The 61,181-nt window shown below is 36.5% G+C and overlaps 5 protein-coding genes and 2 long non-coding RNA genes across 15 annotated transcripts; 3 read left to right on the top strand and 4 right to left on the bottom strand.

Moving 5' to 3' along the window:
- Window positions 1-514: 514 nt before the first annotated feature.
- On the bottom strand, window positions 515-7,596 carry LOC141611077 (succinate--CoA ligase [ADP-forming] subunit alpha-1, mitochondrial). The gene is made up of 7 exons (XM_074429486.1): window positions 7,280-7,596; window positions 5,280-5,489; window positions 4,686-4,856; window positions 3,961-4,084; window positions 3,398-3,459; window positions 997-1,078; window positions 515-897 (listed from the first exon to the last, which is right to left on the bottom strand). Exons 1-7 carry the CDS (start codon window positions 7,514-7,516, stop codon window positions 758-760), a joined length of 1,026 nt encoding a protein of 341 aa, XP_074285587.1. The 5' UTR covers window positions 7,517-7,596; the 3' UTR covers window positions 515-757.
- A 1,103-nt stretch (window positions 7,597-8,699) lies between these two features.
- On the top strand, window positions 8,700-26,851 carry LOC141611075 (potassium transporter 4-like). Of its 8 annotated transcripts, XR_012528494.1 has the most exons (18): window positions 8,700-9,031; window positions 11,753-12,471; window positions 13,229-13,399; window positions 14,837-14,871; window positions 16,281-16,353; window positions 17,390-17,621; window positions 19,176-19,265; window positions 19,872-19,964; window positions 20,827-20,942; window positions 21,050-21,204; window positions 21,681-21,795; window positions 22,261-22,342; window positions 22,550-22,614; window positions 22,719-23,804; window positions 24,670-24,739; window positions 24,840-24,943; window positions 25,895-25,975; window positions 26,544-26,851. XR_012528494.1 is itself a non-coding variant. In XM_074429485.1 (13 exons), exons 9-12 carry the CDS (start codon window positions 23,633-23,635, stop codon window positions 25,911-25,913), a joined length of 309 nt encoding a protein of 102 aa, XP_074285586.1. In that variant the 5' UTR covers window positions 17,279-17,621; window positions 19,176-19,265; window positions 19,872-19,964; window positions 20,827-20,942; window positions 21,050-21,204; window positions 21,681-21,795; window positions 22,261-22,342; window positions 22,550-22,614; window positions 22,719-23,632; the 3' UTR covers window positions 25,914-25,975; window positions 26,544-26,851. The 8 variants fall into 8 exon arrangements, 3 of the variants coding, with proteins under 3 accessions (XP_074285586.1, XP_074285584.1, XP_074285585.1); XR_012528493.1 differs by lacking the exons at window positions 8,700-9,031; window positions 11,753-12,471; window positions 13,229-13,399; ... (1 more) ...; window positions 16,281-16,353; window positions 17,390-17,621 and adding an exon at window positions 18,565-18,805 and having other exon boundaries at window positions 22,719-23,453; window positions 23,550-23,804; XM_074429485.1 differs by lacking the exons at window positions 8,700-9,031; window positions 11,753-12,471; window positions 13,229-13,399; window positions 14,837-14,871; window positions 16,281-16,353 and having other exon boundaries at window positions 17,279-17,621; window positions 24,670-24,683.
- Window positions 26,852-27,805: 954 nt separating this feature from the next.
- Window positions 27,806-31,413, bottom strand: LOC141611057 (serine carboxypeptidase-like 34). Its single transcript, XM_074429465.1, has 10 exons — window positions 31,110-31,413; window positions 30,753-30,863; window positions 30,544-30,639; window positions 30,265-30,357; window positions 30,073-30,161; window positions 29,550-29,840; window positions 29,324-29,460; window positions 29,135-29,227; window positions 28,875-28,980; window positions 27,806-28,232 (listed from the first exon to the last, which is right to left on the bottom strand). Exons 1-10 carry the CDS (start codon window positions 31,381-31,383, stop codon window positions 28,083-28,085), a joined length of 1,440 nt encoding a protein of 479 aa, XP_074285566.1. The 5' UTR covers window positions 31,384-31,413; the 3' UTR covers window positions 27,806-28,082.
- Window positions 31,414-31,955: 542 nt separating this feature from the next.
- Window positions 31,956-36,289, bottom strand: LOC141611058 (uncharacterized). The gene is made up of 4 exons (XM_074429466.1): window positions 36,169-36,289; window positions 34,672-34,766; window positions 33,762-34,033; window positions 31,956-33,211 (listed from the first exon to the last, which is right to left on the bottom strand). The coding sequence occupies exons 1-4, from the start codon at window positions 36,196-36,198 to the stop codon at window positions 32,397-32,399; spliced, it is 1,212 nt and encodes a 403-aa protein (XP_074285567.1). The 5' UTR covers window positions 36,199-36,289; the 3' UTR covers window positions 31,956-32,396.
- A 1,361-nt stretch (window positions 36,290-37,650) lies between these two features.
- LOC141611055 (uncharacterized) lies at window positions 37,651-41,233 on the top strand. The gene is made up of 3 exons (XR_012528486.1): window positions 37,651-38,320; window positions 40,587-40,643; window positions 40,824-41,233. It is a non-coding gene; the product is annotated as an uncharacterized LOC141611055 (long non-coding RNA).
- A 1,122-nt stretch (window positions 41,234-42,355) lies between these two features.
- LOC141611056 (uncharacterized) lies at window positions 42,356-46,914 on the bottom strand. 2 transcript variants are annotated; one of them, XR_012528487.1, is made up of 4 exons: window positions 46,584-46,914; window positions 45,981-46,068; window positions 43,763-44,113; window positions 42,356-43,686 (listed from the first exon to the last, which is right to left on the bottom strand). It is a non-coding gene; the product is annotated as an uncharacterized LOC141611056 (long non-coding RNA). The 2 variants fall into 2 exon arrangements; XR_012528488.1 differs by having other exon boundaries at window positions 43,800-44,113; window positions 46,584-46,913.
- On the top strand, window positions 42,856-45,562 carry LOC141611054 (cytochrome P450 86B1-like). Its single transcript, XM_074429464.1, has 2 exons — window positions 42,856-44,130; window positions 45,033-45,562. The coding sequence occupies exons 1-2, from the start codon at window positions 42,856-42,858 to the stop codon at window positions 45,435-45,437; spliced, it is 1,680 nt and encodes a 559-aa protein (XP_074285565.1). The 3' UTR covers window positions 45,438-45,562.
- Window positions 46,915-61,181: the final 14,267 nt, after the last annotated feature.

Below are 61,181 nucleotides of genomic sequence, written 5' to 3'. Positions count from 1 at the left end.
CGCATCATGCAATCACAAAGAATATAAATGGTAAACACATGATCGGGACTAAGGGAGTAGATTTTAACACAAGATTCCTTTCTGAAGCATAAAGTAGCCCAATATATACAATACCGCACATCATGCAATTTCAAAACCGTTAAGGAGTCTCCCAACACGTAGATTAGGACTCGGGAGTACTTTTACTTGACATAAATAGCCAATATATCGTCCTAAAGTCACCTATCCACTTATCCAGCAATCACAGCGGAGACACATTCGAGCATGGCAGATTGACAAACCAAACCAGTTGTATAGTTATGACTATTGCGAGCAGTAAGCTGACAAGAATCAATATAGTTTGGTTTAGAAAGAAAAAAACAATCAGGTACATAGTAAACCCCGCTGTACGGAAGTCAATCCATGAAAGACTGAAAGCGCATAGCATTTTATTGATAAAAACACAAACAGCTGCGAATGGACTTGGTTCAGTTGCAGTGTGCAAACAACAGAAAAGATTAATGTGTTCAATGGATGTCAAAACTTTCTCTGCTTAGAAATATATTAGATCGCGAAAATTTGCATGCTTTCGAAGTCAATGTAAAACCAGAGGCTAGGTGTATGAAAGTAGCAATAAATGCTTACCCTACCTGCCCTTAACCGGTGATGCTGGAGAATCTTCCACATACACATCACATCACATCCATCAGATGAATATTTATGATACTTTGTACCCAAAAAAAGGAGAAAAATAAAAAACAAGACCGAGTTACTCCGACTAACTCAGCAGACCCCTCTGCTTGAAGACTTCATGCATGGCTGCTCCAATCTTGGCAGGAGATTCAACTACTGTGGCTCCCACTTCTCTTAGCGTCTTTATCTTGTCTTGTGCTGTTCCCTTGCCTCCTGACACTATGGCTGCAACACGCGTTCAACCAAAAAAAAATTACTACGTCAATCATCGAAGGACAGAAAAATACAAAATAAAAATTGATCAAAGACAATGGAAATAAATACCTCCAGCATGACCCATGCGCCGACCAGGTGGTGCTGTTAGCCCGGCAATGAAAGCTACCACTGGTTTGTCAGTTCCACTTTCCTGTTTCAAGCAAACCAACCCATATGAGACAGAATTATGACAGAGTAATACCAAAGAATGAGAGTTAGATGACAAGTAGTTGCACAAGAAATACACACTACAACCTAGTGTCCACTTCCATCAGTCAAGACTCAAGACACACGCCATATCTATTCCGAGTCCCAAGAATTCAACTCTTATATCCATGAATTTTGACAAAAAAAGTATTATAGCAGATTCATTATGATAGAGTAGTATGGTATGTTTGGATTTGGGGATTTGGAGAGAAAGGGAGGGGAGGGATTTGAAGGAATGAGAATCCTTGAAGTGGAGGGATTTGGAGGGGAGGGAAATTGAATGGCTAAATTTCCCTCCTCCAAGCCAAATTATTTCCCCTCTTACAAAAAGAAAGATTTAGAAGGAAATCACCTCCTCAATTCTCCCAACCCTTCCCTTCCCTCCCTTTCCATTCCCTACTTCCTCCTCCCCTCCCTTTCCCTCCTATTTTGGAATCCAAACAAGGCCTTGTTGGATAACAAAAAAAGGAGGGAAAGAGAGGGGAGAGGGAAGGAAAGGGAGGGGAGGGAGATTGGAGGATGTCATTTTCCCTCCAAATCTTTCCTATGTTGGAGAGGAAATAATTTGCCTTGTAGGAGAGAAATGGAGGGATCCATTTTCCATCCCCTCCAAATCCCTTCAGCTCATATTTGCTAACCAAACAATGGTTATCAATCCCTTCAGCCCATATTTATCATCCCTCCAAATCCTTCCCTTCCTTTCCCTCCAAATCCCTCAATCCAAACGCACCCATGGAGTCTGAAAACTCAATTACCAGAGAACACAATCCCTAGTCTAGTTATCAATAACATCAATTAGTAGAGCCCACGGTTTCCAAACATACTACAAATATTGGCTATCAAGAGACTGGGAATACTGAAAATTGCAATGCAAAGTTGTATACCAATTTAAACCATGTTTTTTAGTTCACTCTCATTTATTTAGGGTGTGTTTGGATACCATTTTAGGAGGGAAAGGGAGGGGAGGGGGAGTGAGGGGAAGGAAAGGTAAGGGAGGGGAGGGGAGGGAAAATAAATTATGGTTGTTTGGATAACAAAAATGATGAGAGGGTGATGGAAGGGGAGGAAGAGGGAGATGGTAGAGTGGATGGAGGATGATGATGAAAGGAGAGTCAAAAAAAAGTTTTCCTTCCAAATCTTGCCAATGATGGAAAGATTTTAATTTGGTCTAAAGGAGGGAAATTAAATCCTCTCATTCCCCTCCCCTTCCATTTTCCTCCTTCCAAATATTGTAACCAAACAAAGGAAATTAAACCCCTCCCTTTCCCTCCCCTCCCTTTCCCTCTAATTCTCTCAATCCAAACACACCCTTAGGGTGTGTTTGGATAGAAAAATGTGGAGGGAAAGGGAGGGGAGGGGGAATGAGGGAAGAGAAAGGGAGGGAAGGAAAGGGGAGGGAAATGTGGGGTGGGTGGGTGTGTTTGGATACAATTTCCCTCCAAATCTTGCCTATTGTGGAGAGATTTTGATTTGTCTTGGAGAGAAAATGAATCCCTCCAAATCCCTACCCCTCCATTTCCCTCCACCCTTATTTGCTATCCAAACAAGGGATTTTAAATCCCTACTCTACCTTCCTTTCTTTCCCCTCCAAATCCCTCAATCCAAACACACTCTTAGTGAATCTCAATCACTTCAAAAATGTAGAACTGTATGTGTACCCACATTATTTAAAAACTGTGAGCAAGTTCGTACAGTAATGGTAAACAGGAATCCAACTAAACATAGGCACTGCTACTTAAGGCTTGTTTGATAGCAAAATAAGAGGGAAAATGAGGATAGGGTTATAGGGTTATGTGTACCCACATTAGTGTGCAATTCCATATTTTTTTTCAAAATTCTTTTATTTTACTCTTCTTTTCTCCCCCTTATCCTTAATTTTCACTTTTAAAAACATGTCGGCCCTCTTTAAAACAAAAAAAAAGAAAAGGACTATTCTCGCACAAAATTTGGTTGTAAAATATGGATGTTCTTTTGAAAAATCAGTGTGCCTCGTGTGCAGAAGGCGTGCGCCTTAGCCCCTTGGGACCCCATCGCCTCAGTGCGTCTCGCGCCTTCTCAAACAAAGGACTTTGCGTCCCTCCCTTCGCCGCCCCTTCCTTTCCCTCCAAAACCTCCCATCCAAACAATCCCCTAAAATTCTATACAGCACCGTTCGACATAGAAACAGTTAATGTGACACCTCGTTTTAAACCCACACTATCCGATACCAAAAGAATACAGATCAGTCTTTTTTGCTTTGAGAATGTACATCAGAACCACTCACCTTGATTAGAGCAGCAGCATCCTCTTCAGCAGTGCCTCCAATTTCACCAATAAGAATGATGCCTACAATAAATCCACAACAAAATAATAAACTTAAAACGCTAAAAAAGAATGTGGTACAAAATCGAGGATCTATATACGGTCACCACCGGAAAGCAGGTTGGGAAGACATAATGATATACTGACTCCAGTTTTTGGAATTTCAATTTGATTGCCTAATAAGAAAGACTGACATAGAAGAAAGCTCAGAGCAATTTCCAAGAGTATTACGCGTCACTTCATTTATGTCCCTCATCAATAAGTTAGTAATTTAGTATAATACTATAATCTCCTAACCATGTCATAAAAGCATGTATATCTAAACTAACTTCTAAGTTTTGGAGAACATACACAGCGGTAGAAAATGATCAGAGTGGCTCCTAAATGTATATAGTCATCAAATTCCTCTACTGAGAGACTATTTTTATTTCTAAATACACGGGATTGATGGGCATGACCAATCAAAGTTGTAAACATAAAGAAAAGACTGGATAACACACGAGAGAAGTCATAAGAAAGCCTTACCTTCTGTCTGTGGATCAGCAATAAACTTCTCAATACAATCAACAAAATTTGTACCATTGAAAGGATCTCCTCCTATTCCTACACAGGTGGATTGACCAAGACCAACAGCCGTTGTTTGGAAAACCTACATTGCGAGGCAAACGTGTTGAAACTTATTATCATATAATATGATATTTATGGTTCCAAATTTTTCACTGTTAAAACAAAGACATGATACAAAGCATAATCCATACAGCCCATAGTTAAGAGCACCAAGGTGAAGATCTAACACTTGGAAGTATATTTCTTTGAAATGTAAGTAAAATTATCACAGCAATCTAGTATTTGGTGCTTTATCAAGGAGGAGATTTTTAGTAACTCTGAATATAGCCTCTTAATGCAGTGTTCATTCTTATCAAAAGGTGTAACATACTAGAACCAAAATCGGGAGTTGGAAAATCCTAGTGCAGATGGAAACAAAACAGGACCCAAGTCAGCTTGCAGTGCAGCATATCGGTTACAGGGTAGAGGCAAAGAAACTGCAGACTAAGCAAACACAAGTAGAGCTCCATGACAGTCGATGACTGAACAAACCGATAGATCCAAAGTATCATAAAAGCAAATAGGTCAGCTTAAGAGTGTGAAACGTAATTTAAAGGGTAGGCCAAAATCTCAATCTTCAAGACTTCAACTGTAATATAAAAAAATATAAAAAATAAAGAAAACTCTTTTCAAATGAGTATTACCGCTTCATATGTCAGTGTGCCAGATCGAGAAACAATTCCAATGCGCCCTGGCTTGTGGATGTATCCAGGCATAATACCAATCTTGCACTCTCCAGGTTTAATAATTCCAGGACAATTTGGACCAATTAGTCTGGTTTTTGACTGTCTGTTGAGGGCCGCTTTCACACGAACCTGAAAAGTCATATAGCTAAGAAGAGTGAACAATATTTCAAGTCATCCTATGCAATGTAAAGCTTCTTTCTATTCATAATGTAGAAAACACTCAAAACAGATATTGCACAAACGTAAACCGAAAGCATTCATTTTTTTTACCACTGCAGCAGCACTTGGATACAATCGGACATCATATCTAACTTTAAATGAGCAAAGGATTGTTGTAAATTCCCTTCTTAGAAACATAGAACTGATAGATTGAGTTAGACAACAAAACATCTAACTAAAAAGTTCAAATAAGCTACACCCCAAGCATAAATGATATTTCAATATTTTGATCAGCCTCAATAAATACTCCAAGGTATACAAAGAGAAAAAGACTTTGATGAGTAAGTGACAGACAAAAATGATTCCTTGGTGATTTAGTAAAGAATGGTTTACCATATCATGCTGAGGAATCCCTTCAGTGATGCAGACAATAAGATCCAACTCAGCTTCCAATCCTTCCATTATTGCTTTAGCAGCAAAGGGAGGGGGGACATATATTACTGATGCATTGGCTTTTGTTTCGGCCTTAGCTTCTTCTACGGAGTTGAAAACAGGGAGCCCTAGGTGCTCACTTCCCCCCTTTCCAGGCGTAACTCCCCCGACCTAAAAGCAAGGATAAACCAATAAAACTGTGTTATAAAAGGAAAAAGAAGCCCAACTGCCCAAATTCATAAACAAACGTGACATTACGATAATACAGCACTTGTAACTCCCGTAAGACAAAATCTAACCACTAAACAACAATGAGAAGGATAAATTATCCATCTCAGAACTTTTGCAGATTTATAAACAGTAGCTGATATGGATATCACGAAGCATAAATTAATGACCGCGACAGCAAACAGACAGATGAATAAGAACACCAAAAACAACAACAGCCGAACAGCGTACAAAGATCATTAACATTAATGTTCCCTAACGAGTTCAGAACAATTTTAAACGAAGTAACACAAAAAATGCTAGAAGCTTCTCAATGTACTCATTATTAGTCAAAATATTGTTAGTAACAGCTAGTCTCTGCAGGCAGTCGGGCACCCAGGCAAGTGTGCCTGGCATCGAGTCGAAAATGACGTCTCAAAACGAACTGATTGCAACGATAATAATCACTTTCAATCCTAAGCCATCATTCCCGCTACAATTGACCTAAACCCTTACATGATATGACAAATTGACCTAACTCGAATTTATATTATATACTCATATTATTCACTGAATTGCATACAATTCACACCAAAATCACAAAAGCAGCAGCAATTCAGCAACTGAAACCTCGATTTTCGACAAAGATAAGATGATCGCATGCATTCATCACTATCACATCAAATCAAAATACACAAATTATAAACCGAGAAGTAATCAGCCATAATTGAATTTATATTATGCGGTCGTATTATTCACTGAATGGCATACAATTCACATCGCAATTACAAAAACATCAACAACTCAGCAAACGACATCTCGATTTTTCACAAGATAAAGATGATTGCATACATTCACAACTACATCTAAATGCACAAATTCGACTAAAATAAATTTACCTAAAGGCTAAATCGAATTAACCTAACTCGATTTTAAAGTATATACTCGTATTATTCACTAAATTGCATAAAATCCATGGCGAAATCACCAAAACAGCAGCTATTCACAACTACATCTAAACGCACAAATTCGTGGAAAAGAAATTTACCTAAATCGAATTAACATAACTTGAATTTATAGTATATACTCCTATTATTCACTAAATTGCAGAAAATCCATAGCGAAATCACCAAAACAGCAGCAATTCACAGCTACATCTAAATGCACAAATTCACGGAAAAGAAATTTACCTAAATCGAATTAATATAACTCGAATTTATAGTATATACTCCTATTATTCACTGAATTGTATAAAATCCACAGCGAACTGACCAAAACAGCAGCAATTCACAACTACATCTAAATGCACAAATTCACGGAAAATAAAATTACCTAAATCAAATTAACCTAACTTGAATGTATAGTATATACTTGTATTATTGACTGAATTGCATAAAATCCATGGCGAAATCACCAAAACAGCAGCAATTAACAACTACATCTAAATGCACAAATTCACGGAAAAGAAATTTACCTAAATCGAATTAACTTAACTCGAATTTATAGTAAATTACTATATACTCGTATTATTCACTGAATTGCATAAAATCCACAGCGAAATCACCAAAATAGCAGCAATTCCGCAAACGATATCTCGATTTCACAAAGATAAGATGATCGCTTACATTCATCAAAACGCACAAATCAGCCGAAAACAAATATTCAGATCTAAAACCTAAAATCAACAACAAAACTCATCTCAAATCATAAAATCGCAAAATCATAAAATCGTAACATCGTAAAGCGAACCATACCATTTTGGTGCCGTATTCGATGGCTTGTTCGGTGTGAAAGGTGCCATTTTTACCGGTAATACCTTGACAAATAACGCGAGTATTCTTGTCGACGAAGACAGCCGGCGGCGGGTCACGTGACGAGGATCCGAATAGTCTGGTTTGACCCGATAACGGTGAAGCGGAGGGTTTGGGAGCGACGAGTAGCTTGGAGGACAAGTTTGTTAGAAGCCTGCTTGCTTGTCTGGCCGTCGCCATTTTTTTTGAGAGGAAGAAAGGTCAAAATTAGGGCGGAGTGAAGTTGTGAATTATTGTGCCTCTCGTACATGAATTATTACATCAAAATAAAACATTTTGTTGGGTCATTTGGCTTTTGGGCTTTTTACTTGCCGTAAATTCTCAAATAAAATCGTAATACGATGCGATATGATTATGTTTTTGAATAAAATCTTATTTATACAGTAAGTGAATTATATATTTGATTTACTACCACAAGTTTTATATTTTTTTAGCATTATAATAAAGATTTTGAGTTTTAATTTAAAGTTTTTGAGTTTTACTATAAAATTCCTGAGTTTTATTATAAAGTTTCTTAAACAATAAACTCAAAAAATTACAATCTAACAAAAAAACATTATAAATAAAATGAGGTATGAGGTACTACATCCGATGTATGGTCTTATTTCTCATATTTATATGCTTTAAAGTATATAATTGTTTTTTTGGTACAATAAAAGGAATAATCCCGTAATAAAAATAAAATAGCAATTAAACGAGATGTAGCTAAGCCAACTAAATCGTCCCTATCTACTCCCCGAGGATGGCGCGAAGATCCGCTGGTGGAGATGAGTCGGGCCAGGCACGGGCACGGCACGAAGGCCCACCAACCCGTGCCTGGACCGGGCTTGGGGGGTTGGCACTGCAGGCCGACACGAAACACGACCCTGCCCAGCCCGGCCACCCAATTACCTACTCTAATTGTTCACATGTAACTAAACACCTATGAGTATCAAATTCAGATTTGGACCAATTTGCATGTTTGGCAAACCTATTAGATTTGGATTCCAAATCCCTACCAAATCCAAGTAAGACTAAAATAAAATCATTGAAAATTCACTCCCTAACCCCCTCGTTTTCAAATAACTTGAAAATAAGGCATTTCAAATTAAATTCTTATTGTCAAACACTCTTTTAGGGTGTATTTGGATTGTTGGATTTCCTAACTCTTTAAAAAACCCAAAACCAAGTTACTGTTCCCAGCACAGTAACTTTGGCACCTTCTGACTCTTCCATACTCTTTTAAAAGTCCAAACTTCTTCTACTGTTCCTGGAACAGTGTTTCATGTGCAAATCACGTGCAATACTAATCCATACTCTTTTAAAAGTCCAAACTTCTTCTACTGTTCCTGGAACAGTGTTTCATGTGCAAATCACGTGCAATACTAACATATCATTCATCCCTTCAGCTGTGGTTTACCTTTCTCTCTCAGACACTCATTTTCCCTCTTTGCTTTTCCTCATTCCCATTCATTTAGCCATTCCTACTACTCATTCTCTATTTCAACAATAATTCACCCTATGAATTCCTTCATATCATTCGAAATGCTATTTATTTCTCTTCCCATGGTAATTAGGGTTTTCGAGATGCCGAAAAATACTCTGTCCTGCTGCATGCATGCGCGAGTTTCCCATTGTTTTGCGGTGGTTGGACTACACGTGTATGGTGATTTACTTAATCCCGGACATCGTGCATGCAAGTGTCGCCCAGAAATGGTATGATTTATTTCCTTTTGATTCGCTCACTTTATTATTATGAATTCCAGAATTAAAAAATTTTTTTTTTAATGATTAGTATGTCATCCGGGTACTGCATGTTGTGTATTGTGTTATGAATTTAAAGGGATTGTTGTTTGTTTGAGTTTTGTATGTTATGTATTGTGGATGAATTTAAAGTGTTACCACCTGGGCCTTATCTGTCCACACACCAGAAGGTCTTCGTTTGCAATTTAGTTGCACTTCTGTGTTTTGGCGATCTATATGATGAGTTCTTTGCTTAGGTTGATTGGGGTGTGTATAGTGTGATTAGCATTCGTGTGATCTAAATTGGGAGTAGTTTGGTTCATTTTGGACTAAGTCAGGCATTTTAGGCCAAGTTTGTTAAGTTTTTGTCGGTTTCCTCACTTATATTTCGATTGTCATCAATATTTATTCATTCCGTCATCTCTTCATTTATAGACCCTATCATGCATTCTAATTGGAGTAAATCTCTGGTGTTTACCTACATTTTAGTGGCGTTCGCAATTACTGCATAAAGTGCTCTTTCGGTGTGTCACGTTTATGTTTGTATTATGGTGTTATAGAGTTCCCCGGTGCTTTTATATTGTATTAGGCATGGAATTCCACTCTTAAGTTTTCCTCAGTCTTATTGGCTATGGTTAAATTTGTTTATTTTAATGCTCTTTTTTATGGGCTGTTCTCATTTGGTCTTCTCACGGTAATCTAGAAGTGTGCTTTTGTCCTTCAAAATCTGGCTCACGAAAAGATGCTGTTCTATTGACATTTGACATTTTTTTGTATATATTCATTGGTGGTTTGTTCAATGTATTGTACGTATAGATCCAAAGTTTATTCTCTCTCATGCATGTCTTTGATTCATTTTACGTTATTGTTTTGTTAGTTGTTGCGAGTTTCCTTTTTTCCAAAGGCGTAGGCATTGCAGAGCTCTTTGTGTGTGGCAAACGCGCTTCTGGTTTGAAATAGCGTTTGTAGATTTCAACTATGCTGAATGATGGTCATCGCCATTGACCCCGTGCTTGTTCATAGAAGTTTAATATCTATAGAATGGACTACCATTAACCAAATTCGAAAAATACCTGGTTTCCAAATCAAAGACAAGTAAAGCTTGCTGGCTAAAAAGTTTGATTGAATTGTCATATAATTGAATTACAATTTTTGCTATATATACCACTCTTCTGTGGCTTTCTTGAGATTGAAGAATATCTGCAATGAAAATGTGATAAAAGTTTTTGAACCATTGACTCACAGTTCTATCCATTCAATTTTAGTGAGGTTATTCTAGGATCCCGGTGACCTTACCTCCATACCCTTTATTTTCTTCCCTAAATTGTTGGGATCGTCTTCAGTAGAATTGATTTTACAAACGAGTTTGGGTGGTTTCTTGTTCATCAAGGCATTGTAATCGAATCTCTCCACAAACTCGCTACCTTTGTTTGGGTTTCAATATTTCTTCTCAAAGTGGGTGGCCGATTAGGAAGTCATCGGTGGCAAATCCTTTTGATGAAGCCATTCACTGGAAGAAAGTACCTACAAATTTTTCAATAATTGGAAATGATGACACTCATTAAGCATAGACAATCTGCTTCAAACATAATCCTGGTTTTCACAAATACGACTTTTTGACCCTAAAAGGGTTCAAATGACGAATTGAACTATTGGATTCTCAGGTTATCGCAATCGTGGGGACTTAAACTATTGGATGGAGATGGAGAGAGAGAGAGAGAGAGAGAGAGAGAGAGAGAGAGAGAGAGAGAGAGAGAGAGAGAGAGAGAGAGAGAGAGAGAGAGAGAGAGAGAGAAACCATTATAGTTCCTTTCGATGCTTTAATAAACAACCCAACAACATGGAAAGACACCGCAACCCCACTCTTTGCGGTCACCGATGTCTTTGTTGGGAGTTGTCTTGACAAAGTGAAATCACCATTTACGTATGCATAAGAAACAATGCATCAGATTTACTAAAAGTTGTTCAGATCACTGAAGTTGTTGAAAGCAAGAAGCTCCTGTAGATCGAATACGTGGAAGGTCTCCTTCTTTTTCCCGGCAGTGTCACACAGGTAGCATTGATAACGCATAATATCTCGGATATCAATTCAATCATTTGTCGGTATGGCCCATCCGAGTATGAGTTGTAAGCTAATAATTCTGGCAAATGACTCAAGGAGTCCTAGCCTTGAGGTTCCTTGTCTAAATCTTTTAGGGGTTTGTCTCAAACAAGCGCCAGAATTACGGGATCATCTTCCTTTGAGGAGCACTGAGAGGCTGTTAACATTTACCAAGGAATGAAACAAAATAGTCCTTGTTGCCTGGTTGTGTGCATCCTTTTTGTTGTTGTTGGTCCTTAAAATGATTCTGATAAAACCTGAAGACAATGTTTTTTCTTGTGCCATTCATAAGTTTCATGAATCATGGTTTTTTTTTTTTATTATCTTACCTTTATATTCTTGAGGAAATTACTAGCATCCTCGACTACTTGTAGATATATTGAAATTGAACTCAATTGTTGTTGCATGCCGCTCTTATCATCCATATTAGTTCTTACAGGCATCGCTGCGTCTGGGCCGAGATTTGCATCATGCAATGTGGCATTGATTAACAACAAAGCAAATGAGTTCATATGCAATTTATTTTCACTGTTTGGCACATTAATTATTAATCATCATTTTGTTATAAAATTATATCATATTGCTAATTATAGGTAATGGGTGACACTGAAGTGAATGAATTTGTGCGTCAGAAATGGAGGGATCAGAGGACGATGATTGATCTATATTTGCTTGATGATCACGAGCTTTTTTTCCCGCTGGTGCCACTAGACAGATACTCTGACAAGTCAATTACTGTATAAAATCCCAGCCGACATCCTGTCATAGTGCAGCTAATTCTAAATTTGGGCAAAATCATGGATAATTGTAAACCTCACATCAGTCATATCCTCTTACCCTGGTGGAAATTTTTTTTCCATCATGATTCTGCCGATCCAACCAGTTACGGATTTTCCATGGTGGAGAATACTGTGACGGAGGATTTCCTACATCCATATGGCACGACATCACTGGGTCCCATCTTCTTTCACCTTCTTATCGCTATGAATGGCAGAGCTTGACTTTGATAAGAAATAATTTATCTGGTGTAGAGCGTTTATCTCTTCGTAGATATGGTGGATTGCTTTCCTTGGTCTTGCTCGAGGGCCCTGAACTCACACACAAGCTTCATTTCAAAACAAGCTTGCCTAATCCAACAAATGTCTCCTCTCCTGTTGAGCCATTGTTAAAGAAGCTGATTGAATTCAATTCTGGTGATTTTGATGTCAAATTCGAGAGGATAGAGGTCTCCAGGGCATCATGTGGGCTGGATGGGTTCTTAATACACAATTTGCTTCTGGAATGCTTATAGTACCAATGCAAGCAAGTATATGTATTGATATTCTTAATTTTTATAGGAAGTCTATTTTTTTGGTGCAAGTTAAGATATGCGTTATTGCTGTGGTTCTAGCTGTACCTGCTGTTTTAATGATCCTCTTATTCCGGTTTATAACGTCCCAAATCACGCCCTCTGATTCCCGTGTAGATTACTTGATAACATGTGAGTAAAGATCGATTCCTATTGTTAGGCCAAAAGAAAAAACATCAACTCGCTTAAAAAGGCTTCAAAGAGATAGAGGGGACAGGAAAAAGGCGATTATCGTGGAGTATGTTGATTGCAAGACTGCAGTGGAATTTTACCTGCATTTCATTCCTTTTCTGTCCCATAGAATTTTACTTACAGTAAAATATTACTGTGATCTAATATTACTTACAGTAAAATTCTTTTAGCTAAATTTTTGAAAGTCCGACTGGTGAAGTGGGACTGGTTTTCTTTCTATGTCAAATTTCGTGAATGAGAACGTAGACAAATGTCGATATATATCTATAGTTTTTTTTTTCTCTTTTAACTCATTTTTATTTATTGTTGTTAATCAATGATGGTTTTTTGAGAATCACAACTTCTAAGTAAGTTGGCTTCATATAAGAGCTTCCATAAAACGGTTTTTTGTAAGCGTTTTTTCAATACTGATTACCATTTGAATTGCTATGGCTTTGAGTTCTGTGTTTGTAAATCAGCTCTATGTATGTATTAACCGGTTGTATAAGAGACCATTTGTTTAAGAAGATGCGTGTGAATAATTTTGCAGGAAAAATGAAAAGATATGAGGACTGTAATAAGGGAGAAGTAGAAGAAGGAACAGCTAGAGTAAGAGTGGCGATTCGAAGAGCAGTAGCTTGGAATTCAGGCAACCGGACGTTAACCTTCAATGACTTTGATTCTGACTCCTTCGTGTATCATAGACCCCACCTTTTTGTCGGTAATTAATTCTCTGTCTCGTTCAATTTGAGTGTTCTCTCACTGTCTCACATTTGCTTTGTGTTTTTAATGCATACACCAAGTACCTCCCTTTTACAACCATACCACGCATTTTACGGGTGTCATTGACACATTGTAATAATGTTGTTATTCTTATCCTTGATCTTTTTAGCCTTGATTGTAGTTGAATGGAGAAATAAGAGTGTTTGACATTCATACATCCTTATGGCTTTAAACTTCAAACTCAGTTGATTTTATGGTCGTGAATTCGTGATGTTATGCTGGTTCACGAAAATGTTACTAAATATTATTCTATGAATAAATGCATTGCTATGAGCCTCTGAAGTGTTTAGTCACAAGTTTACACTTAATGATTGATGTGGTATGTTTTGAAGAGGTACACCCGCTTGGTTAATAGTTCTATCAATTTTTGAGCTTTGTTGTTGTTTACATCATTTGACATACAACTAATGTAAATCATCTCTCCAAGTCTTCACTAAAAGTTTAAGGAAGACAGTTAACTTCCCACTTGCTTGAATGAGGGCGTTTACATTCTAAACTAGAATTCCATAGAGATTTGTAATAGATATCAGATAACGCCTCTTTGTTTTTAGTAGATCGGGAGAAGGAAGGGTAATCTTTTGAGTGATGTCGGTGCGGCTTTTGTAAATATTACTTGTGTATTTGTGTCTATGTTATCTTGAATTGTGAAAATTGACCCATTATTGTGTCTGGATTTATGAATTTTAAGCTTTCTGGATTAATATTAGTCCAAATGAGGTTAATTTTAGAGCTATTACCTTTTTGGGGTTTAGATGTGTATGTCGCCTTATTGCTGTGTGCTTAGGAATCGAAATATATGTTTATATGTGGTGCCTACTATACTGGTTGTTACCGCGCTTCCGTCTATCTTTGAAATGCCCCTTTTGGTGTCTAAAGCTCTGGCTGGATATATAACTGTGTCTCTTCTTAATTGTATTACGAAATAATTACTGTATTTATTATTCCGATTCTGGTTGAATTTATGGCGTTGTCGTTCTGTTGACTAACGATGGTCTGTGTAGAGTCACATTTAGTTTTTGTGTCTATGTTTGTGGGCGTGTGTCACCTTCTTGTTGGGGATTAAATGCATACATGTGCTTGGGGATTTGCTGCTTAGATGTTTTGATGCCTATAATTCTTTTTTATAGCCTCTTGAACGAGTATACTCGTATGTGTAGGAACGACGGGTCATTTAAATCTCCTCAGCCCTTCATACCTACACAAATTCCTTAAATCATCTCTCAAAGTACATGCAAAATCCTACACAAATTTAACTCATGCCTCCTCTTTAACTCTTAATTATCTAACTATTTCTTCTTCTTTTATAAATTATGTAAGTCTTCAATTGCTATTCCCGATTGATTCTTATACTGGGTATTTTTGTATGCGATTTCAGGTGTTGTCAAGAATAATGAAAGTCGGGCTATAGCAGTGAGTTACCTGTTGTTTCCTATATTATTCGTACTATTTTTCCCGGTTTACATTTTCTCCTTTTATGTTTTATTAATTATTTTGATGATTTGATGGCTGCCACTAAACTATGAAAGAGGCATGCACAAAAGTTTGACAAAATTGATATCTCATCTCTAATTTGTCAACATGTATCATTGAGTAACCTTCATCAACTACGTGTAATTGATTGTTTTGCATATTTAGATCAGAAAATATCATATTTAGATCAGAAAATATTCTATCACAACAAAGTAAAACATCCATTACCTTTATTCGGTTACCATTTTGTTGTTTAAGTGCCATGTACTTACCGTTGAATTTGACCCATAAATATTAGAGTATGCTAAAATTAATAGTTCTCCATTTTGGTTCAAAATTGCATGATCCTACCACTTATATCTTCCTATTTTTAGATCGAGTTAATGTTCAGGTTAAATGAATTCGGCGTGACGACATCCTTATTGCATCGTAGATGTTCTTTTTGATTCGAGTAGGAAAGACTCGAGTAAGTAGTCGAACGACATTTGTTTGTACATAAAATTGGGTAAGTGTAGAGCCCGACATAATGTTGGAAACGAGGTGGTCGAATCTTTGTGATGCTCGGACTTGGATACGAGAATCAGACACGGATCTGATCCGAGTGTCGGATCCTTGAAATCTCAAAAACAAGGACTCGAATACGAGTATCCAAATTTAAATTTGGACTCTGCTAATTTTTATTTTGATTATTAGTTAAAAAAAACAAAGAAAAGAAAGGAAAAGTAGTTTCTTCATGTTTAACATGAATGAAAACTTTATTACAGCATTAAATTCATGTCAAGATCATTCCTGATATAGGGTTGCTGTACAAAACAGAGGGTAAGTACAAAATACTCTCACACCGATTTCTCATAGAAGGATCCGTCAAGGTGTCAAGGATCCATGTCCGGATCCTGTCCACCGGATCCTCAGAGTCAGATGAAGATTCCGAGCATCACAGGTCGAATGTAGTTTTTACCAATCGCTTTCGGTTCGCTTGCCAGATGGGCATGAGTGAGCTTTAATAGAAGAACATTGCTATAGTATTTGGGTGAATTATGTGAAGGTTAATTAATAGGTGTCTTGTTTTGTGCTTAATTATCAATTTTGAGTTGATAATTAAGATGGGATTTACTGATTATGTATGAATTATCAAAAAGGGTGATTCTAAAGATCACTTTTGGTGACTCCGTTTCTTCTTGCCTGTCCTTTGACTTGTGAGTTTTGCCATCCTTGTTTATATAACGTTTTTATGTTCTTATTTCGGGACCATAGGAGTATTCCTGTGGGTTCTTTTCCAGTTTACTATCTCCACTCTTTGAGATTTTTCCTCTTCTTAAATTGGTTGTTTTTTATGTTTTTTGATTTAGGGAAGTACGTAGGTGGGTAGGCCCATGGAGGTATTCCTGGGGCTGGACTCTTCTATAGTTGACTATTTCACTTGTGAGTTCTGCCATTGTTTATATCACGTGCTTTAGGCTGTTATCTCGCTTGCTTAGATTGTCTGTTTTGATTATGATATGATTATAATAACAATCAGCCTAATGAAAGTACACAACAACTAATCTATGAAGTAGTTATTCATGAGACAAGGTCATGGGGTATGACTCAAATAAACTATTTTGATTCATTCACAATTATTTGTTTACCATTGAGGGGGATGGACGGAGTATGGTTTTGGACATTAAGGTATGGAGTAATTTCACAAGTCATGTGTATGTTGCTTCAGCTTAAGTCATCGACTACTTTTGTAGTGGGGATTCTTTGGTTTTAGGGTTCCTAATTTGGATGGTTGTAAGTTAATTACGGATTGAAAATTCCTAGCTTATCCGAAGGGGAGGTTTCTTTGAGGCGATGAACGGGTGGTTGTTACGGCCATGCTTATTTGCATTCTGTTTTTGTTTTTTTTGGTGACCCAAGGGAACACCTAAGAACACCCCGTAAGCCCGAGGACTAGGTAAGCCATCAAGGTTACCCTTGATGGCAGGTACCGCAGCACTCCCGTGTAGGGAGTCTAACCTGGGACCTCTCAATTCGTTGCCATATCCATTTACTGATCTTTTCCTTTTAACTCATGAGAATGAGTTTAAATAAGTACAGTACTTTTGTTGGGCACAATAAGAATGATTGAGTTATGCTATTGGAGAATTTTATAGCAGGGAGTTTAAGAAAACCGCAAACGGAGTATTCAACTTCTCCAATTAATGGCTTCTTCGAGTGATTGAAGTTGTTTATATGATGATTGATTTGGAAATTAAGCTCACCTTAAAAATGGGATCGACCGACTTGGTATATGAATCCTTTATTTTTCTAATTCAAATTCCTCCTTTGTAATGACATTATTAGAACATGTGTTAGCTTCAAGTACACGAAAGACATTCTCTATAAGTGAGGTATAAATGTAATCTTTTTCTAGGTGTAAAGTAGTTTAAATGTCTATCTAATGTAACGTAAATAATTGTTCAATTGATTAATGCAGGTTACTTAGCAGCGAGATGTTCATGCCTTGTGTTGACTTTAATGAGAAGCTTTCGAACTTTAGCCATAACTCATCTCTCTTATTTTTCCTGTGAGTTTGCATCTGTTTTATTCTATTCCCATTTGCATAAACTGTGAAGGTTCGTGAAAGGCCTCCTGCGATTGTTGTTCGCTTCTCATAAAGGTTCAAGATTTAGATGAGCCGAAGTACACTGGCAATGAGTGAGCTAGAGGTTAGTGTACCCTTTGAGTTTTGGTTTTAGCTTTAGCAATTTTAAGATTTGTTTCCATGCTAGAAATTGTGCTTAGATGTGCGACGTGCTATTTAAAATATGAGCTCTTCCGAAATTAGCAGTTTATACCTAAGGTTAGTTGTGACTTTTAACGATGCCTTGATGGGGGCATTTAGGTAGACGCATTACGGTTACATCTAACTTAATTCGAACAAATAGTGTTCTTTTATATAGAGAAAAAAATACGTTATAATGCTTTATTCATGCTAAATTAGCTAATTATAGATTTAAATGGTGGGAGGAAATGTTGTATTCACATTTATGCTTTAAATTACACTATTTTATGCCAATATCTCTCGACAATATCGTATCCTTGCAGGATGTTATGGTGACAAACCGATCTTAAAAAGTATATATAAGATTTGCACTTAGAAGATTTGCAAGTTTGTGTATTAGGGACAAAATTAAGCAATTCTTTGCTACTATGTATATAACACCGCTGTACCTTGTAAGATTAGTTAGGATAAAGAACATTTATATACTTCATAATTTTTCAATACTCTGCTATTTAACAGTATTGGGGTGTAGTATAGACAAAATGAAGAAGAAAGACGATTATATGGGGATTGCGATTCCTGATCATCTATGGAAATCTTAACGTTTTTCAAGCATTTTTCCTAAGTTGTGTAATGACTACTATGCTTTCGGTCCACGCTTTCTATATACGTGATGGACCACGTCCCCTTCCTGTTGCTATACTCCCAACTTACTTCCGCTTAAGATTTTCGCCAATTGGGGGCGCCCGCCTGATAAGTATGCATGCAAAAACAACTAGTTAAAAAAAAACCCAAAACCAAGTTACTGTTCCCAGCACAGTAACTTTGGCACCTTCTGACTATTCTACCCTTCTATATTTCCCTCTTAATCCCGTGGCAGCCCCTACTTCCTTCTTTTACCATATTCTTCTCCTCTTTTCTCTTTAATCTAATCAAAACTGTAATATGTTCATGAAGTAAGCTGCTTAGGATAGTGGATGAGTGCTTAAAAATTTCCCCCTTTCTCTTTCTCAGATTAACCCTCCCCAAACCCCTCACCAAATTATCTGTTCTCAGCCATGCATTTCTCTCTTTTATTCTAAGCCATGCATTTCTCTCTTTTATTGATGCTGCGTCTTCATCCTCATGGTGAGTTCCCTTCAACTTTCCCCTCCTTTCTTTGCTTTTGGTGGATCAGTAGCCGTTGGGCTGTTCCGTTGTTTGTCGTCTTATTTTTCCAATTTCTTAAACATTTGCATGTCGAGATGTAGATTTGCATGTGGGGAAGCCATTATCACTATTTAAAATTCTGGGTTTTGTGGATGCGTTACTGTACCCGTCTGCTCTATCAATTCCTTCTTATTCAATTTACATCTATTTGGACCAATCCTAAAAGAAATCACCCCAACAAAGTTAATTATTTTTATTAGTTTGATTCTTACAATTTTTTTTGTTACAGTTGGGATGATTCAATTTACATCTATTTTTCTTATTCAATTTACAATTTTTTTTGTTACAGCTGGGGTGGATGCGTTACAGTTGTTGTTGTTGAAGATGGCGGGAGCCAGTGCCTTCGATGCCGGACACATTTTAGTTGACAAATGATTAGGTATTCCTTTGATACTCCAATAATAATTAGTACTAATTAACGTTGTAGAGAGTGTGATGTTTTTGTTTGTTTTTTGCTATACACAAGTGCTAATCGTGATTTCAGCTAGCATGCCTTTTGATTTCCATGTTTTGTTTGAATATGTATGGCTGAAGTTAGTGCTTGTTGCCATTCTTGGTGTCTTATCTGTTGATAATTCACCAGTACGCTGTTTTTATTACTACTAATAATTATAATTATGCATATTCATCTGACTATTTTACGGACTGAATTCACTTGGGTTAATTGTTTCATTATTCCATACCTGAGGTTTGCGTGAACCGATGCCATCAATGCTGGAAGTAGTCATAAACAAATATGCGTTAATCAAACGGCATTTTTTCTACGACCCTTCATTCGGTCCTCTCACAGAAGTCAGAATTGGTGTTTTAGTCCTATAAACTGTTCTTTCTTGTAGTTTTGCCCTTTTTTGGTCGTTGGCTGGATATTGGAGGTAGGGATAGACCCCAATGAAACCAATGAATACTTTGGATGTTTAGGTTCTATGATTATTAGTTGGGCTTTGTGATTTTATTTCGGGCAATTATAAATCGGGGATTATTGTAGGTCAAATCATTGGAAAGTGAAAAGATAGGAGATTAGCAGCAAAGACTTGTGCAGGTTGTGAATTCAGGGTAGATCTTCTCGTTCAACCCTTTGGTAATTATCTTTATTTAAGTTTTTTTACGTCTTTATCATGCCGATTCTTTCTTTGGTGGTGTTTTAGTATGAATTTGAAGCATAGTATGAATTTGAAGTTGAGTTTGCTTTATTGACATTGAAATTCACGTTCATCCGAGGTATTCCCATCTTGAGAAATATTGCAATGTTCATAATCTATTATACCCATGTGACCTTAGTCGGTATCTAATTTTCATCCTCCGTGAACAAGAGCCACAAGGCTATATGCTATTTGTTCACATTACTCATGATTTAGTCAGTTTAGCCATTTCCTTTCGAGTGAGAAAGGGAAATGTTAGCATTAAGCCCTCAGTGATTAATGATCAATGGATTTATATGTATTGAATGTGTTCATAGCTAAGCCAAAACCTTGTGATTGACTAAGATATCATACACAAATTATTATAAATACTAATAAAACTGTTATAAAATCTCAATTCTAGCCAAATTAGGCACAAATGATTTGTCAAAGAAAATAATGACTAGATGTTCAGATGTGGTCTATAATCATAAATTGCTCCAATGAAAAACAAAATTATGACTGCTGAAGATTATAGAAAGATGGATACTGTAAATTGCGCCGGTCTTAGTTGCATTTTTTCGTCACTTATTATAGCTGATTCTTGATGTGTGTACTTATGCAGTTTGTTTTTTGTGTGGTAGAGTATAATTAGTATCATTTATCAGTCTTCTGCCAACAATGGACATGTTCTTCTTAGCAACACCATTAATATAATGAGTCAGATATGTAATTATTGCTGCCTTGTACACACATCAAGATTAATTAAGGCTTAAAATACGATGGATAATTTTATTTTGTGATTATATGTTGAAATATTAGGTGGGTTGTTGAAGTTAAGGAAGCACCATCGCCAGGAACATTGTAGGAAAATGAGAAATATCAACTTCAAATTGATTTCCCTAAACATTATCCTACGGAAGCTTCTGCCTTCCCAGGTCCTCTTCTTAACCTTTTTTAAGCATATATACTCCTCCGTTCGAAGTATTTGTTTACCTTTTCTCCTTTTTCTTTTTAGCTGAGGAATGTTTTGTTTTAATCAAAGGTAAACAAATGATTGAGACGAAGGGAGTATATGTTTATAGGCTTGATGCATGATAAGGTGGTCTACGCATCAGCCAGCCAGGCAGGGTACTGCAATTTTGGATCGATTCTTGGCTGCCACATTCATGCAGGTCTTGTGCAGCAAGATTATTATAGGTAATGAAGTAATAAATTAAGAACCTAGCTCGAAACATTCAGTATAATAGTACCGTTTCTTCTGCTGTTTATATTGAATTTCTAACGTAGATCTGCTTTGATAAAAAGGACTTTAGATGCTTCTGAATGGGGGTAGTTGTGAACTTGTGATTGTATTCCTTACTCTTTTCATAAGGTTTGTTTATTTAATTATGAACTTTGGCAGGTCATAGATTTTCCTTTTATGTTTTTTGGAGAATTCGTAAACCATATGGTTATATGGAAAATGAGCCATATATTCTTATGGTGAGTTGGCCCTTGTCGTTCAGTTGTATGCCAATTAATAGCTATATGTCTTGTTGTTGCCAACCTATATAGTGCATAAAGGGGCATGCGAAGGGGTAGGGGAAGTAAGTGGAGGATGAGGCTTTTTTAGCCAACCGTCCATTCATTTATTTGGGAGCACTTTTAACAGTACTTTTTGTTATTCAAAACAGGTTTCATATTTGTGCTGTTTTGAGATCAAGGATGTTGAAGTAGAGATCACAGATGCCAATGAAACAATAATTAGCTAGGTTAAAGATTTCATGGAGATTTATCTATCAAGAAGAGGTTGGCAGTTTATTATTTGCTTGTTTTATATGTTTGCTTTTAGAAAACTATTTGCAATTAGTTTTAGAAAACACCGCAATTGATTTTAGAAAGTGTTTGTGAAGATTGGTTAATGCTAGAGTTGTATTGGTTTTAGAAAACAGTTGTAGAAATCAACTATTCTGCTTTTGAAACAATTTTAGGAAGCATCTGTTTTGGCTAGCTTGAGATCTATCAATAAGAGGTTGGCGGTGTTCAGTGTTTTTGGCTGTGATGGTTAAGATCATGTCTTGTATGAGACCATTTCTGTACAACCAAGCTATTAACTCGATTTTAAATGGCTTATATAACATGAAAAGAATCTGTTGTGTGTAGTTTGTTTACAACTGTCTCATTTGAGTATATCCTTTCAGTTTGCTTTGAGCGTAGGGTTTGGTGATAGATATACTCTTTATTGTTTCCTATTGTTTTCTATATATTTTGCAGGTTTGCCTGTAGTTTTTGTGTTGTGGGAATTGAAGGACATTTTCGAAGTAAATTTAAAAGAGCAGCGTCTCAGACAGGCCAGGTAGCTTATACTTTTTCGGAACTTTCAATACTTTTGTCAAGTATTGTTTAAATTATGTTCCATCACTCAATGGTATTGGGTCTGTTAATTGTGTATGTTAAAGCACATTCTTAAGTAGCGTTTTTACGATTGATCTGCGTTATGTGATTTGTCACGTAACACAACTTAGCTTCTTAATGACCTCGCTTTTTTCTGCCGATGGTTTAGTATTGAATGTCAGACGAAATAACGGCGACTGAAAATGGTGAAAGACTATGGAAGCTTAATTATATGTGAGTTGTGCTATTAGTTGCTCAGTCTTTGAATCACTGCAATGTTGTTTTCTCACTGAGTTTGTGTTTTTCTTGATAACTCAGTTGTCTTATGTTTTATGCAGGTTCGTGTGATTAGTTCATTTATGCTAACATCTGATGTTATTTCCTTGAAGACGCTCTAGGGAAAGAGAGAACCAAAAAACCAGTTGTTTTACATTTTACAACCTGCTTAACCACTGTGGAGTATTACTCACATAGACTGCTTACTCCTCTTCTGAAGTAGATCATTATTTTTAGTTTCCTGAGAATTTTAATTTCACGTGAGATCTAGCACTGTTGTTTTATTTTTGAAATGATGGAACAAAAAGGAAATGATCCATTTAACTGTCTGTATATATCATATTCTGAATTAGCAACGACTCAACGTCATTGGACAATTTTCATAACGGTCTTCAAATCTTGTACTTGCCCGCCTTTCTGAGTCTGAGGCACTTGAGCCTGGGATATCATTATCTTGCGGTATTTCATTGTTCAGCTGCCTTGTAGAGTTAAAGTGATGCATGCTATTGTATCTTGCTGATAAGTTCGTGGATTCCTTTGATGCATGGCCTAGCAGCTTTCATGGATAACTATCTCAAGCAATTTATTATTAGCATATCAAAGTGTTGGTGTTGTTTATGGGGACTTGAGCACATTGCCAATATATGTTTATACAAGAACATTCAAGGAGAATCGAAAGAATTATCTGACTGAGCATGTAGTGTTTGGCGCATTTTCGTTGATTTTCTATACTATCACTCTAATTCTGTTGCTGAAGTATGTCTGTATTGTATTAAGTGCAGATGATAATGGGGAAGGCTGGATGCTATCATTGTCTTCTAATTGAATTATTTCACTTTATTAACTTGATTTATTTTACAGAGTTTTGTTTTTTTTCCATGTAATCGTTTTAGGTGGAACATTCGCTCTTTACTCTCTGCTCTGCAGACATGCAGAATTTAGCTTACTACCAATTTAACAAGCTGCTGCTGATGAGATGTCTACGTATAAGTATGGCCACTCAGGGTCTATTGCTTCTACTGCTCCAGTAAAGCGATTCCTTGAGAAACAGAAGCAGCTGCGGGCACGCCGGGCAGCCTTATTATTATTGGTGTTGTTCGGAGCAAGCATGGTCATTGGTGAGGGTGTGCTGACACCTTCTATTTCAGGTGCTTCCGATAAAAGCTTTGCTTGCTTGTATGTATTTTCCTATATTTAAAATTTCGTTGTTGTTTCAGTAACACCAGAACTAAAATTGCGAAATTGCACTCATGACAAGTAAATGAGTTCAAAGAAGCGTCTTCTTAGTTTCCCTTATCTCAATGTTCATAGAAAAAATACCACCTGAGTTGCAAAATCTAGCCGACTGCCTTGCCACTTCCCCTTCGCGGGATAAAGGGGTTCAAAATTTCAAATGTACTTGGTTTTACCTCTCTCAATGTTATGTTAAACCCGTGATGAGAAACACCACTTCACATTATATAAGAAGCGAAGACAGTTACCATTTGCATGTAATTGTTATTGTTTTATTAATCACAATTCACAATTACCAATTTCAGGTATTTAAAGTTTTTATCTTTGTTTGGTCAGCTGTTATCCCTTGTGTAATATGTCTCATCAAGTGGACTGCATGATTCTATAGTTTTTTTTTTGTTTTTTTTATTCACAATGAATGTCTTAGGTAGGCATCGTGTAACAAGGTGCTTAAGATGTTGGCAGCCTGTCAGCTGATGTATTCCCATCCAGGGATTATATCCCATTCCTGTAATGTTTTCCAATGATATTTTTTTTCCCCCGAATGGGGATAGTTTTTAAGGGAATAATAAATCTTAGGATAAGAACATAGAGGGAAGAGGTGGTAGCGAAGGGTGGGAATGAGAAAGAGGGGTCGATGGTTCCTACTTCCTAATGGAGAATGGTATAGAAGACGAATTAGATAAATGGGAACCTCTATTTTTGTGCTTGCTGATGATTGATGAATCGCTATTGTTTTGTAATCTTACATTCTCATAGTGTTTTTCTCTACTGTTGCAGAATTCCTTCATAAGGTATGACTCGCTCTCTTCATAAATTAGGAATACCCCAGCCTACACAGTTCTTGCAGGTATATACTATATAGCAGCCATTTTTGTTTACATGTGCATATATTAATCATTTCATCCTCCTACAAATCTTAATTGTTGTGTTTTGACTCTTGAATGTAGTCCAAATATCCTGAAGGTGTTCCATTAATCACCGTGTTCATTCATCCCTCAATGATTGAGATGTTGGATGCATCTGTTGATGATGCTATTGAACGTAATAACTGGTAAATGTCTGTTTTTGCTATTAAATTGATCTTAATGATGCATCCAGTTTCTTGAAATATATAGTTTCATCATTCATGGAAGGCAATTTTCAGTAGCTTAACCACTCTTAGCAAAGATGATCAGCAGGCTAATCTATAAATGTGTGTGCGTGCTTTTTTTTTTTTAAATTATTTTTTTCTGTGTTTTGTTGGTATTGGGAGGATTCGACATGCTTGTAGTCTGTTTTGGCCGCCTGGGTTTTGAGTATGCCCATATTTTGTATGCCTAAAGGCTATCTTAGTGACTGAGTCGTGTGATTCCGATGACATTCTACTCTGTTAAGATGAATCTTTAGTTCGATAATCTATGTTGGCGCTCTCAATTTGTAAGGGGATAGTTTATGGTCTAACACTCTAACTATTTATGCCTTCAAATAAGGAAGTAGCGTCTTGTGGCTCTTTAGTCGGTAGAATCCATCCTGGGCTGCCCTGTCCAAATCTGCTACTGCTAAGTTGAATGTTATTAAGCACGGATAGAAGATAGATAGCTCTATAGAGTTTACATTTCTAAGAAATACCTCTATTCTGAAGCTGAATAGGTGTTTTGCCGGGACAGTAGGCTGTTTTTGGTTTCACACTTTCCCTTAAGTTACAGTTTGATTTGCATGATAACTTTTGCCTTCAGTGAGTGCATCTTCATAACACCTATGAATGTGTATGATATTGCAATTACTGTAGCAATTTATTGCTATCAGTGATCTGAGTCAGTATACATATACCCCAAATCGCTTTGTAAAAGTTCTAGCAAAATAATGAACAGTTTATTTGGGAACATGGCACTAACATTAGAGATTTTAGATTCTTGTTTTGTTTTCTGAGTGCAGTCATAAATTAAGAAGCTTTATAATAAAAGGAGCACTACATTTGAGTGTTTTCTCCAAAAAAAACTGATAAGAAGTGTAACTTTCACAGGAAAAGGAGAGAAGAATGATGAAATAGCTGAAGGTGTCAAACTCAACCGCTTGATTACAAAAAAAAGTTTTCATGTACCAGGTATAGCTCTAATATAGGATTCTCGTTCTTTTTCTCCACCATACAACATGTTGAAAGTGGAAACATAATCTATTGAATGCGACAAAACTAAATAGCTTGTGTTGCCTTTATCCTTCCTTTGATGTCTGATAGCTCTCTCGCTTAATTATTGATATTTCACCCGTTTTATGTTTAAGACACAATTAAACTAACGACTTCGATAGAGGGATTATATATTACCATATTATAATGAATGGTTCAAATTATACGACGGGATTGAATAGTTAAGGTTACTTCGTTATACGGCAGAATTATAAGAATTCATCTTGTGATGATATGATGACACAATCTATGATTATCATGAAGAGCATTTACTTTGCTAATTATAATTGCACGTTTTTTTTATCATATTTTCCAAGTTGATAAGAATACCACATTTTTCCTTCAAATTCAGCTTTGTATAGAATTTCTACGGAGTATAGTAATTTATAAAGATTTCAAATATTGAACGGCAATTCAAAATTTATGTTGACTAGAGTCGAGGATGTTATGAAAATTATTCCTAAAATATTTTTACCGATCGATGTAGGAGTTGGAGAAGATGAAAGGTAGCTGAGGAATTAATCGTTGATCGCATTTGGGATGGTCTCATAGTTGAGGGGAATGGTTTCACGGTTGAGAATACCGTTTCATACAATGCTCGCCGGCTGATTTTATGCACGCACTTGGTTTTAGCTCTTTGTTATACTTCTTTTTTTCTTATTGTTCATACTTCATAAGTTCATAGCCTCGTACCAAGGCTTCAATATTCTTAATATATACTCTGTAATTGATCAGGAATGCAATTGAATATTTGTCTACTTTGGTGTTTCAGATGACGTGTTTTTTACCGATCAATGCAATTGGTTTCCACCGACTTACTTCCGGTTAGAATTGCACCAAATTGGGGCACCGCGCCCGGTAGGGCACCGGGCGCGGTGCAACAACTAGTTGAAAGAAAGGGAGGGGAGGAAAATAGGGAACTGGAAGGATAATCCATTATTTGGTTAGCAAAATAAAGGTAGAAGGATTTGGAGGGGAGGGAAAATGAATCACCTCATCCATTCTCCCTTCCCTTCCCTTCCCTTCCTTTCCCTTCCCTCCTTCCCCGGTGCTCCTCCCTTTCCCTCCTTTTTTTTCCTATCCAAACACACCCTTAAGCTATTGGTTGAGGCTCTAAGCCCTACCACTAAGCCGCTGTTCATTCCAGCCGTCAATCGGTTTCGCTGCCATTGCCTGAGACTGGAGAGCCGAGGCGGCTGAGCTTGCTTGACATCTAAAATGACAATGATGATTTGGACGTGGCGTCGTGGCAAATCAATAACTGCATGGGCAGATACTTCTAATAATTTTAGTTTAGTTGTGAAGAATTATGACAGACTAGACAAGGACGTTAAGAGTCAAAGCTTCTTCTACTGTTGTCTCTATTGTAACTCACGCCGGTCTGAACTTGCTATTTATCGGCTCTGGGACTGGGACAGTCATTGAATATGATGAACAACAAGGCTTTGCTACTGTATTAACTTCTGCGACGCTCGTGCGAGGCTCTCTAGGTGCACCTTCAATACCTTCTGATCTTAAGATTGAAGTATATTTATCCGATGGTAAATTGTATGAAGGACAATTGTCTGTTTATGATTTTTATTATAATATCGCTACTGTTAAGATCAAATCTACTACACCTTTGTCAAGTGCACGTATACGCCACATTGATGATTCTGTTGCAATCAACTCGGAAAAATCTGTACTAGTCAAGCATTCAAATCAATCCATGGTTTGTCCCGGGGAACGCGTAATTGCGTTAGGCCGTGATTATGAAGGTGCTCATGAAATTATGGGTTCACCTGTTGGTGAGATGAAGTACTCGAAAATATTCGTAGAAAATAGAGAATCCGTTACATAATTCAATTATTGATCATCTAATTTTATTCCTTTCTCCAAATCAGTGTAAAAAAAATGTTTCACTATATTAGACCAGAAAGACCGTCTCTCAGGCGACTTACTCATATTGAAAATGTGACGGTCCAAAAAAAACCTAATCACGCTAGGAGTTTTCTATCATCTTGACAACACGGGTTGTTTTGCTTGATTAGAAGGGTTTAGATGGCATTGTTTTGTTGGCTAAGTAGTGCTTGAGCAACAGAAGAGCTTCCTTAGGCTTGAAAGTCGGAACCTGGTGACCTGCGCCTCTGACCGTCACAAATGTCAGCCCGTCATAGCCAATGCTCCATCCTCCCACCTACACATTCAGATTTCAAACTTCCTTATTGATCATGATTTGGAATATATCTTTCAGAACTTATGTAGATCGAGTATATATAATTGAGACGGAGGGAGTAGTAAGTTAGGTAGCACCAAAACGGACACGGACACGTGACACAACATCTCATAAAATTTAGGACACGGGACAGGTTATTTAAAATTAATAAAGTAAATATTTTATAATTGTAAACATTCGATTTTATTTTTATAAAAGTATTTTATTTTATTTTTATAAAACTTGCCATTAATTATAACTCATTTTCATTTACCATCCAAAAGCATCTCTAAACAATCTCTTTCGACAGCTCATTTCTCGTTTAAAGAAAATCATTCACCCCAAATGATGTCCAAATGTCATGGACACGTGTCGGACACGGCCCAAATACCATGCACACGCGTCGGACACGTGCCCGAATAAATGTAGAAAGTTAGACACAGCTTTATAGGTTTCCGACACGTTTCGGCGTGTGTCCGAGGAGTGTCGGTGTCGGACACATTGTCGGACACGGGATGGCTGATTAGGAGAAGTGTCCGTGCTACCTAGGTAGTAAGTGCCATTTCGGATTTACCTCAACTAGCTGTGTAAGATATAAGTATGATTGGAAAACACTATATATACCTGTTGCTTGCTGTACCAGGGTGTCCACTCTTGAACAGTCTTCAGACCAAGTTTATTCAGTGTCATCCTTGTTGCTGTCACTGGGATTCTCCCATCCGTGTCGCCACTGCACAGATACTTCTTGTCAATTCTTTTCAACATGTATAACTAAATACAGAGTAAATGATATGATAATCTCGCTACAGCAAACTGGTATCCGCACAATTTTCATTATACAGATCATCTGTTTGCCATTTTAGCTTTCCATGAGAATAACTTGCCTGTAAACCCAAATCCGCAGGCCTCCGTTCACAAGCTTCTTAACAACAGGAAGGATTGAAGCTGGCGCATCCCCCCACGTTGAGATAATGTCACTGTTAGTTACGGAGTATCATATGATTAGTGTTATGACAAAGAACTGATCAGTTTACTAATTAACTTAACTTGACTAAGCTTAAGAAATATGATACCTGCAATGAGTCCAATTATACGGGATTTTGGTGACGTTGGCATGAAGTGCTGCTTGAACATCCGGTCTGTTTAGATATTCTTGTGTGTAAGTTTCTACACATGGATCATATCCTGCGGGTTTCCTGTGCCACTGTTCCTGTAAACACCGAAAAAAAAAAAATTGTTTACTAAGCTATTAAGAAGTTACATTAATCCTTGAGTGCGTAAAGAGCATAAGGGACCTACAAATTTGGAGAACAAGTGAGGAGCAGCGCCATTAATAGCAGAACGTTGGCGAGTGGAGGTGCTGCTCTTCTCAACGCAGGTAGGTGCGTACAAGCTGTACATGTCTATGATGTTGTATACTAAAAAGTACTCGTTTAGAGCGTTGTTGCATGCTACGCTTAGATTGTTACTTTTGAAGTTGCAGTTGGATTTGATATCTTGGTAGACTTTGTCCGAAATAACAGCATGGTCCCATGCATAATCAACCATCCCTGTCTGATCTGTTTCGTCATCCAACAACGCATTCCCTATCTGAAAGTATATCAACCACATAGTTTCAGAAACTCGCTTCATTCTATCATGATGGGTTATGGGTAACACAGAAACAAGCTACTGTCTGCGCTTTTTAACTCTATAAGGTACTGGGGTAATGTTGTTGTTGTATGTTTTAATAACGGAATTAGACTGCAAAGTACTCCGTGTTCAGGATTCTTAGTTTGAAATACTTCTACTACAAACCGATTACTAGAATTTAAAAAATTACCAGGAATCCTTTCAGATTAATATAATTTGCCTTAGAAGCAATTTTGTTCATGTCAAAGATGACCTCTGCAAGCTGCGGAACATAATGTCCTGACATATATAACAACGGAAACAACAGATGACTCAGCTGTATATCTAAATGCACTGCAAATTTGATTTTCTAGGATATTAGTTCAGACTTCAGAGGGTTTACCTGCATAACTTTCTCCAGTAATGTAAAATTCATGGGACTTAAACTGCGGAAATCTTTTGAACCAGTTCACAAGGAATGCATAAGAATCCTTTGCTGTTTAAACAGGAGCAATATAATCAGTAGGTAACAATCTCAATCGATTATCTTTAATCTACATTCTCAGAACATAGTATTTTTACGTCTGTAAAACACATTTACGATGTGCAATCTAACAGCAACATAGAATTCGCGTAATGTGAGAATATATTATGCACTGTGAACTGTACAAAAATGTATTACCAGTAATAGAATCACCAAGTGCGGGGATGTCACTGGAAGTATTGGTGTAAGAAAATCCAACACCGACAGGAGATTCGACAAACAGCAGATTAGCAGCTGAAAAACCAGTATAAAATGTGATTAGTTTCGGTAACTGTCAAATATTATTAAAAACAGCAACCTAGTTTACCATTAGACGTGGTAATTCCAAGGGCGCTTCTTTACTTTACCTTTGTTCCATGCATGTTTGTTAAATTTCAACTTTGGTTGCCTTCCTTTTTGAGGGAAGAAAGGTCCTAATTCTTCGGATTGGCCGTATCCAATTGAGGAGCATCCAGGGCCTGTGTAAAAAGATCACAATAAGATGAGATGTTTAGAGGTTATCAAATGTGGCCGGGTTATGAGACTGTAATTTTGTGATTTTACCGCTGCCAATAAAAAAAAAAGAAAAAAAAATGTGGCCGGGTTTTGGCTTTCCATACGCACTTATTTTGCAGGCGCGGGGAGCCTGTCTAATGGGCGGACTGACCCATGAACCGCTCTAATAAAACAACAAAATAATTCATGGTTTTAAATACGAATGTTACCTCCATTGAGCCAGAGAACAAGAGGCTTGTTTTGAGGTTTGTGAACAGCTTCAAAGAACCAGTAAAACAGTGCTCTACCATGACTTTCATTAACGGTTATATAACCGGCATAATGCTTAAACCCCACATGTGGTTGTCCAGGCAGGTCCACGACTCGGTCTGCCTTCTGTTCTGCCAGCACTGCTGGACTCAGCCCATGAGTTACTGCCCCGACACGTATAAGAAAAAGAAAAAGGAAAGACAGACTGATAGCATTACTGTATTGATATGCCATTTAGAAATTTTGGCTTAATTGTTTGCTGTAAGAAGCATAGGTAGAGCTTTGTATATATATACATTTTTATGGAATAAATATGAGAAAATAAGTAATAATAATGAAAGAATAATGCAATATATCGAAAACGAGACAAAAAGAGGATCATCAGCTGAATCATTGGTGTTAATGATTTTATTATGTCCATAGAAAATTAAGAAAATTGATTTGCTACCTTAATAAGATTGATATGGAAGAATCACAGAAGAATCACTTTGATATGATACTGTATGAAGAACAAAAAGTGGTCCGGATTCTCTATCCCATTCTATGTTTCATACAAATTTTGTAAATCGTAATCATATAATTGGATGATGTACAATATGTAAGAAAGTAACGGTAGTGGGACACAAAGGAACACGAAATTGAGACAAATGATCCGCTCTCATCAGTTGTATAGTCGGTATGACAGTCAATAAATCAAATCCAATTGGTTTTTATACAAGAGAATTACAAGAAAACAAATGTTACTGTTCATAAAAATGTAGGATGTTTCGGATTTTTGAGTTTTTACTGAGCCAAGACTACAACATACTCCAAGTCTCCAACTGTTATTAATTGCATAAATCATGACAAGTTCCGATTTTCAATCAATAGATATTCATATTCAAGTTACAAGTCATGAATCACTATTAAGCATCACATTGACCACTAGGTCGAGCGGAAAAAGAAAAAGAAAAAGAAAAAGAAAAACAAGTATTCGACTAAGTGACGAATCGACTGTTGCTCAAAGCCTCAAATCTTTGATAATTTCTCACTTACAATTGAAAGGATATCAGATATCATTAAGAACTCGAAATGAATAGTTCCCGACCTAAATTTCTGGGATTCTGCTATCAAAATTGAAAATTGTTACTCCAACTGTTTGCTTGATGAAAAAGCTCAACATGGCCATGTTATTAATAAAGAAGATAATGGTCCCTCAAGCGGTCAAGCCTACAGCGCATTGTACCTTAAACAGGTGATTGGAGAAGTTAGCTCCATCTTCTTCGGTCTTCCTCTTCGTCAACTGGAGAATACCATGATGGCCGTTGTTTTGAGTTGCTCAGCCGGTAGTTAAGGAGGATTTCTTCATCACGTATGGCCCTGGTGGCGACCAGAACAAGCGATTTCTGAATAGGACAATCTGTTGTATTATTAACAGAACTCCGAGACTTGAACCAAAAACTCCCAAACCTCCTCAACTTCACTCCCTCTTCACTCGCAAATGATATATTCGGGATATATGGTCTCATATCCTTCTCATCCAACGGAAAATCATACTGGCAAACCATTACATTTGGAACCGTCCCCTGTGGAGGATGGTTGGCAAAATGGGCGAATGCAAGTGGATTCCTCCGTTCTAATATCTCCCCGTTGGCCACTTTCTTGGTGTTCTCTATAGGCTTGCTAAGCATTTTCCAGAGTCGATCGGAACCTTTTAGAACAATTTGTTCTGAAGGAGTGCCTTGAGGGTAGGTCGTCGCACCATGCCAATACTCCCGGACATCGCCTCCATGACCCCACGGCTGGGCGTTTATCACAGTACCGTCATACCTAGTGATCAAAAAAGAGTTGCGGGCATTCACTTGTGGGTATCCAGGAATGTAGCGATAGTATGCAGGGGAGTAGGTTACTCCAGGGTAAATGGCTATGACAGAGCCAACATCAGCTTCACCTTCTAGAAATAGACCTTGGCCAGCATCCTTGTGAGGAATTTCAGAAGGTCGAACTGCTAGCGAGTAACCAAGATGGTCCTTCAAGGCTTGACGTACATCAGCTAGCTTCAAAGGTTTTGTCTCAGGTATGACTGCACTGAGAATGACGCAGATTAATTTAACATCTAAGATAAAAAATATATGGTCTTCGGACCATGTATGCCTGAGATGGAAGTTCAACAAACCAACGACACCATGTTTTGCCCTCCCTTGCGAAAAAGAAAACAAAACGAGTAGAGAAAAGGTGAAAGCTACAGAAAGTAATATCAACGGACATCAGATCAAGGGAAAGGGATAAGGCTATGATGTGCCATGAAAAGTTAAACAGAGATAAATCAATCATCTGATTTCAAAAGATACATCTCGCTCCTCTTTCCGCATAGGCCCATCATCAATTAGGTTATTTACAATCCTCACCTCTTGGGATTTAAGTATGTTTATACAGGTATCAAACAAGAGCAACTTTTTGTTTCTTCTATATTGCTTAGTGCTCGACAAGTGGAGCCTCTCTATTTAAGTAGCTTGCTCAACACATTCTTCGAACCACGAAAGAAAAGCACAACAAAAATAAAAAAAATAAAACAATGTAAGAAACTAAGAACAGAAGATATTAAAGAGCTTGAAGTAAAGTTACCTACTTACCTGGATGTTTACTCGGAGAGCTGGTGGCCTGACCAACAGCAAAACTAAGTCCAGTTCGTCGAGGAACACTGTTATGTTGTGTTGATCCCAGTTGTTCTTCAGATTTCTTGTCAGGAAGAAGAATTTCGTCCATCAATAACGAGAGGTTTCTTATCTGAGCATGTGTATTCTCTTGAACCTGCTTCTGTTGGTCATCAAGAGGTGCTTTGGTGGCCATATCAATTATCTCCTCGACATCTGGCTCTTCAATGTCCTTCCCTAATCGGTTATAACTTCCAGTAGAAAACATACATGGCAAATCATTTATTATGTTCATACGATCGGTGTTACATGTCAATTGGAAGTAACATCTTAAATTTGCATCAAGACAGCAGAATATGAAAGAGTACGATAATACTTTGACGCAGATATGTCAGGTAATGCCAAGAGGCTGTGCCTTTCATTCAACAGTCATGAGGATCAAGATGCACTCCCAAAACATCCTTATGGGACTTTATTCGCTCTTGAATACATATAGGCTTTAAATCTTGTTAAAAATTAGGAAAAGTGAATGATCCCAGATTCAAAAAAATTCTGTGAGTGTGCATTTCACAAAAATAACCCAGGCACTCAACGGTACCAAAAAAAACTCGAATGTATATTGACAAATTAAAACATCATGTATAGGTATAACAAATCTAGCCACTCTTTGGGCGCTTATCCTTTAGTCAGGTTGATTAACAATAGAGGTTGGTAAGTTAGTACAGCAGAGATGTTGAAGTGAAGAGGCATTCTTCATAGATAGATGACGATAAAAGGGATAAAAATCATTTAAGAGAAGATTAGACCTTGTTAAAATGAATAAGCTCTTTAAATCGACAAACAACGAAAGCATTAATCTCAATATAACATATCAACCATTTATACCAACCTTGTATAAAGGAAGAGGCGGTTTATGTCAGCTTCGAATTGCAGGTGCCTTGGGTCCTTTGAAAATGTGGGGCTTTTGGCAAGAACTTTAACAGCCTGAAGGTACAAACAAACAGACAGAAGCATGACAAAAATGACTCTGCATAAACGGGATCATGGATTGGACATTTACTCGAAGAAATATTAGCCAAAGAGATGAAGGCTTAGTCTGCACTAAAATATGTTGGTTTTCGTTTTTTGAGCTAAGTCTTTCACTTTTAATTTTACTAAGGCTTGTATCTTTTAAAACGTGGTGAAAGATACTTTCTTCCGTGTATATACGGAGTATTTCGTCACACATGCTCACATATTTAGGGTGTGTTTGGATTGAGGGATTTGGAGGGAAAAGAAAGGGAGGGAGAGTAGGGGATTTAAAATCCCTTGTTTGTGGATAGCAAATGGGGATGGAGGGAAATGGAGTGGGAGAGATTTGGAGGGATCCAATTTCCCTCCTCCAAGCCTAATCAAAATCTCTCCACAATAGGCAAGATTTGGAGGGAAATTGTATTCAAACACCCAAACCCTATTTCCCCTCCCCTTCCCTTCCCTCTCTTTCTCTTCCCTCCTTCCCCCTCCCCTCCCTTTCTCTCCAATTTTGCTATCCAAACACACCCTTAGAGAAATATTGAAGAACAAGTCAATGTCGGCGAAATGTGAGAATTTTTAAGTGGAGGTAGTATGACATATATTAACTTCAAATGCAATGTCGAACAATTTCACAATTAGTGTCACTGAATATAAAATATAGTTCCAGAACAATTGAATGACTTTGCAGTAACACACAAAACAGCATTGCATGATTTGATTTGCATCTCATTCATTCAAATCTACTTTGCATTGTTGAATGATTCGCCACTTTAGCCCAATACAGCCAACATTTCTGAAACTTATCGAATTCATTCAAGTCGACCCGGCTTTATCGAATAAATTAGCAATAATTCAGCCTATAATCCAAAGTCTAATCCTATCCATCCAGCTATTGACTTGGCGAAAAGCCGAAAACAGCAGGATTGCAAGAGCCAACTGAAATTTCCCAGATTACAATCTATATTCAACTGAGAGCTACAATCAATCCAAAATATAATCTCCCAGATTCATCTCAAAAGCTACAATCTATATTCAACTGAAAGCTTCAAAGATTACAACTTTCAAAACCCAAATCAATCCAAAATTTCCCAGATTCATGGAAAATTAAAATGTAGGTTTAAAGTAAATAAACCCTTCAATTAAACCCTGTAATTAACCCAATTAAAAAGAGAGTAAAACCCATAATTCAAAACATAATATAGCCTTAAATCCGTCAAATGAACATGAATTTGAATGCAGTACAAAGTGGATGCATCAGTTACAGCAAAAGTGATAACAATGAAGAGAAATGATGTAAAAATGTGATGAATTACTGGAAATATAAAGCATAAAATAGCATATTGTAATTTGGGCAAAGATGAAAAGTAAGTACCTCCTGAAATTTCTTGAAGAGAACCGCCATTTCTGTGAGGAAGCAAGAAAACTGAGGCTTGTTGTAGTTGTGTTGTTAGTTGTTACCAAGTTGTTCAATACGGGTCGTGCAATGAGGTCCGAGTGATTTGAGTAAACTTATGGACGGACCGACTATTGTTTAATTTGCACTTTATTTTAGTTCAGCTCTATTCAGTTCAGTTTAATTCAATCTAGTTCAGTTCAGCTCTTATTTTCACAAAATAAGACTTTGTTCTTTTGGATTAAAACTGTCTGAACTGAACTTAGGCTCTGTTTGACCAAATTTCAGCATATTGGAGAGGTTTAGCATGTTTGACTTACGAATATGTTATTTAGAGCGTTTGGTTAATGGCATATTGAAATAGCATATTGGGGTCTAATATGCTATTTTGCAATATACTGCTCCTACTAGCATATTGGGTTAGCGGATTAGAAAATAAACAAATTGTCTTCTTTACCCCCTTAAAAATTACTAACATTCCTTTTATATATTTAATAAATAATTTGTTCATATCCTAATTTGTCATTTTACAAAGAATCCAAACAATATGCTAATCTAAAACTGTCAATTATCAAACACCTCTAAAACAATTCTGCTAAATAAATCTGCTAGTCACACCTGTTAAATCATTCTGCTAGTCAAATCTGATTCTGCTAATATTAATCTGCTGTTTACCAAACAGGGCCTTAGTGAAGCTGAACTAAACCGAACTGGAATTGGCTGAAATTAAGTCCAACCGAACAAGGTCTAACTCTTACTTCAGTTCATCTCTATTAAGTTAAGTTTTTACAGTTTCAGTCCAAAAGGACAACGCCTTAATCAAATTAAGACAATAAAAATGAAATGTAGAAATTAATTGAATTCGACTATAATGTAAGTTGGAAGTCTCAAAATTTATAAATTATTACATTAACAACAAAAAATTATACATAATTTCATTCGGATTAACAATTTTTTATTTGCGGGTTGGATTGAATTTTGAAAGCTCCAATGCTCCACCTCCCATTTCCCACCCTCGAATTTTAGACCCAAAAAACGAGTCAGCCGATGGGGTAAATTTAGGGTTATAGAGCTCGGGTTGAATCAGGGTCGGATTCGGATCAGGCTATTGTAGGTCAACTATTATCAACTTTTTTATAGATAATAATCATTGTGCAATAACAAATGTTTGAGTCAGATTTATATTGACTCAGATCAATTCAAATCTTGAGTTTAAGTCTCGAATAAGGTTATTCAAATTGGGTTATTTAAATCGGATCAATTTTACGTGGTATATAGTACTATACACTCGATCCCCTCCCCCAAAATGAAAATCTAAAATGTTACCGCGTACACAAAGCAATTAGTCACCAAAAATATCTTAGTCTAATGGCTAAAACGAAAGTATCGTGCATAATAGCTCTCTGATTCGATTACGCCCTCCTCCTCTATTGTAATGCATCTAACTGCGCACCTTGTTGAAAAAAAAAATTAAAAAAAATTAGACTGTGTCCCACTCCCACTCACCTTTACGCACTCACACCCCGGTTTCATCATCCATCAAATTAGGGTTTATCCGTAAAACCCCCAAATCAATGGCTTCCATAGCTCTACGTCACAAATCTCGCCATCTAATTCTCAAATCTCATCATACCCTCTTCAATTTATCTCGCTTCTATTCTTCTTCTTCCTCCGACAACAATGATGACGACGACTATCATCAACAACAATCCTCAAACCCTACACAAATTGATGAAGAAATCCCAAATAACCCTAAACCTAACCCTAATTCCGACTTTAATTATCTCATGGGCGATACTTTTAGAGAGAGTATACAGAAATTAAAGGAACAAAAAGTCGATAATGACGTGAATTCGCAATTCACGTTGACTAATTATATGGGGAGCTTGTCGACGAACAAATCAATGGGGAATATTAACCCTAATAGAAGAAGGGTGATGCGTCGATCACTTGAATTGGGTAATGAGTTGGAGAAATCGAGGCCGGAGAAAGAAACGGAGAAATCTGGTACAGAGATGGGTGGTGGCTTGAATTTCGAGGAATTGAGAAAGAGTATTGATAGTATTCGATTGAAACTTAAAGACGATCCGCGTCGTAGATGAGAATTTGTGTTCAAAAATGTGAATCAAGGGTGAGTGTTCTTTGCTTGATTGTGTTATTGTTTGTTTATCATTTTTGACTTAAATAGATTTAACTTATGTTACTCCCTCTGTTCCGATTATTTGTTTACCTATTACATTTTAGGGTGTCGAGGTTTTGTATGGATAATTTGATTATATACCTCCGTTATGAACCACTTGTCTCAATTCCGAGTATTTGTTTACCTATTCCATTTTAGGGTGTCTGAAGGTTTTGTATGGATAATTTGATTATATACCTCCGTTATGAACGACTTGTCTCAGTTCCGAGCATTTGTTTACCTATTCTATTTTAGGTTGTCGAAGGTTTTGTATGGATAATTTGATTATATACCTCCTTTATGAACCACTTGTCATCCACTAACAACCACCGCAAATGGTCCCCTTCCCTTTCCTGACAGCCGAGACAGGAGCATAGCCAATGGTCCCCTTTCCTTTCCTGACAAGAGCATAGCCAACGAGCTTTTGGGGTAGCAAATATTTTTCTTGCAGTCTAGTATCTTTGCTAAGACCGCATTTTAGAAATTTAACGGGTAGCAGAAATCAATAATTTTACCTATATTTTTGGGATTTGGGGTAGCGAGTGCAACCCCTTGCTACTATGTATCTCCCTCTCTGTTTCCTGACTGGGACGGTGGGAGTGATTATCATTTTTGTTGTTGGCACAGCATAGCAATATAGAGTATTTGGCTAAAGCGAAGATAGGAAAAAAAAGTTGTTGTTCTTAAGATCGTAGTGCGTTTTCCCTTTTTCTCTCTAGAAAAGTGGTTGTACTTAAAAGATTGTAAATTGCACCGGTAGGCATGGTAGATTTACGCCCACCATGATAAGATTTAAGAGGGAGGAGGAATTCATAAAATGTTATATTATTGATTGTTGATGGTTGTGTCTCCCTTTACATTAGTACTAGATTTCAAGCTCGGATGTTGTTAAAGTCTCGTCACATGTAAGGTGGATATGTTCTCTAACACCCCATATTTTAAATGATAAAACATGAAATATTACTTTGAAAATAATATTTTTGGCCTTTGACTATCATTTTATTGTATATTTTTTGACCCCATATCTTTTAATTGTAAGATGAGTGGATATCTAAGACGATGGGCAATGGCTTCATTTGCTCGTGGTCTATAGCTGTTAGTAGGTGTAGCTTGTCTATAATTATGGAACATGAATTTGGTAATAATGCATGCATGGACTTTTAACCCACTTGTTACATTGTTGTTTCGGGTTAGAATTATATTAAATGTGGGCATTCTCTATGATTGGGTTCAGTTAGCGTTAATGGTGTGGTTTAGACTTCTTTTTGTCTAAGCTAGCTTAAAAATGTTATATTAAACGTATTGTAGCGTTTGATTTATGGGTGTGAGGTATTGTGGTTCGTAAACAAGTTACCTTTTACGTAATTGTAACTCGTAAAGTGATATAACTACTGCCTCCCTCCCGGTCATTTGTTTGCCTTTGGTTTTGACACAAAGACCAAGGAAAGAGAGGGCCAATTATTAGATGACAAGTGGACCAAATTGAGTGTGAATTTTCCAATTGCTCATAGAAAAGCATTTCTAAAATAGAATGGCAAACAATTGACTAAGACACACCAAAATGGAATAGGCAAACAAATGACCGGAACGGAGGGAGTATGTTATTTTGGTAACTTATGTTACTAAGCTTTATATGATTGAATCTCATGAAAACATGTTAAACGTAAGAGATTTCGTCTAGGTTGGTTGGACCGGGTCTTGATTTGTTACTTTTTATGGGACAGGTTGTCTCATTTTGACTTATCAAGGTTTGATCAGGTCAGGTGTGGCCAGTCTTAGACTTAGACTAGGATTGCGAGGTTCCTTTCCTACCACAGGGTTGTTGGTGTTGTAGGCTATTTCAGCCACCCGAGGACCTTCCTACTCTTGTATTTGTTACCAGCTTGGTAGCATTCTTTGTTCAGTCAACACCATATTGGTGTTACCTTGTATTGTTGTGCGGTACTAGGTTAGTATCGTACTTGATTGATAAATGGATGATATTAATTGTATGTTTCACATGGTTGATTTATTGTTACTAATCATATATTAAAAAACCCACCAGAACAGTCCTTCGGACAATTTCTATTTGACTCTAGACTTGAAGGGACATTTCTACGAACATCCTATATGTGCTTCCATGTTAGACATGTTTAATATTTTACAATTTGTTTTATTGGGTAAAATATGACTTGGGAACACCTAGTTACTCGCCACTGATTCTCACCCCTTCTTTCAGGTATTGTTTGCAGGTTTATGATTGATTGCTTGCTGCTGGTTGAATTGGGATAATCGAGTAAGAACTCCGACCTAGTAAATATTAAGTTATTTAAAGTTATCTTTTCACATTTGGTTTTTGTTTGGGTCGGTATCTCCCATTCCAAGTTATAGTAAAGTTGTAAGGATTTCAAAATTCTTACCACACCCTGTGGTTCAGTTTATACTTCTGATTTTTTTTTTCTATGGATTTGTGCAGTTTATACTTCGGATCTTCTGAAATTCAGTCTTGGTTTAGTGTTTGTTTCACTCGGCCTGTTTTCGCTGCTGGGTATTGTGCACATTGAAGTATTACACATCTATTGAAAGCTACTCATTTGATCTTCAACGATTTCTGTTTTGGGGTTTAGTCTTTCAATTCTAGTGTCAATATGTTACTTTGACCGGACCGGTTTTGCCAGATTCGTGGAAAATTAATTATGTGGGTTTATAATAAATACACCCTTCAATTTTTGTGAGGAAGAAGTAGAACTCAGGCTTCTGTTGTTAGATTCATGGATTCAGAAGTACGAGCCTGTAGTCGGTTGGTTATCTAACTTATGTTCAAGTTATGTCGTGAGTCGTGGCTCGTGAACCAATTTTTTTTTTTAACTTCATTTAAAGTTTTAAACAGTGAGGTCGTCTTTATTTGATTCAATTTTTAGATCGTGATCCATTTATAACTCTTATATTTTCTAACATTATTTGATTTAAAAAACAAATATTAATATCTTTTGACAAATTCTAGTGACTTTGATAAAGGAAATTAATTTCTATGCACTTCTCCCCAACAGAAAGTGTTGGTTTAGATGGTTTTATGCTCTCATCGTAAATTATTCTCATTTACAATGGTTGTAAACAATAATTTGTGTTCCTAAAAAGATAGATTACTTGAACAAGCATTTTATATTTGGAGAAGGGATTCGATATGCTTGCCTGAGATCTAGTGTTTAGTACTCGTATTCAATTTTTTGAATTTTTCCCATCTGGTTCGAATACATGATGAATGATGATTGTCGACTATTGTGGATTATCATTTTCATACTGATCATCATCGAAATAAATCATGATTTGTAGTATAAATCATAACTCATTATAGATTTGTATAGTCATAATCCACAGGTGACTTCTAGTTGGGTTCTGTCAGATCTCAGGTGGGTCAAATTGGATTGTAGTGGCCCCTTGTTACAGTCGTGTCCGTCTTAAGTTCTTCATATTTTCGGGTTACAGTCGTGTCCGTCTTAAGTTCTTCATATTTTCGGGTTACAGTCGTGTCCGTCTTAAGTTCTTCATATTTTCGGGTTCTATTGTACATCATTCTGATCGGATCAGATTTGCAATTATGAGATTAACTATTTACCTTCTCCTTTCTACCTTCTCTTTTACCTTCTCCTCTCACAACCGATTAAAATACCATATATTTTGCCTCATCCACCTTCCTTCCGACCCACACGATATATACTAGTTTAATTAATTGTGAGAGGGGAAAGGGAGAAGGTTGGAGAGAAGGTTGAAAGGAGAAGGTAGATAGACATCCTCTACAATTATATATACGTAATAATAATGTACCCGTATAAGAACAATTAGTCTCCTAAAACGCAGTTCTACATTACGATTGTGTAAGACGGATCCCAACAACATGAAACAACAAATTCTTGTTTAAGACGGACTCGTCTCATCTATCTTTATGAAGCAGTATTTGACTTGTTTTACACTTAAGACCAACATAACCGTCTCAAGGAAGACCAACTATCAAACATTAACACACGATCCGTTTCACAATATACTTATGTAAAACCGTGTTATAGATGTACATACATGCAATCAAGAAAACCTGAGAAAATTAAGGAACTTTTCATTTGAAAAGCAAAGTCATCACAAAACTTTAGGTTAACAGTCACACCAACTTCTCATCTTCTCATTTGTATTACTACCCTTCATTCATTTCAATGCTTATATTTGACACTCTATCAAATAAACACCCTTCAAATTTACGCAATCCAAGCATAAAATTTCAAGCCCAATGCTGCTAAAAACAACACAAAATCCCTTATACCAGTAAACTTATTTTCTCTCTTTTTATTACCTTTAGTTAGCATTTCAGCTCACCAAATTAAAACCACTGAATAAACTCAAGCACGTCAAGCAACACTTGCATCACACACCCATATAACTCATGACTTCCTCTTCCTTTCAACTACTCTATACTCCCATGCAACTCCCCTGTTATTACCTTCACACATAAACATATCATGAATAACCAAACCAACACCACGACGTTTTCTTCGTCTTCATCGTCTTCATTTTTTCTCCCTTCTTCTGAAACCATGGTAGTGGGAAAAGTTTTTTCTCTAGGAGTTTTTTCGTTACACGACATTCAAATCTTAGAGATATTTCTAGCTGTGATTGTTTTTGTGGTAATACATTCTCTTAGGCAAAAGAAACATCAAGGGTTAGCTGTATGGCCATTTGTAGGGATGTTACCGTCGTTGATCTTTGGTTTAAGGCTTAACATGTATGAATGGCTTACCGGGGTTTTATGTCGTCAGAACGGGACTTTCCACTTTAAAGGTCCTTGGTTCACTAACCTTAACTGTGTGGTAACGGCTGATCCTCGGAATTTGGAACACTTGTTGAAAACAAGGTTCACAAACTTTCCGAAAGGTGAGTATTTTAGGAGCTCGTTAAGGGATCTTCTAGGGGATGGGATTTTTAATGCCGATAATGAGACATGGCAGAGGCAAAGAAAGACTGCAAGCATTGAATTCCATTCAGCCAAGTTCCGTAATCTCACCACTGAGTCCTTGCTTGAGTTAGTTCACAAGAGACTCGTTCCTGTTTTAGAGGAGTCCTTGGGGAATTCTATGGCCTTTGACTTACAGGATGTGCTCTTACGACTGACGTTTGATAACGTGTGTATGATGGCTTTTGGGGTTGATCCTGGCTGCCTGAGTCTGGGACTACCGGAAGTTCCCTTTGCTCAGGCGTTTGAAAAAGCGACTGAGGCAACAGTTCTTCGGTTTGTCACCCCAACTGCTATATGGAAGGCAATGAGATATCTCAACATTGGACCAGAGAAAGACCTGAAAGAAGCAATCAAAGGCGTTAACGTATTTGCTGATGATGTCATTAGGACTCGGAAAAAGGAGCTTGCATTACAAGATGAGAACAACAAACAGAAATCTGATTTGTTAACTATTTTCATGAGGTTGAAGGATGATGATGGGAAGCCATTTTCTGATAGGTTTCTACGAGATATTTGCGTAAATTTCATCCTTGCTGGAAGAGACACGTCGTCTGTAGCACTCAGCTGGTTTTTCTGGCTTATTGATCAGCATCCTGAGGTGGAGGAGAAGATTTTAGAAGAGATCTCACGGATAATTGGCCAACGGGACAACGAAGGCAATGAAGATAGTACAGGTTCTCTGGTTTTTCGGGCAGAGGAGATAAAGAAGATGGAATATTTGCATGCTGCCATCTCAGAGGCTCTCAGACTATACCCTTCAGTGCCTGTAGATCACAAAGAAGTAAGAAACTCGCCTTATTCTCTTACTATGTTGTTTTAAGACAGTATTTAACTTGTTAGCACTTAGCAGTATAATTAAAAACCCGAAAAGAAAAAAAGGCGCAAAGATACAGTAACCAAGTATCCATCCATTTCCCTGACCTTGGTAAGGGCCTTGTTTGGATGGGAGGGTTAGGAGGGAAAGGGAAGGGAGGGATACAAAATCCCTTGTTTAGATAACAAAATGGGGTGGAGGGAAATGCAGGGGGGAGGAATTTGGAGGGATTCATTTTCCCTCCTCCAAGGCAAATTAAAATCCCTCCACAATAGGAAAGATTTGGAGGGAAAATGTATCCAAACAAGCACTTTCCATTTTCCCTCCCCTTCTCTCCCCTCCCTTTCCCTCCTATTTTGCTATCCAAACAAGCCCGGGAGAGTAGGAGATTTAAAATCCATTGTTTGGATAGCAAATGAGGGTGGAGGGAAATGGAGGGGGAAGAGGGAAGGAGGGAAGGGAAAGGGAGAGAAGGGAAGGGGAGGGGGAATGGAGTGAGAGTGTTTGGATACAATTTCCCTCCAATTCTTGCCTATTGTGGAGAGATTTTGATTTGCCTGAGGGAAATTGGATCCCTCAAAATCTCTTCCCCTCCATTTCCCTCCACCCTCATTTGCTATCCAAATAAGGGATTTTAAATCCCCTATTCTCCCTCCCTTTCTTTTCCCTCCAAATCCCTTCATCCAAACACACCCTAAAAAGGCGATTGAGAGAGTAAATGCGAAGCTGAGGAAAATTCGGCTGCACAAGCAGTTCTCCTCTCAGTTGACAACCTTCAACAACCTTCTCTTTCTAAACATGGTTTTCTTATTCATTTAAACAGTTTTCTGGAAATGTGAAACTTACTCTGCACAATTCATCACGTACAGGTCGTTCAGGAAGATATCTTCCCAGATGGGACATTGCTGAAGAAAGGGACAAAAGTAATATACACTATCTACGCGATGGGAAGAATGGAAGCTATCTGGGGAAAGGACTGCAGAAAATACAAGCCAGAGAGGTGGCTTAGAGATGGTCGGTTTATGAGCGAGTCAGCATACAAATTCACAGCATTCAATGGAGGACCTAGACTATGCTTAGGCAAAGACTTTGCTTATTACCAAATGAAGTTTGTTGCTGCCTCCATCATCTACCGATATCATGTGAAGTTGGTGAAAAATCATCGTGTTGAACCAAAGCTCGCCTTGACTATGTATATGAAGCATGGATTAAAAGTAAATCTCATCAGGCGTGACGACTATGAGGTTCAAAAATCAAAAGTACCTTACTGTTAAATACTAGTGTGTCAAACTAGGCTATATTTTTCGCAAACCCTTCCGTGTTGTACTACTTAAGCTAATGATTTGTATGAGAATTTTTAAATTTTTTGCTATGATTAGTATGAGCCTGTGCGGTGAAACGAATAGTCAAGCAGGCAAATAGAATTCAGAAGAGGAGAAAAAATAGATTGAAGACGGAATACTTTTAGTATGACAGGACTTCATGAGTTCCGAGAAATTTTTAGTATGACAGGACTTCATGAGACTTAAAAGAAATGAATGCTGGAAGATTTCAATTTTATTTAAGGATGAAAGTGGCCTTGACGGAGCCAACCAGTAGCTTTATTAGTCTATCACAAGTTCACAACTAGGAGCCAACCATCAGGGTATTGCATCAGAAAGTGAAAAGGCAGGAAATATTTTCCTAACCATCAAACTTCTATGAAAATGAAGAGAATGCAATTCATTAACAAATCTGTAACCAGCAGTAACAAGACACGGTATTTGAATTCATTAACAAATCTGTAACCAGCAGTAACAAGACACGGTATTTGTTACCTTATCTGAAAAGAGTCGTTCAACAAACTTTTTCAAAGGACGATTGAGCAAGATGACCCATGCCATCAAACGGTGTGACAAGATCCGTCTGCAAACATACACAGTTTAAAAGATCACTTAAATGGTATGAAAATGAATGACAGGCGCCTTTAAATATGGCATGCTTATGCAGAAGGAAGACGAATTAACACAAACAGAACAAAGTTTCTCGTTGTGTACGCAAAGGTTGATCAATGCAAAGTGGCAGACAGATGAAATGTAAGATCTTATATCCCAATTTGCGTCACATTTCACTTCTTGTAATGACAGTTAAATCAATATCGCTGAGCCGCTGATCCTTCGCAAAATCAAGAAAGTTCAACACACTGATCTAAGAAAATCAATTCAGAACCACCAAATCATAACTTCCAATGGTTCGTCAAGATTCTCTTCATTTCCCGATTAAATGACTGGAAATCTACCATATTCATCACCAATAAGACGCCTTAGGCGCACTACTAGAAGTCAGACTCTATACTCTCCATCCTTAATTGCTGAACTTAGTTTATATTGTTGTTCTGAAGTTGCAGTAACAAAGAAAAAAATAAGGAACAGAAATAGAACCGATTTGCAGTGACGAGGTAAGAAGGCCTCTGCCTTGAAAACTATTTCGGCACGACCGTGGTGGCGATCAGCAGGCGCCGGTAGTTCCCCAAGGTTTGACACTGCAGCAACCAAACTTGCCCACTCAAGACTGGAAGCTTTGGAACGAGTATATAAGAACAGTACCCAGAAACGTTTTAGAAGAGGAGAGGAAACATTAGAGAGAAGAGAGTGAATGAATGTGTGTTTCTGAGGGTGGAACTGATGCTCTATTTATAGCAAATGAGAGCTGTTAGAGGAGCCAAAAACTGTGCCCCTATAACGCAGCCACTAGCCCGAATAAGTGGGAGCAAGACTCTCTCCCACTAACAGTCATTTGACTGACTGTTACACACATACAATGCACTTGGACAGTCCGTATACACACAAGAGCAAAAAGGTAAAAGAGGGCCTTTGGCCCGCACCGCAGGTGCTCTACCCAAACCCAAACTCAAACCCGAGCCCGAGCTCGAGCCGGGCCGGGCCGGCGCGCGCGCGTGTGTGTGTTTGGACCCAAACCCACAAGCCCAAGTCTCTCAACAAAAGCCTCCTTGGTCCACACAATTAACCAACCAAGTGGAGGGACTAATATAAAGTAGTGAGCACAAGTGTTTTCCACCGATGTGGGACAAACACAAGTATTCTTTTGCTTTATATTGCCTTTTCAAGGCATCAATTCCAACAATCCCCCACTGATGGCGAAGAAAAGAACTAAAAGAATTTCTGGGTAAAGGAAGGGTTGGATACTTAGGTATCAATATCTTTCGATTTGAATTGACACTTTAGTGAGATGAGGAAACAACTTACTTACAGCGAGAGAATATCTTGCGATTTGAATTCCTAGTGAGCTTCTTCGATACCCCCACAACACATATCATACCTTCAGATCTTGATCGTTCCGCGATTTCAAAGTGCAACGCGCTCATTAGAGCTATGCGTTTACCTTGGTACTAATAGATGTGTTCAGAAGACTTCTCATAGTCTAATGATCGTTACACCTACGTAGGTGACTCAAGTGCTTCTCAATAGCACTTCTTACATGAGTCATTAAGGACCTAAGTCCAACCTGGTGTATGATCCATCAAGTGCGTCTCAAAAGCACCACCATAAAGGCTATGAATCATACAACGCCATAGGAATAGAAGCTTTAGTCCTAGTCAAGTCTCACTCTTGACCTAAGGACTTAAGCCCCATTCCCCTCGACGTATCAACGACTAGTCTCCTAGCCAGCCCTTTAGTAAAGGGATCAGCAAGATTGTTTTCGGACTTCACATAGTCCAAAGCAATCACTCCATTGTCTTGGAGTTGTCTAACTGCTGCGTGCCTTATACGAATGTGTCTCTTCTTTGAATTGTAGACACTATTCTTTGCAACACCAATAGCAGCCTGCGAGTCACAGTGTAGAGAGACCGGTGTTAGCCGTCCGCCCCACACCGTATATCGGCCTAAAAGGTTTCTCAACCATTCACCTCTTGTCTGCCAACTCAAGAGCTATGAACTCAGATTCCATGGTAGAGCGTGCGATACAAGTCTATTTAGAAGACTTCCACGATATAGCACCTCCACCCATGGTAAAGACATAACCACTAGTAGAACAGATCTCATCGTTACTCGCAACCCGCCGCATCACAATATCCCTCTAACACAGCAAGAAATTTACTATAATGCAAACATAAGTCAACTGTTCCTTTTAGGTATTTTAGTAAACGACGAAGAGCATTCCAGTGTTCATTACTAGGGTTATGTGTATAACGACTCGGTCTACTAACTGCATAAGCAATATCCGGTCGAGTACAGTTCATTAAAAACATCACACTACCTAGGATTTTAGCATACTCTTCTTGGGAAACACTCTTGCCCAAGTTTTTACACAATGCTACACTAGGATCATAGGGTGTTCTGCGAGGCACATCATCAAAGCGCTTAAACTTTCTCAACACTTTTTCAACATAATGAGATTGACTTAGACAGATTCCATTGGGGTTTCGGATGACCTTAACTCCTAGGATAACATCGGCTTCTCCTAAGTCCTTCATCTCAAAATGTGATGACAAAAATTCTTTGGTTCTAATTATCACCTCTAAATTATTACCAAGTATTAACATGTCATCAACATAAAGGCATATAAGCACACAATCGATTCTATCACTTTTGAATAAACACATGAATCCGAATTGTTAACCACATAGCCATTACTTATCAAAGTGTTGTTAAATTTCTCATACCACTTTGTTTAGGTGCTTGTTTCATCCATAAAGTGACTTGTTCAGTTTACACACTTTACTCTCTTGACCCTCAATCACAAAACCTTCAGGTTGAGACATATAGATCTCTTCCTTAGTTCACCATTCAAAAAGCGCTTTTAACATCCATCTGATGTATAACAAGGTTATGAATAGCATCTAAGGCGACAAGAGTCCTAATAGTCGAAATTTTGGTCACAGGAGAGTAAGTATCAAAATAATCAATACCTTTCTTTTTTGTAAAGCCTCTAACTACAAGTCTAGCTTTGAACCTCTCTATTGTACCGTCAGGTCTCATTTTCTTTTTAAAGATCCATTTACTTGTAATGGGTTTACTACCTTTAGGTAAATCAGTCAACTCCCAAGTCTGATTTGACACAATAGAGTCAAGTTCACTTTTAATAGCATCTTTCCAAAAATTAGCATCAATGGATTTCATTGCCTCACTATACGTTTTTGGGTCATCTTCTATTAAAAAAGTCTGAAACAAATTCATCACTAGCACAAACAAAGTGTATCCATGTTCGATAAAGAAGGTTGAAACAAAATCGGCTCCAAAGTTCTTTGGACATCTAGGTCTCTTAGTCCTTCTAGGTTCAACAACATGATCAATAGAAGTGCTACTACTAGCATGTGAAGAGATATCAATAGATGTAACAGGTAAACTAGGAGATGAATCAACATTCTTCTGTAATGGAAAAACATGCTCAAAAAACACAAAGATCATCTAGCTTCGGATATAGAACGATCACTTAAAGACATGAATCTATAAGCAGAACTATTTTGAGCATAACCTATAAAAACACAATCATAGGTCTTTGGTCCAACGGTAGGTCTCCTAAAGTCTGGTAAACCCACTTTAGCCAAACACCCCCATACCTTAAGGTAACTCAGGTTAGGAGGATAGCCCTTCCAAATCTCGTAGGGTGTCTTGTCAAGTTTCTTATGAGGTACACGGTTAAGAATGTGACAAGCCGATAGAATTGCTTCCCCCCACATATCGTCAGATAGGCCAGAACTTAAAAGCATAGCATTCATCATTTCCTTTAAGGTTCTATTTTTACGTTCAGCTACACCATTGGATTGGGGTAAGTAAGGTGGACTAGTCTCATGTATTAAACCGTTTGCAGCACAAAAGTCAGCTAGATAACTGGATTTATACTCACCACCTCTATCAGACCTTACCCTTTTAATTTTCCTGTCGAGTTGATTTTCGACTTCATTTTTAAAGTTTATAAACGATTGTTCTGCTTCATCTTTAGTCTTAAGCAGATAGACACGGTGTACCTTGAATAGTCGTCTATAAAGGTGACATAATAATTCTTTCCACCTCTACTTGCCACATTTTTGAAGTCAGCTAGGTCGGTGTGAATTAACTCAAGAAGACTCGTATTCCTAGTTGTCACTGGTTTACTAGGTTTCTTTGTGAATTTAGCCTCAACACAGCTAGCACATTTAGAGAATTCTTGACTCGTCAAACTTGGAATTAAACTCATAGTTCTAAGTTTTTTAATATAGTCAACATTCACATGACCTAATCTACCATGCCAAACATCAATAGACTCAGCAATATAAGCAGAAGTAGATGCAATATTATTAAAAACTGAATCAGTGTTCAATACAAAAAGACCCCCGGAAAGATAACCCTTGCCCACAAATTCCCCATTACGCGACATTACAACCTTGTCAGCCTCAAAAACAAGTTTCAAACCAGCTTTGTTCAATAAGGCACCAGACACGAGGTTTCGACGCAATGAGGGTACAAATAAAACATTGGTGAGAGCAAGTGTTTTCCCGAGGTGAGTTTGAGAAAGATCTTGCCTTTGCACGTGATCATTGCGGATGAAGAATTACCCATGTAGACACATTCCCCATCACTACCTCCTCGAACTCAAAGAAATAATCCCTTATCAAAGACAGATGCCTGGAAGCGCCGATATCAAGACCCATTCAAAGAACATTACCCACCGGATTAGCTTCCACAACCACAAAGAAGAATGACATCATCGGTCACAAAGAACATTAGCTTCAGCGAGTTTTCTTTTCGATTAGGCACTGGTAGGCTTTGTGACCGCTTTTCCCACGACGTAGCAAACAATGGGACCCTTTGGTTTCGAATCTTAGCAATCGGTTTGGTATGCTTCCCATTCTTCTTAGCTCCGACCCGACCAACCTTGGTCTTACCCTTACCCTTGAACTTCTCAAGATAGGACGGACCACCGGACTCAACCGATTAGCATCAACAAAGGCGGAATAGAAGTTTTAACATTGACTAACGGTTTGTCTTTAAGGCGATTTGCCTCTTCGGTCCTCATGTGTCCTACTAGTTCTTGGAGAGACAGTCCTTTTTCTTATGCTTAAGGTGGTTCCTATAGTCGGACCAGGAGGGAGGGAACTTTTCTAACGTAACATTAGCCACGAAAGTGTCATCTAATTTCATACCCTCATTAACTACATCAAAGACAAAGGTTCTCATAGATATGAACTTGTTCCATGATGGGTTTCCGTCAACCATCCGAAATTGCAGCCACTTTCCCACAACATATTTCTTTTTCCCCGCATCATCACCCCATACTTAGCCTCTAAGGATTCCCATATCGCTTTAGAAGACTTGTGAACCATAAACAGTCAAATAGGGTGTCGATCATGTTGTTTAGGAGCGGCATCTAACGGTTTTATTGTCCTTATCAAATTTTTTGATGTCCTCTTCGTTTGACTTAATCTGCGACTTAGCGGGGGGTGTTCTCTACGGTCTCGAGAGCGACCTCCTTAACAGAGCAAAGCGGGTCACTAAACAACACATAATCAATTTCCGAGTTGTTCAAAAACATCGCAGCTTTACCCGCGCTTAAAGTTATGACCGTCTAATTTTTCCAGTTTAGTCAAATCAGGAAGAGTTTTTGCTAGAACAGACGACATGTTACAGCAGTAGATAACAACAAATAACTAGTTTTCAAATTGTTGTTCTGAAGTTGCAGTAACAAAGAAAAAAATAAGGAACAGAAATAGAACCGATTTGCAGTGACGAGGTAAGAAGGCCTCTGCCTTGAAAACTATTTCGGCACGACCGTGGTGGCGATCGCAGCGCCGTAGTTCCCCAAGGTTTGACACTGCAAAGAACCAAACTTGCCCACTCAAGACTGGAAGCTTTGGAACGAGTATATAAGAACAAGACCCGAAACGTTTTAGAAGAGGAGAGGAAACATTAGAGAGAAGAGAGTGAATGAATGTGTGTTTCGAGGGTGGAACGATGCTCTATTTATAGCAAATGAGAGCTGTTAGAGGAGCCAAAAATCGTGCCCCTATAACGCAGCCACTAGCCCGAATAAGTGGGAGCAAGACTCTCTCCCACTAACATCATTTGACTGATCACATACACACATACAATGCACTTGGACAGTCCGTATACACACAAGAGCAAAAAGGTAAAAGAGGGCCTTTGGCCCGCACCGCAGGTGCTCTACCCAAACCCAAACCCGAGCCCGAGCCCGAGCTCGAGCCGGGCCGGGCCGGCGCGCGCGCGCGTGTGTTTGGACCCAAACCCACAAGCCCAAGTCTCTCAACAAAAGCCTCCTTGGTCCACACAATTAACCAACCAAGTGGAGGGACTAATATAAAGTAGTGAGCACAAGTGTTTTCCACCGATGTGGGACAAACACAAGTATTCTTTTGCTTTATATTGCCTTTTCAAGGCATCAATTCCAACATATATTACTTCCTACGTTCCATTGAGTTATATGTGCGAGGAATTTTCAACAATAAGTCTCATGTAAAACGGTTTTTCACTAAATTAGTCTAAAACCAGCAACTAAAGACATATATAAGCTCATAAAAAATTCAGACTAGTTATTAAAAGAGGTTACAAAAGGATATACGGAGTATTTGGTAAAATAGCGGTTTTATATCACCTCACACAAAAATTACTCGGTATGATTTTAAAAATGTATACAATTCAATGGAACCGATAAAGTATCAAACTTGAGATACCATAACTTAATCAATTAGCGAGAAATGATGAATCAAACAATTCACGCAAGAGAATTCACGCAATTATACATAATACAAATGTCAAATTACTGAATTATTAAATCAATTACAGCTCCATCAGTCAATTCCGACGATAATTGCATCATAATAAAATCAATTAAATTACTCAACAATTCAACATCAAACTTATCGACTAAACAATTATTTGCAAACAAACAAATTAGAAACGCATACAGTTGTATATCGAATGATCTAATATGATTACAAATGCAGAATAAAATAGGATTAACAAATTAACAGCAATTAAGTAGAATTAGGTCAATTATTAATGTGATTGATAGAGAAAGAGATTACGATTTGCAGAAATTAGGGATTAATCGAGAAGAATTCCTCCATTTGAGTGTTCCTTGTTCGCGCCACCAGTCCAAACATTATACTCAACGAGTTGTATTCTAATAATATTGTCACGTGTCTGTGTTCGTGTTTGTTATTCATCCGGTCTGTGTTATTATCAGTGTGACCTAAATAATTAGGTTGTTGGTTGAGGGAGATTAGACTCTGACAACTAGGTAGCATCAAAACGGACACAGACACGGGACACGGACACGATATGGACACGTGACACGACATCCCTTGAAATTTAGGACACGAGACACGTTATTTAAATTTAATAAAATATATTTTATAATTATAAACGTTTGATTTTATTTTTATAAAAGTATTTGATATTAAATTTAGATAAGTGAACCTAAAACTTGTCATTGATTATAATTCATTTTCATTTACCATCCAAACGAATCTTTTAATCAATCTCTTTCGACAGCTCATTTCATGCTTAAAGAACATCATTTACCCCAAATGATGTCCAAATGTCATGGACATGCGTCGGACACGGCCGGAATACCATGGACACGCGTCGGACAAGTGCCCGAATAAATGTAGAAAGTTAGACACGGCTTTATATGTGTCCGACACGTTTCGACGTGTGTCCAAGGAGTATCGGTGTCCGACACGGTGTCGGACACGGGACGACTGATTAGGAGAAGTGCCCGTGCCACCTAGTCTGACAATTGATAATGTAATAAAACCGAGATTTACTATTATGGGTACAATATCTCGAGAATTTAATACGGTAACTCGGTAAGTTCAATTCTATTGATAAACATCGAAAATATGGTTGTTCGTTTTAGACTCTTATTACTTTGAACTAGACCATCCGACTCGATTAATCTGGTGCGTAAAGATCTTCCTAACCATCGAGATTTAAAAAAATTATATTAGACTTAAGAATTTTACACGTATAAACAGTTCCATTTAATGTCGTACGGAGTAGTACGTGAAATTTTCAATTAAAATGAAAATATAGATAAAATATACACTAACAACCCGATCCGATGGTGACTTGAAGTAGTCTTGAACCATGTCTAACCCAACTTGCTAACCAATGATGATCTGACTCGACGGTTACCGGACATGAACCGTAGGTTGTAGCCGACCTGAACCCATTATTGAATACTTCGTATGTGACACAATGCAAACTAAACCTATTATAATCCTACTTATATTATTAACCTGACTCATAACTAACCGAGTGATCGAATTGAATACGTGACGCAAACTTGATCAGTAAACGAGTGATCAAATTGCTAAATGGTACGTCCCTCCAACATACCTTCTCGAGTCATCACCTTTTGCTTTGTGAGGCTCCAAAGCCAGACAATTGCTAGCATCCAACACCATACTCTATTAAATAATCCTTATCATCGTGAATTCGTGATTCATATTCTCTGATACATACTCGTATAAATTATTAAATTATAAACAATTGTCGACAAAATCAAACTAATTGATGTCACTATATAATAAGAGTATTATTATCAACGAACATATATTTGTTGTTTAGAACAATATATGTGAAGACCAAGTTTCTCAGTTACGTTACCCACGTATGTCTCAAAATTTAAAATACTCTGGATTGATACATGGAATTACGTCGGTCGGATTCATTTTATTAGGAAATATTTACATTCTATCGTAAAATAGTCATATTTGTCCGTCTTAATTTTGGACGGCCTGTCTGAAATGAGAATTAAACAAAAAAAATTGAACAAATCTCTTTTTTGGCAAAACTTAGTCCCCTCCATGCAATGCCAAAGTCCAACCAAATAATCAAATTCCAAAAAATGAGAAACATTTCTTCATGTTGGGTGGACTAACCAACTCCCCAAATATTTGCTCTCATATCTTCCATGGCACCTAACTACAACAAGTCTCCCCTACAAAGACCTAAAACACATTGGTTTCTTGGTTGGTTTGGCATCCCCTTTAGAGCCACCTCTAACAAGAAGGCCGGTGGCCGGGCAAAACGACGGTTGTTTAAGCTATGTATGCCAAAAATCAAGGTCATCATTGTTAGGAAGAAGAAGGTTAGCTTTGATACAAAAATGGTTTCTTTTAAAGCTAACCAAAGCATGATGGTTGATCCTACTAATAAAGTCAAGCATGCTAAGGTTAAGCATGCCTCAACTCTCCAAGAGGTAACTAAGGTTAAGCATGCCTCAACTCTGCAAGAGGTAACTAATATTATTCTCTGGTTCTTTACGTTTTTATTCATTTGTGATGAATATTTTAATTATTTGTAAGACTGTATGTCTAATAGCATGTTCAAAAGGTTCTGTAAATTGAGGCCTCTCAAATTCATTTACTTTCTGACTGCCCAAGTTCGAGTACCATGTATTTACTAAAAAAATTAGTTTTCCTAATATATATTTGGGAAATCAATATGAATTTTAGAACAACAATTTATCTGAGGATCCTCATTAAATATAAAGAATCAGTTGAAACATAGGTAATAATAATTACGATTATATCATTCACAGATGTCATCGGATTAAACGGGTAATTATATTGTTAACATTGCTCATTGTTTCGTGTTTAGCTATTAAAATTGTTTTTATTTTACAGCTAAATATGCAACCAAAACGTTACAACGACGACCAACACGAGTACAAGAATCAAACAGACAAATCAAACACTTCCAAGTGTCGCAAACAAGAGCCGAATCCAACAATTGAAAAATCAATCGACAATAAGGTGGTAAAAGACTCATTTGTTGGAGTGTCGATCATGGTTATAACGCTAATTATAATGTCGATATGGGGACGTCTATGCGCGATTTTATGCATGTCCGTTTGGTTATATTGTGTATCGTTACTACGGGCGTGTCGAGATGCTAGTCCAAACCTCGACGACGTAAAAATGGACGTGGCTACAAAATTGTACAAGAGGAAGAGAGTAACGTTGGAAGGGCTATTTCAATTAGATCGTGACACTAGAATTGGTGCTTCTTGATATACCAAACGATCAATCTTCGATCTCGTAGTAAGCCATCATGTCCTTCGGTGGTGGAGTTAGTAGGGGGGCTCGCTTCCGTGATGGCGGACGGAATTTTCAAAGATTTTAGTTAAAAATTTCCAACTTTTTTTTACTTTTTTCTTGTACCATTATTATCCCTTTATCCCGGCTAATTTTTTTTTTATCTCATCGAGTTCAGATCCTGCCTCCGTCACTAATGTCCTTTGCTCACAAGAACAAAACAATCAAAATTTCCAATTTTTTCCACAATTATTGCTTATGTACCCTCTTTTCATTTGATTTAATTGTAGGCATACATTTTTTTTTCTTAAACTCTTTTTTTTAATGGTTGATTTGAAAGGGATGAGAATTTGATTTCAAGGGATATATTTGTATGATGTACAATCAATCAATCAATCAATACATATATATAAAGCAGAAACTTTTCGAGCGATATTAAAGAGTCCAACTTTTTATGACTACCTAATGTGAATTGAAATTAGTAATTATAATCTTTAAATATGTTCTAATTCATTATTATAATCTTTAAATAAGTTCTAAGAGAATTAAAATAGGAGTTTAAGAGAGCTTATATATACATGATAACTTTTGCAATCGAGCATATATACGTGAGAATTCGAACTCTAAGCAAACACAATTACATAATACTTGTGTATATATACACTTGAGTGCCTTCGTGTACATATACAGTACAATAAACCATGCCTAATCAGTTAATCCTCATCTTTGCTTTTTAATTATTTTTTTCTTTTTTTTTTCTTTTTGTTCTCTAATATCGTACCAATTTGTTTTGCTATGTAGGTAGTAGGTATGCACAAAGGAACCAGTATTTTTAGGTTGTCAATGTGGCTTGGTAATTATCCCCGTTTGAGTTTGTTAAAATTGTTAGAATTTTGGTTGTCAAGGAGTTCTTAGCATTGATTCTTATTTTTTTGTGTTATTATAACAATTAGTTTGATATGTTAATATTCAAATCACTTAAATAAATTTTAAAATTAATTACTTACAATTTTTCTATTAGAATTAGGAAATAATTAATCATTTACAATTTTTCTACGTGGTAGTCTCCAACTTTTTAAAAACACTTAAATAAATTTTAAAATTAATTACTTACAATTTTTCTATTAGAATTAGGAAATAATTAATCGTTTACAATTTTCATATTAGAATTAGAAAAATAAAATTTAAAATTAATTACTTACAATTTTATATTAGAATAAGAAAATCATTAATCATTGACAATTTTCCTATCAGAATTAGAAAATTATTTATTAATATTAGTTTACTTATTATCTTAAAATTACTTTTTTTCAACTTTTCCATTGGAATTAGAAGATTATTTCTTAATATTTGTATTTATTTATATATATGAAAACTTCGATTTACTACGGGAAAAAATATAGATATATTCATAATCATAAGTTTTACGGATAATTTATTATAATTACTTACAATTTTTATATTAGAATTAGGAAATCATTAATCATTTACAATATTCCTAACAGAAATAGAAAATTATTTATTAATATTAGTTTACTTATTATTTTAAAATTAGTTTTTCCAACTTTTCTATTGGAATTAGAAGATTATTTCTTAATATTCGTATTTATTTATATATATGAAAACTTCGATTTACTACAGAAAAAAAAACATAGATATATTCATAATCACCAGTTTTACGGATTATTCATTATAATAATTCACAACATAAAATGTCTGTCAGCTCAAACTTTTTTAAAATACTTAACATAAAATTAAAAAATAACAAAAAGAATAATATAGAAATAGTGTTTAATAAAAAATAACATAAGAATAATATAGAAATAGAGTTTAATACTATAATTAGCTAAACATCATATTTTAAATATTATATCTAATAACTTAATAGTAGTCTCAACTCTCAAGTCTTTGTAATCAATCCAAGTGACTTAATTTTGTTTAGTACTAACTACTCTCGAGAATCCAAATGAATTCCATAGCAAATCTATCATTCTAGAAATTTTGTTACGACCTGATTACTTCCTATGATAAGCTGAAATTGATCATTACACGATCCATTCATTGCGTATTTTATCATTATCAGAGTAGTCATGCCTATTTTATTCCATCATTATAATTTTCCGACCCTCGCTTCAAATTTGTTATAATTATGAATTTGCCTATATCAATCTATCATCAAAATTTACATAAATTTCTTGGGATATCCGACCTCTACTACACACGGAGTAATATATTCTGTATTAAACAACGATTTTTCTTAGGATGTTTACTTCAAAAGTACATAATAAGTTAGCTTAGAAAAAAAAAGTTTTGACATTCCTCACCTCCCATCATTTATTTATTCATTTAATTTCTATAAGTAATATTTTACTCAAATGTAAAAAAAATGATTGGGACAGAGATAGATCTGACAAATGAGCCAACCGGGTCAGGTTCGGGATGGGATCAGACAATTCAGGTTTTCAAGAATTTGATTCAAAATGGGTCGTGTCGCGTAAGTGGTAGAGCTGGGGGCTAGCGGGGGTGAGGTCGATCAGAAATTTCAATGTTTTAGTTAAAATTTTCCAACTTTTTTCGAGTTTCCCTTACACCATTACTCATTCGCCCCCTGTTGAGATTGTTCGTCCCCGTTGGGGTTTATTCCTGCCTCCGCCACTGGGTCGGGTTATTTCAGGTTCGGGTCATCTTCGGATAGGTTATTATCACATTATTTAAGGATAGTAGTCACTTCCAACAATAAACATTCGGGTTGGGTTATTTTAAACATTTTAGAAATTTGATAATTACATTACCTAGAGTATTATTCTAAACGTTATTATAGACATTTTGATAATTACAAGGTGTATCATTCTAATTCTGCAAAAAATTGGAGTACATAATGTTCGGTTTGTAAGTAAAAAAACGTAAAAATAGAGAATATAATGCTTTTGATGGGATGATCTCTCAAAACAATCATATAATATGAAAAAAGATAAATAGAAGTAAGACAAATATAGATTAATCATCATCTTTAACATCTTTTCACATACTCCACATTAATATGGTATAATCTATAAATACTATTAAAAGGCTAGGATAAAAATGCCACGTAGACAATGCCACATGGGATGAAAAAAAGCCACGTACACAATAACAATGTGACTTGGCAAACTAATATGACATGGATTATCAATTTATTATTATATTGCATTAATTTAATTCACTTATTTTTTTTAAAAATCCATCCATATTCCATTAGTTTTAAACTTAATTAACTCAAAAAAACTACAATAAAAAAATACACATTAACTATAAGTTAATAATTTCAAGAAATATCATATGGATTAGTATTATATGTATTCGAAATAAAATAAAATAAAAAACTGAATACATAAGAAATTAAGAACGAAGAAGAATAAATGAAGTTGAAAACCAAAAAAAAATTGTATTGTCAGATTTGTCACTAATTCACTACTTTTTTTTTAAAGGCACTAATTCACTATTGTTGTTATTATAACTTTATTGTATATAGAAGATGTTTTATAGAACTAATTAATCAACAAATGAGTATTAAATATCATATAAAATATTTTCTTAGAAAAATATAAAATATATGGAAAAAAATATTTATTTAATTTAAGTAATTTACAAACAAATTCTGTGAATATTTAAATGAAATTAAACACTAATAATAAAGTTCTAAAAGGGTAGTAATACCGTGTATTTAGTTCATGAAATTATTTCACGTAAAGGATAAGGTTTTGGAAAATATAAAATATCATATAAAATATTTTCTTAGGAAAATATAAAATATATGGAAAAAAATATTTATTTAATTTAAGTAATTTACAAACAAATTCTGTAAATACTTAAATGAAATTAAACACTAATAATAAAGTTCTAAAAGGGTAGTAATACCGTGTATTTAGTTCATGAAATTATTTCACGTAAAGGATAAGGTTTTGGAAAATATAAAATATATGGAAATGAAAATATTTATTTAATTTAAATAATTTACAAACAAATTCTGTAAATACATAAGTAAATTAAACACTAATAATAATAGAATTTTAAAAGGATAGTAATACCATGTATTTAGTTCATGAAATTATATCACGTAAATGATAATTTAAATGAGACCTTCTCTATTCCACTTTTATTGTTTAATTATCCTTTAAAATTTATTCCAAATTAATTGTTTTTTCAAAATTTAGTATGATAAATGACTTAACTATTAGTATCTATACAATATAATAAAAAGGCAAGATGAGTAGTTTATTATTTGACGTGTGTCATGTTAAGCAATTTTAAGTGCCACATTTTATGTTATTTTTCTTTGTATTTTATCTATGCAATATAGTTAAAAGCATACTTAGTGCATTTAATTTTTTAATCCACGTGTAATTTTTCTATTGGTTACTAATAATTCAATTACATAATTATCTAACTAAAAGTAAGTAATTATCTAACTAAAAGTAATCTCTAAATACCATGTGTTACATGCTTATAAAATACAAACAAAATAAAAAAATATTAGTGGCAAACACAAAAAACAAATTAATACAAACTCTTTGTTTTCCTCTCATAAATTTGGTATTAATTTACATATTCATTTAACTTTTTTTTCTTTTATTTAATATTTGGTCTTTTGGTTTTCCTCACAATTATTATACTTTGTATTTATTTCACCTTTTTTTTTATCTTCCCCTTAGTTCACACAGTATTCTTCTTCTCTCAAATAAATTATTGAAATTAATTTGATAATTAATTACAAAAATTTTCTTATATAAATATCATAACGATCCTATTTTTCATTTTTATCCAAAAAGTTGGTAGGTAAAGTATGCATATATAACCAATTGAATTATTTAACTTTTTTTATTCTTATTATGTTTTGAATTAATTAATAGTTTGAATCTTATATAAATATTACAACAATCCTATTTTTCATTTTTATCCAAAAAGTTGGTAGGTAAAGTATGCATATATAACCAAT

The sequence above is a fragment of the Silene latifolia genome, chromosome 11, assembly GCF_048544455.1.
Source record: "Silene latifolia isolate original U9 population chromosome 11, ASM4854445v1, whole genome shotgun sequence".
Taxonomy (NCBI): Eukaryota; Viridiplantae; Streptophyta; class Magnoliopsida; order Caryophyllales; family Caryophyllaceae; genus Silene; species Silene latifolia.
Note: the sequence above shows the minus strand (reverse complement) of the source record. Positions and strands in the feature narration are given on the sequence as shown.

What these genes read in the sequence shown, in the direction of transcription:
- LOC141611057 (XM_074429465.1), bottom strand. Translation starts at nt 31,383, where the DNA reads ATGGCATATCAATACAGTAATGCTATCAGTCTGTCTTTCCTTTTTCTT. An exon ending in ACTTGGTGATTCTATTACTG is followed by an intron (nt 30,358 to 30,543) that starts GTAATACATTTT and finishes CTGTTTAAACAG; the next exon opens with CAAAGGATTCTTATGCATTC. An exon ending in CTCACTTGTTCTCCAAATTT is followed by an intron (nt 29,461 to 29,549) that starts GTAGGTCCCTTA and finishes CGGTGTTTACAG; the next exon opens with GAACAGTGGCACAGGAAACC.
- LOC141611075 (XM_074429485.1), top strand. Translation starts at nt 23,633, where the DNA reads ATGTCTACGTATAAGTATGGCCACTCAGGGTCTATTGCTTCTACTGCT.
- LOC141611054 (XM_074429464.1), top strand. Translation starts at nt 42,856, where the DNA reads ATGAATAACCAAACCAACACCACGACGTTTTCTTCGTCTTCATCGTCT. An exon ending in TGCCTGTAGATCACAAAGAA is followed by an intron (nt 44,131 to 45,032) that starts GTAAGAAACTCG and finishes CATCACGTACAG; the next exon opens with GTCGTTCAGGAAGATATCTT.
- LOC141611058 (XM_074429466.1), bottom strand. Translation starts at nt 36,198, where the DNA reads ATGGCGGTTCTCTTCAAGAAATTTCAGGAG. An exon ending in TCTTCAAGAAATTTCAGGAG is followed by an intron (nt 34,767 to 36,168) that starts GTACTTACTTTT and finishes TTGTACCTTCAG; the next exon opens with GCTGTTAAAGTTCTTGCCAA. An exon ending in CTCTCCGAGTAAACATCCAG is followed by an intron (nt 33,212 to 33,761) that starts GTAAGTAGGTAA and finishes TTCTCAGTGCAG; the next exon opens with TCATACCTGAGACAAAACCT.
- LOC141611077 (XM_074429486.1), bottom strand. Translation starts at nt 7,516, where the DNA reads ATGGCGACGGCCAGACAAGCAAGCAGGCTTCTAACAAACTTGTCCTCC. An exon ending in TCGAATACGGCACCAAAATG is followed by an intron (nt 5,490 to 7,279) that starts GTATGGTTCGCT and finishes CCTTGCTTTTAG; the next exon opens with GTCGGGGGAGTTACGCCTGG. An exon ending in ATGCTGCTGCTCTAATCAAG is followed by an intron (nt 1,079 to 3,397) that starts GTGAGTGGTTCT and finishes TGCTTGAAACAG; the next exon opens with GAAAGTGGAACTGACAAACC.